At 37.4% G+C, this 72,089-nt stretch overlaps 5 protein-coding genes across 12 annotated transcripts in view; all 5 read left to right on the top strand.

The window, feature by feature from the left end:
- smoc1 (SPARC related modular calcium binding 1) overlaps positions 1-5,156 on the top strand; it is a 49,324-nt gene extending 44,168 nt beyond the window's left edge. For 5 of the 6 annotated variants that reach the window (XM_053336315.1, XM_053336314.1, XM_053336313.1 and 2 more), the window contains one exon: positions 4,297-5,156. In XM_053336315.1, the coding sequence (XP_053192290.1) occupies positions 4,297-4,336 (40 nt within the window). In that variant the 3' untranslated portion in view covers positions 4,337-5,156. The remainder of the gene's footprint in view (positions 1-4,296) is intronic. The other variant, XM_053336312.1, reaches the window with a different exon arrangement.
- Positions 5,157-14,995: 9,839 nt separating this feature from the next.
- Positions 14,996-21,798, top strand: LOC128375192 (solute carrier family 2, facilitated glucose transporter member 1). The gene is made up of 10 exons (XM_053335476.1): positions 14,996-15,010; positions 15,917-16,015; positions 17,396-17,556; positions 17,650-17,890; positions 18,566-18,728; positions 18,997-19,181; positions 19,546-19,647; positions 19,999-20,100; positions 20,913-21,116; positions 21,619-21,798. The coding sequence occupies exons 1-10, from the start codon at positions 14,996-14,998 to the stop codon at positions 21,796-21,798; spliced, it is 1,452 nt and encodes a 483-aa protein (XP_053191451.1).
- Positions 21,799-33,378: 11,580 nt separating this feature from the next.
- On the top strand, positions 33,379-34,957 carry LOC128375842 (uncharacterized). The gene is made up of 3 exons (XM_053336260.1): positions 33,379-33,427; positions 33,509-33,817; positions 34,632-34,957. Exons 1-3 carry the CDS (start codon positions 33,379-33,381, stop codon positions 34,955-34,957), a joined length of 684 nt encoding a protein of 227 aa, XP_053192235.1.
- A 722-nt stretch (positions 34,958-35,679) lies between these two features.
- Positions 35,680-38,497, top strand: LOC128375841 (uncharacterized). Its single transcript, XM_053336259.1, has 5 exons — positions 35,680-35,763; positions 35,913-36,182; positions 37,018-37,092; positions 37,174-37,545; positions 38,172-38,497. Exons 1-5 carry the CDS (start codon positions 35,685-35,687, stop codon positions 38,495-38,497), a joined length of 1,122 nt encoding a protein of 373 aa, XP_053192234.1. The 5' UTR covers positions 35,680-35,684.
- Positions 38,498-39,051: 554 nt separating this feature from the next.
- LOC128375023 (immunoglobulin lambda-1 light chain-like) lies at positions 39,052-69,043 on the top strand. 3 transcript variants are annotated; one of them, XM_053335241.1, is made up of 7 exons: positions 39,052-39,130; positions 42,235-42,530; positions 57,621-57,672; positions 61,149-61,505; positions 61,618-61,641; positions 61,749-61,855; positions 62,026-62,341. In XM_053335241.1, exons 1-7 carry the CDS (start codon positions 39,052-39,054, stop codon positions 62,050-62,052), a joined length of 942 nt encoding a protein of 313 aa, XP_053191216.1. In that variant the 3' UTR covers positions 62,053-62,341. The 3 variants fall into 3 exon arrangements, 1 of the variants encoding a protein (XP_053191216.1); XR_008323068.1 differs by lacking the exons at positions 39,052-39,130; positions 42,235-42,530; positions 57,621-57,672; ... (2 more) ...; positions 61,749-61,855; positions 62,026-62,341 and adding exons at positions 56,170-56,791; positions 69,021-69,043; XR_008323067.1 differs by lacking the exons at positions 39,052-39,130; positions 42,235-42,530; positions 57,621-57,672; ... (1 more) ...; positions 61,749-61,855; positions 62,026-62,341 and adding an exon at positions 56,170-56,791 and having other exon boundaries at positions 61,149-61,239.
- The last annotated feature ends 3,046 nt before the right edge of the window (positions 69,044-72,089 follow it).

Genomic DNA, 72,089 nt, shown 5'->3' with positions numbered 1-72,089 from the left:
TGGACTGCAATTTGGCACAATGTTAATTCCATTTAGATAGACGTAAACACACATTTGAATAAGTATGAACACATGCTGGTGTGCATGTACAAATGCTTGCACACATATAAACACACCAAACACAGGCAAACACAATTACAGGGTATTAGAGGAGTGCTTACAGAGGATTTAGACCGAAGGTTTGGGGTGCAGGACGCCTGTTCTGTTACTGAGAATGAGTAGATGTGTATCTCGGAACTAAGTGCACCATTTTAGTTGCGGCTATTTAGAGAATTCACTCAATGGAGACTGGATAACAAACTATTGGCACTTTATTGTGATTAAACCCATTTGGATGGAAGAGTAGATGATGGAAATATTCTTAAACTGTGTGTCAAAAAAAGAGACCATCCAAACAAACTGGAAGTAGGGAGAAGGCAGCAGAAGCAACTTTTAATGTAAATATTTTCACTTTGTTAAATAAGAAAGCAGTTTTTGCTTTTTGTTTTTAAATATAAAAGATGGATTTATTTTAATGGTGTGTGTGCTAATTATACTGTAATACTATATATAATATATATGTAATATATGTATGAGCCTGACATCAGTAAGTACTGAAGATTAGGAGGGAAACATTTCAACACTGAGGATACTTAAGGGCTGATTTTGCTTAGACAAAGGCCTTATACAGTGACAAAAACAGTCTGGTAAAACAGCAGAGGACTATGTACACAGTGATATGCTTTTTTTTCGTCTTGTCTGCTGTTTTATGTCAAACTCCTCTCTTCTTCTCTTGTCTCCTTTCCTGCTCTCTCTTCTCTTCCTCCCCTGTTTGTCCTGGCTGTGTCCGTCATTAGCCAGGAATGAAAGGAGGGCATTATGAGGCAGACCTGGCACTGAGGCTACAGGACCATTAGAGAGCACAGAGCTCTGTCCTCTCAGAGCCAACAGCAATTACTCCACACCACTTGTATTTTAATTACTGTGACATCAGCTCGACACACTGTTCTGTGTTAAAGGTAACAGAGGTCAACAGAGAGGGCCATAATGGGTAGATAAGCATCTTTACACTCACCATCACTACCTGTTACTGTGGAGATGAGTTATGCTTCAAAAACAGGAGTTAGATCTTCCCTCCCCTACTTGGTAGGCTGTTCTACAAGGCTAGCAGTAAACTCAGGCCTGTGTATCCAGCCACTTAGCCAAGTCCTTTTTCCCAGTTGCCATCACGTACAAGTATACCATGATTCCCAGCTCTTGAGCCAAGTGTCTTTATTGGTCGGTCCCAGGTGAGGCGAGGCGATTCACCGCTAGACAGGATCTGCTTTCAGCTCTTTATCACAAGTGGGGCCAAGGTGTCCAGGGAGAGGCAAGGGAGCTTTGTGTTGTTAATGGCACAGACAGTGTCCTCAGTGACTGGGAGGAGAGGATGGAGGGAACCATTCGCTGCTCTGGAGCCTGGTAATTGCAAAGCCAATTCATCAGCACTACTGTACTGTAGCTCAGCTCCTTACAACAGAGACATTTATCTGGACCAAAGAGAGGAACAACATGACTTCACTGGAAAGAGGTATCATGAAATATTGTGGTACTGCATAGTTTAGTAGGTAGAACATGCCACTAATGCTGCTACAGTTGACTGTTTTTGACAGACAAATCTAATTTACTAAATGTAGAATATAGTACACTTCCTCAGCTGCACTGTCACCTAAAAATCCATAAACTCTATAGAGGTCAAATCACAGCTGGTTTAAATCTTAGTACTGAAATAACCGATCATTCAAATGTCTCTCCATGGCTTCTTTATATCCTGTTTTCACCAAAAATGTATGTTGTGTTTTTGCTGATCAGGCCTCCAGATGGTGTTGTTAGTTTTTTGGTCCCATTTTTCTGACAGCATGATTCAGAGCAAAATATCTACAACCACTGGGAAGACTGTAATGATTTTTCCTCAGATGCTCACTCCTACCAATATTTTCACTTGTAGATATGAAATGTCAAAATATGACATGCAGAATGCAATCTAATTTTCTCCTTGGAGGATGAGCCTTTTCCTTTTTGGCATTCATAAGGTGCCCCTGCATTTTTTACTTTACTTTTTTACTTTACACAAAAATCTAAATTGCTCTCTCCACTGTCGCTAAAATAAAAGGCATAAAAATGCTCAAAAAATAAATATTTTCAAGAACTTGCATGAAATCACTCAATTAAGGAGTGTGGCTGGCTGCTACATAATAGCCACACAATTGCTTAATGGATGGCAATATCGCTCTGTATTTTGGTTGCTTGCATGACTGTCTTATTCTCTCCTCTTTCAATATTCAAGTAAGCACTTCTTTCTTTGTGCGGGGAGCCCTGGTTCCCATTGCTGTCCATGCCAACCACTTATATGTTAACAGACTGTATGCCAAACATTTCAGGAGTTTACCCATTAGTGTTCACAGAAGTGAATGTAAAAGCTTGTTTGGACACAGGCTGATTCAGTGTTGTGTTTTTGTAAGTGACACATACAGTAACAAAAAGCAACAATGATTCACATACAAATGTCACAGATGGAACTGGAAACAGTAGTCACCTGGATCCAATAAGTCATGGTGCAAATAGTTGGCCATAATATTTTATTTTATTGTGCACTTAAATGTATTTAAGGTAACCTTTGATTTATGGAGGTACGGAGAGATTGCGATGCATTATAATGTGAACAGAAAACTTAACTCAAAGTTAAACGCAATGTTTTAAACTACAGAAGCTTCAGCTGGACCTCTGTTTCATGGCTAACATAACGAGCAGTGACAGAAAGCACACCTGAACATTCCCACCCCCACCGCCTGCTGTTCCCTCACACACAGGCTGATAGAGTCTAGATACACACACAACCACACACACACACACTCTGCATGTACACATAATGTACCTGCAAGCACAACCTTATGCACATGTACCACACACATATACACACAAGCACATTTCCACGTGTACACACTTTTCCATGCCATGCACATTAACAAATGCAGGACTGCATACCAGCATGCACACACAGACACAGGCTGAGCTCTCACAGGGCTCAAGAGGACCTCTGCTCCGTCTGACAGCCATCTGTAAGCAATCTAAGCTCTTAACCCATCTCCTTTTCTCCCAGGCTTCTCCTTCCTTCTTTCCTTCTCTCCCTTCTCCTTCTCCTTCTTCACTCTCTTTCTCTCTGTCCCCTCACCCATCCATCTGATTGATGAGTGAGAAGTCCACCGTTTGCGCAGCACATTGTCCCGTGTAGTTTCAGCACAGATGCCACACAACACACACAAAACTTCAGAGTCCCGGTGAGTTATAGCTTAGTCGTAACATGACGTCAACATGTGTGATGATACAACACGGACAGTCGGTGTGTAGGTGGTGAACAGCTGCGTAACAGCCCGATCTTTACTTAGTAACCACTCAATGAGCGTTTTGGTTTTCCATCCTTATAATCTGCTATATATATCTGTTATTTACTCAAAAGAAAATGGTAAACAAACTAATAAAAAAACATTGCATCTTAAAACAGTAATGGACAAAACACTCAAAAGTAGAGGCCATAACACAGAGCTAATTTTTTTTAACAAGTTACATTCAACAGGGTTTTACTTTTTTTTTTAAGCACAAGTTACAAGATCTGCTTTCCACATGTTCATCCAGAGAGGAAACCTTTTGTCTGGCACAGATGTCAAAAAGAATGCAGACAAAAATATGGAGTTTGTGTTTGACTTAAGTCTACAAAACTGATATGTTGAGACAAATGATAATCTTTTTTACATAGCTTTAAAGTTGAAAAAAAAGCCCATTTTTCTCCCCATGTTTGTCATAACTGTACAAATGTCTCCCTAACACATACTTTGTCACTTTAACTGCGTGACAAGTGTGTTGAGTGAAATTTTCAAACATCTGTCTATGAAAAAAAAAAATCTGTCTCTGAGTTTTTTGATTCTCTATTAAACTCGTTTGTATCTTTGCAGAAAATGGAAAATATCTCGGTGTGAGGTTGCATTCTTTCCGTTTTACCGGGAATAAAAAAAACACCAGTAAACAACAAATTTGACTAGGAAATAAAATGATATATTTAAACATATGTGTGTGTATGTATGTGTGTGAGAAAGAGAGATGGTCTGTTTAGGTGAGCTCATGCCTATGAAAGGATGCTAGCCTCTTGTCACACAACAGCAACGTGTATGAGCAGCTCTGCATGCTGGATAACAAAACAGACAAGTCAATGCATTTTTTTTCTTTTTCTTTTTTCCCTCCTCCTTTTTTCCCCTCCCTGTCTGTCTGTCTTTCTGTTCCCAGTAGGTCGTCTGGTTTGAGAAGAGAAGGTTCCCGAAGCTGAGACGAGAGCAGAGGGCACAGAGGGAAGGCATCTGTACGCTTGCTGACAGGAAAGAGAAAGATGGAGCAGAAAAATTAAGAAGTTCCTGAGCTGTTTAAAAAATGAACAGAAAAACGAGAAAAGAAAACGAAGCGGCGCCAAAATATTTGCACTTTCTCCTCCCTATGTTTGACATTTTATCTGTTTGTATGTTTTTTTTTTCTTGAAGTGAAAAAGTCTAGGTAAGAATGAGAATATATTTGTAAAGAGATGACAGGCTCACCACTGGAAGAGCAAGTATGTGTATGTTACCACATTTCCCTTTGTGTTCAGTCTGCTGTTGCGATTTGTTCTGTCCTCAGATAACAAGAAGAGGTACTGGAACACAATTTGTGACTGTTAACTAAAATATTTCCCCTGTCGCATATAGCAGCATACAGGCCAGTGGCAACCTGCTAAAGAGAAACTTCCAGCGAGTCACATTCAGCCCGACTGTGGCCCGATACACTCATATTCCTAAAGGAAGAGCTACGGCAATGTAGACCAATTCAAACAAATGTGCAATGCCGTATATGAACATGCAATATTAAGTGAACAGCATGTATTAGATTTAAACTGTGACTACGGAGTCTAATTCATCAGCACAGAATTAGCTGTATGAATCCCCCTTGCACTGTACAGAACCTGCTAGAAACATTAACATTTCGGCTCAAGAATCAGATGTTTGTGAACAAAGTCCAAGATGTGTTACGTCTGGTTTTTGTTTAGCACATACCAGTGTTGGGGAAAGTTAGCTTGAAGTAAGTAGTTACTTTACTTGCTTACCACATAGTTCCCTGAGGTGCAACCCAAAAGCAATGCAAGATCAGCCTGTTGTATGTAGTTTGTGTTTTCTCAGTTTATACCATGTTGTCTGCACAAGATGCCTTTAATGTTTTTCTACTTTTTTTTTTAAATAAATGGTCCCGCTAACAAACATTTGATAATAATAAAAATAACAACGTCAAAAAGGAAATAGTAACAGATTGTGAGATTTGAACATTGTGTAAATCGGTTATCAAAAGTTGTGCATCCCCAACACTTAATACAAAATCCTAGCATTATCCTTTTTATCCAGTATAATTTATACTGTAGCAAGCAGCTGCTGAAACATACAGTACTTGTAGATATTAAAGCTGCAGATTTTTCTTTCCACTGATGGTTAGCAAAGTCATAAACCAGCGACAGATATACAACCCTGACATGTTGCTTTATAAAATTTTTATGGCTAACATTAGCCCACAGTTGCCTCCATACACATCTAACAGACACAGAGAAACTTTGCCAACCCAAGTCAAATAAATACTCTTTTTTAGGGTCTCCACAAACTCCAATGACAGTATCTGGCTATTTAGCTGCTAATTGTTCCATCTTCTTAACCAGCAACTTTACTGTCAGGTTTATCAGAGACTTCCTGAAAACAGTTTTAGAGCCCATAAGAACCCTAACAGTGAAAAATACAGGAAATTGAGCTAAAAGTAGCCAAAAAGCTGTTAAATTGGCTACTCATAATTACTGGTGGGTCTGTAGCTATGATTGACAAATACATGCAAGCATTTGATTTGGTGTTTATCTATATAAAACTGATTAAAGTGGAAATAGACAACGCTTTGCTTTAAATTAACATTATGAAGTATATGTTAATTGCACAGTGTATTGGCTATACAATAATGACACCATCAGCATTTAGAGTGGCTCCCTATAAGTCTCGCTTGCCACTGGGTATAAACTCAAGGGAATATGAAGGCTTGATTTATGGCACAAAGGAAGTCAGTCAACTACTGCGCAACCAAAAGGGGACGAGGATAGTGCTTTTGTTTTCCCAGATAGCTATTGGTAGCTATATTTCATAACAATTTGTCACCTCTTTTTGCTATATGATAAATGTGGAATATTGCTCAGGCAAATCTGATGACACATTACTTCAATCTATCAATCAATATTTATATAGCGCCAAATCACAACAAAACTCATCTCAACACACTTTTCACATAGAGCAGGTCTAGACCAGACTCTTTATATCTGCGTACACTGTGCTTCAGTTGCATTGAGTATAAATGTGTCTTTTGATTTCTACAGGGCTGTCTTCCTGGTAGCTACCACTGCTAATATGAAGAATGTAGAAATTAGTTAGCTTACAGCCAGGGGATACTGGACCAATATCCAGTCAGGTCGATCTACTGTTTGTGCAAAGCAACAACATATCTCTAGCTATGTTACTGCTATGCAATGTACATCATTAGCTTTTGCCTGTTTCCAAATTCATTATAACATTGTGAGAATTTCAATTTATTTCTCAGAGAACCTTCCTTCTCTCTCATTTCCTAAGTGGTGTTGATCATTTCATCATAGATTTACACTCTGAGGAGAAGAGAAAGCGATCTGGTTGTCTTTAGTGACAGGCGCAAATAGTAATACCACTTGTAAAAGAATGGGTGAGGGTGAGCATAGGAGTGGGGGGTAAAAAAAGTTGTCTGTTTCCACTTTAATACAGCTTTAAATTCAAACCATGTTGAAGTTGTTGGTGTACACATCTTTTCTCACGTTGTTGTTTTATGTTATCGGTTAATTTTATGTTGAGATACAAGTCATTATGGCCAGTTTTATTACTCTGCTAAGTTAAGGTTAGTGTTCATTTTCTACATAATCGAACCTGGAAAACAGTGGAAACGTCTGGTTTTTCCAGTGTGCTTGAATTCAGTGCTGTTGAGTTTCTTGAGAAGTGTTTGGAGTCCGTTGGTTTCTTCTGGTTAATATTAAAAACTACAAAAACATCAAGTCTCGGACAAAGACTCGACTGGTGGAGATTCTATTTTTTTCAAACAGATTACAATCCAGAAAACCAGTTCCTAGCATTACCAGGAAAAGAAAGGTCACACAGATGACTAAACCCAACCAGTAAATGGAATAAGATGTTTACAAGGCTGAGTATCCCATTAATATCAGCTCATTTCAGCTGTCATATTCACATTTATTCTGGTTATTGTAAACAAGATGTGGCATTTATAAATGCCAGTCCCTAAAATAAATATTTGAGTCTTCCCAGTAATATCAGAGTACATTTTGTGTATGTAAACACATTCATTGTCTGTCCTCCAACGGTTGATGTTAGTCCTGCTTTGTGAAACACTCACCACCACACATACTTGGAGCTTTGCCACTTCATGTTAAGACAATGCAATATGTCTTTTAAATCACCCCCCACAGTTTCTTAATAATAGGAAAATGACCGAGCAAGGAGGAAAACACTAGAAAATGACTATATGACAAGTTTTGGAATGTAAAAAATATTTCTTCCTCACATTTGGGAACAATTGAGTTTCAAAATTAGAGAATCATGAGTTGCCATTGTGGTCTGAATGCTTGTGTATTTGTTTTTGAGTTGTGTATTTCTTAACATATTCCCAAAAGTCACTTCAGTGGCTAGTGAACATGAGGCAAAAAAAGAGGCTCCTATTGTAAATATGTACAATAATCTTTATTTGTTTGTTTTACTAAATTTCATTGTCGGGCACATGAGTGTTCACTTACTTCACTGTCATTCTGGCTTATTGTAAAAAATATATACTTTTCACTGTGTTTACATCATGTCAAACATTAGGCTATTAGAGTAGGTAATTCACAACATTGAAATGCTTAGGCCAGACTGTACGCTATCAGCTCTAAACACTGTTTATTTTATCTATGGTTATTTTACTATTTCAGCTTCTGTATTATGATTCCTGTCATCATCACTATGCATGGTCAAGAATGTATACAGTATCTGGTGCTCAATCCACTGCAATCACAAGTCCAGTTGTGTCTAATTTGAACTGGACTGTTATGCCAAGAAGAAACCCTTCTTTCTTAGAGGGCTGTGCAGTCTCTCAGAGTGCCTGTTTCTGTCCAGTTTGAACACTGAGCTTGTGTGTGTATGTCGGCTGAAGTGCTTCCAGACGCTGCAGGGCCGTGGATCACATGCAAGATCTAAAACAACCTAACAGGCTAGTAATCACTGCTAATCATGATGAGGGATTCATAGTGAAGGAGGCTTACAGACGACTATCAGTCTAACAGGGAAAAAGCCAAGATTGTCTTGCTCCCCACCATCCACTTTTTCACTGCAACCCCCCCCCCCCCCCCCAACAGGATGGTCAGGACCATCTTGACATGTTTTGACAATATTTCTTATTCATGGCTGGAGAAATTAGATCTGCTGGAAAACAAAACACTCATATGTTGTCTTTGGGTGAAATTGGTAAATGTAAATTATGTGGCTTGAGGTGCAGCTGTTTGGCTAAAGTATTGAAAAGTAAAATGTCTCTCCAGTGTAATGGATGCCTTATTTCCTGAGCAATTTCAACCTGTATCACAATAGACGCATACAAGATTGAACAATAGAACCCCCCTCCCTTGTGTTTCTTCCCTCCTGAAATGTGACATACATTTTAAGTAGGCAAATTGACAAACTGTAGACCTGCCCTCAACGTATGAAAACTGAAGAACACACATACCAGTTACTTTTTACTTCATATCTCACTGTTGTAGTGACTGAGGTTTGAAATCCTGAAGAGGTCAATTTGGCTACCAGAGCACCAAAACCTTCAATAAGGCTGTCATTTATTTATGAAATTGCACATAGGGCTACTGTGTACTATCTTGCAAGCATCTGGCTGTTTTTTTTTACAACAGCTGACTAGACTACAAACATAAATGTGAAAGCATTTTTAAAAGCCTGTTCCTTTTGAGACAGAACAGTTTTCAGATGAGTACTACACTTTTTCTCAGTTGGTACAACCATGAACTGGTCCTTATACTGTTTTACTCCACATCTTTTCAAACTATGTTCAGTTGGGACTCAGTGCACCTCTTGGACAGTGAAAAATCATGTATAGCTGAGGTAAAAGACAAGCTCTGTGGGAGGAGATGGAGTTCAACACTGACCCCTATTGGTGAAGATGGATCACTGCAGGCTGGACGTTCATACATCCAGTATCAGCCGAGCCAATTGAATTTCATGATCTGACAATAAATATTTTTTAAAGAAGGATCATCTCATGCATTTTTCTTAACACACACACACACACACACACGCACGAACACACACACACACACACACACACACACACACACACACACACACACACACTTCACTACAACGTTTGAATTGTGATGCATCTCAAGTTTGTATAAAACATAAAATGACAATTTTAAAGTTAAAGGTGGACTCTCATAATCAAAGTTAATTGTTCCCATGTTTGAATGTTGAAAATGACTATAAAGTTGCATTCTTTTTGGTCTGTTGATTTGTGGGTGGTGTGAAATTTTCAGATTTAGCGATGAGACTTCAAAGGTGCGGATGTTGTCAGTGCATGATGGGAGGCAGAGGGGCTTCAGAGTGAGGTTGCTGGTGATGGGGGTGGTTTAGAAAAAAGGGGGTTGTATCACAGATGAAATTGGAGCCAAGAGGCAGCTGCAGTACATCTGTCTTGTACTGACACATGTGGCATTTGACTTCCAGTGTGAAGTTCAAAAGAGTTTTATAATGACGCAGCTGCTTAGGGATGTACGTATGTGCATGTGTGCGTGTGTTTTAGAGAGTGTATGCACGTTTTCGCCTTTGTCTTTGGTGGAATAAAGGGTAGGTGATTTACCAAAGGGGTTTCATAGGTGAAGATTGGAATTTGGGGTTTTGAAAGTCATGTGTGGGCTGTACAGGTGCTGCATGATGTTGTTCCAGGATGTTAATAACTTTCCGAAGGGGGTCATATTAACTTGGGGCTTTTTGTGCCAGTCATCCACCCAATGTGTGAATAATTTAATGGTGCTTCCAAAAAAAACCCAAAACCAACCCAAAGAACTGTCTGGAAAAATAATTCTAAATGCATGTCCAAACATAAAGGATACCATCTACAGGTGTGGGTTGTACAACATTTGCTTTACTTATTAACCACATTCTTCTACAATTAGTCATTTTGGGGGTTTTTTCTTCCCAATTTGTAGCTTTGAAACTGTTCAGTCACCGTGTCTGATGTAAATTGCAACCAACAACTGTGGACCCATGATCGTAAACAGATCAGCAAGGAACAACATCAGATCTGCTGTTAATGACAAAAACATTGTAATTTCCCCATCATATACTAAAAAAGCAACAGGTATCAGCCACTGAAGTGTGAAACATCAAGTCTATGTAGGAGTTGTCCAATATAATGACCCATTATTTTAAATTTCCCACGTGTTTTTAAAGTGATGAGTAATTTGCAGTAAAAAATTGAGTTTTTTCCTCCTTGGTGTGTATTGAAACACTTAAAAACAGATCAAACACCATTAGAGGTAATTAGAAAGAGCTATTAGCTTGTGCGATAGCTAAACATTAGTGGTGGGGGGATGATGGTGCACACTGTTAGCCATTTGTGCCTGATGCCCTCTATGCCTGCAGCAGCACCTGCCCTGAGTGCAGGGTCAGGGGGTTGCCTGCCAGGAGGCCCGGGCTCAGGGGTCAAAGGTCATGTTTCAGACAGGCGTATCTACACACTGATTGAGAACTCAGCTGCAGGAACAGAGCTTGCAGGTGGATGCATTTTACCCCCTAATGCTGACTATTCTTTCTGGTCTTTTTTAAACTGATACTCACACTACAAGAACATCTGAGGGCCTAACGTTATACATGAAAGTGGTTTCCATTGTAAATAAAGATGTGAAAGTGAGCATGGGGCAAATACAACCAGTAATAAATCCTTGTTGATGTTAATGAGAATTTAATTTGAGAAAATGTAAAGTAAACAGAGATTTTATTTCTCAATTACTTTGGATGACTGATAGCTTAATTGTAGGAGATTTAAAAAGACAAGGGTCTTCTGTTTTTAGGGTCATAAAATCAATTACACACATCAGTACACAGAATATGAGATATATAATATTAGAATCTATTGAAAGTAAATTACACCTCCCTTCTTTCAAAACATTGGGGGGGGGGTTGGTACTTTCTAAGTGCACAGTTTTATGGGAGGCCTCTTGTTTTCTATCTACACAAATAAAGTATTTCACACATGAGTCAGTGCTGTGCAGGTGTTTCTATGAAATGGGATTATCTGCTTTTCATCACCTCAGGGCCCCAAGGGGCCACTTAACATTTATTTGTCCATATTTTACTTAAGTTTTATGATAAAATATTATTTTTATGTGTAAATGGTGTGGTTTGCGCCGAGCCTGGGGAATGTTTCCTCGTTCAACATTATGATTAAATTAATCTTTTTCTCCACATTTTTATTTATTTGGCTTGCACATCTTAGCTCTGAAAAGCTGATACTGCCTATTTGGATTTGCTCATGATGCAGGTGTGTGTGTATGTACGTGTGTGTGTGTGTGTGTGTGTATCTGTGTGTGTGTATGAACCCAACATCATGCTTTCATTTTGCAGACTCGTTTTATTTCACTAGTGAAAATGTTTCGTGCACAGAGCGCCTATACATACACATATATTTGCACATACCAACATGCAACAACACACAAAAACTTAACTGTGTAACAAACAGTCATTCAGTAAGACTGGATTAGATTAAACATCACTGGCCCATGAGGAAAAATGAACAAATAAATACAGGACATGCTAATAAGGACGCTGCAATTCATCTGCTGAAGCTAAAGCATGAAAACCATAAAACTGAGGTAATAAGCTTTAATCAAATACTGTACTGTATAACTTCAAACAAGGGAAATATAGGGATGCATGTACTGGCTACATAAAACTACTGGAATGAACATTAAAAAAATATAACAACCGCACAAACTCAAAGCACCAAATCTGCACGCAACCCAAACATGCACAAACATAAATGCAGATACGAGTGCAGATTATAACATCAGGCTAAGAGAGCTTCAGCTCTTAATGCTCAGTCACTGCCCCTCATGTGATCTTTATATATTTGATCTCTTTAACCAGGATAAGTCTGGTTTCTGGAATGTTGTCATGTGCTATGTGTGCGTGTTGCATCTGTCACAAGTCTAGGATGGACTGACACCTACAGCTTCCATGTGGAAAGACAGGATGACAGATCTTAGCATTGTAGGGCCAAAACCAAGATCTGAGGAGGAGGAGAGAAGGCGCACACACACACACACATCCGCACGCACACACGCACGCACGCACACACACACGCGCACACACACACACACACACACACACACACACTTCATTGTGGTGCTGTCTGTTAAATCCTTGAGGCTCTAAATTGTCACAGCATTGTGAGATGGGTGTTGCCTTTTGTAACTATCCATGAAAGCACCATACTGTATCTCACTGTTGAAGTTCATCTCTGTTACAATTTTACAATTACATTTCTCTTAATACCAGAAATGGTCATTACATTTAAAGAAAGCTCTTCTGATAAATCAGTCAGGAGTGAAACTGGGTGAAGGGCTACAGTACTTCCCTTCATGTGACTGTAAGTGTCTGTTTACTACTGCCAACAAGGCACAAATTCATCTGTGTCCGACACACAAGATATTTGTCACATTTCACTCACATGTAAGTAGGGGTGTGTCCAAAAAATCGATCCATCAATTAATATCGATTTTCTATTTAAAAATTCGATATCGATTCAAAATTCTGTGAATTGATTTTTTTCAGAGAGAATAGATGGAAGCATGAAATTTAAAATAATAATTATAATTTGAGAGTTTACAACTTTGTCTTGTATTTGAACTGACATGCTTATCCATAATCTTTATGTGCATTTTTTGAAAATCATTGGTTACATGATGACAACATAATTCAAAATGACATGATCCCACTGGTCTTAAGGGTAAATACATATAGATGCTATCATGCTAGATCCCAGTGTTGGATCAGACTCATGATTTAACTTTACTCTTGAAGAATTTGGTGTCCACACATGATTTCGTGTTAGAAATATTGTCTGACTTACAAAACAGAAACTCTGGAAACATAAGATCGAATCGATATCGATATCGAATCGAATCGAGAATCGGATCGAAAATCAAATCAAATTGGGACCCTGTGAATCGGAATTGAATCGATTCAGGAAATCATTGACAATACCCAGCCCTACATATAAGATAGATGGATACTCGAAGTAAGAAACTGACAAGAGTGTTCAAATATTTATCAACAGGAGTAGAAGTGCTCTTTAAAGAAAAGACGTTAAACTCATGAGGGTCATGTAACAGACATTTATGTTAATGTAATAAAGGTGGTTATTTAAAAATGTCTTTTCTGTGTTGACATGTTTCATCTTTCATACACTTGAGTATTAAACTGTGTCCAAAAGGTTCAAAGTTGCAAAACACATTTCACTGTTTGAGTGAAGCTCCAGTTTTTAAATGATTTTTACATTTTATCTTCAGTTGAGGAGTTCCCTATAATTGCATATGTTTGGAAAATCCTATGAGGTCTTGGTTTTATAATATTCCCTCAGCTTTGTTGGGATAAAGTCGGAAATGCACAGTAGTCATCAATCTGAAAACCTTCCTCGAAAGACATTTTGACATGTGATGACCTCCTCTAGATAGTCTAATTGTGTTCAGACACCCTGGACTTTTCCATTTCAGTGATCATCATCACAAGACATAGACAGCCCACAACTCCACACACACTCACGAAATTGAAACATGTGTCTGTGTTATTGCCAAAATGCCTAGTCAGTGCCCTGAGGCCGGGAAGATTTGCCTTTGGCCTGGGATCTGGGAACAGTTGTGAAGTTTTCATCAGATTCAATTTGGGGTTTGGGTGTAGCAAGTAAACTGATCCTGAGTCAGCCAGAACCGAGGATGTCTGTCAGCTGGTCCATGAGAACCAGAGGAGGCCCGTGGCTGCCATTCTGTCAGGCCTGCCCCAAATTCACCAGCTGGGTGTGACTTCATTGCCGGACTCACTGGTCCAAGTATGCTCACTCAGGAAATGTACACAGTCATATCTGAAACTCAGGGATGAAGACGGGATCTACGAACGAAACTCAGGAACAGTGGTGAGAACATAAAGAAAAGTATGTAGATGTAGATGATAATATAGATATTGATATGTACGGTCTATGATAGGTCTTCTGCATTATATACACTGTATATTAAAAGGTATGTAAAGTAACATTTTCCCATTTTTTTCTTTTTTCATTTCATATTTCTGGACAAGACGTGCAGTCTGCTTCACTCCTCAGCACAGGTAAGCCGGCATAAAGAGGAACAACAAACAGTGTGCAGGAAGTTTAAAATGTTTCAGATTTGATACACACACGCACATACACACAATCTTCAATCATATCTTTATATAATTTATCTGAAAAATATGTTGTGCATCCTGGAGCAGGCAGTATATGTCTCTTCCTGGGTTTATGACATTGTGTTCTGATGTGATACAGCTGGAACACAATATCATAAAATTGTACTTTTGAAAATGATATCTGAAAATGAACACCAGGGGAAAAACTAACTTTTTCTCTGTAGAAAGTTTGTGACAATGAATGTGTTTGAAATTTGTTTTATGACTGAAGATGAGAAATGCATTTCTATCATTATAATTAAATAGCAAACTCTGATACTATTATCTATTAATGTTGGCATTATTTGGGTTTTTCACAGCAGAGGAAGTCAGAAGAAAATAAATGCACCTACATCTTGAGGGAGTGATACCCCGTTGCACCCAAACAAATGGCGTCCCAGGAGGTTTGTTTGTTTTAACCATTTTTCCCACATGTGAAGACATTACAAGAAAAGGAACACTAACACTCACTTGTTGTAATTAAAAATCTGTACATCTTGACAGTGTGTGAAAATATGGTGGTTCCTGCCATCTGTGACCTCTACAAATACTCACAGTGTTGCCTACGTTAGAAAGAGCTGTGAAGGATCAGTCATTGAGCTGAGAAAACAGTTTTTACTGCAGAGCAGGCCTGTGTGTGTGGGAAGTAAACTGTAATAATATATTTAAAAAATCAGTAACTTTAATTCAGAGATTATAGCAATTGTAGCTACTGTTGACTTACTATCTTTCAGTCAGGAACACTCTCGTCATACAGTAGATTAAACCATTTATTGCAACAAATGGTAATACAGTTTTACTTGGCGTTGAAGAATCCACTCTAAGATGCTCCCTGGATTAGCCAGCAGCATGCTGAGCTAAAAACCGGGAGCGCAATGCAAGACCCTCCGCAGAGTGGGCCGAAAGAAAGACATGAATTACAGATTGACCCTAGAGCCATGATGAGACCCTGAACTAGAAAGGTGGAGGCTTGGGTGGTGGAGGCAAGCTTTGCCAGCAGCAGTGTCAGCAATGGTTAAACTAGATCAGTGTAGGTGGGAGTCATATTTAAAGGGACCGCCTTGTGGTGAGAATGGCTGTGATTGGTGTATGACTGATACGGTGTGTCAATCATTGGCTGTCAGCTGATCCCAGCTGGGGCGCATGACTCCCGTGTCCTGAATGAACTAACGCGTTGCTTCATTAAGTCTCGACTTGCTTGATACAAAGCAAAAGAAGTACTTACTTGAGGCATTAAACTGCTACTTGAAAGAGTTAACTGTTTTTTTTTGTTAAGAGTTAAATTAATAAATAAACTTACCCTCACACAGAGCCATCTGACAGCCACACTCCTGACCTCCATTCTGGCAGCGGTGCTCGGCTCCCTGCAGGTTGGCTACCACACAGGCAACGTCAACGCTCCCGCCAAGGTGAGCCGGACAGACAGGAGCTGAGGGGGTGAATGACATCATGTTGGTTGATGCCGTCTGATACCAATAATTTTGTTTTAAAGTACCTCATATTCAACCCAGTCTCACATCAAAATGTATAATAGCTATGTTGGTCCACAGTAGTACATATTAGTTTCACGGTAATTTGCTCTGAAATTGCGAGATGCTTACCTTTGTATTGGCATATTCTTTTCTACTTTTCTATCGGCCTGTTTCCATCTCTTGTTTCTGTCTGGGAAAAAACATATATATTGAAAAAATATAATCAGTTACATAAAAATACAAAAATAACAGCTCAGATAAGACAATTATTCAAAATACAAACTGTGGTTTCAGCAACCACCAATGATAGAAATCTTCATAATGAATGACAAACTAAACATCACATACATTTACTAAACGACGATTTAGAAAATTAAATGCAAATTTCAATTAAAGGCCAAAAAAATCTTAAAATACTCTCTACTTTCTATTGAGAATAAAAGAAATGCCAGCACTTGTTTTGGTTTTGGAGACAGAAACTTGACAGTGATTTAACAAAAAAGAATAGGCCAAAAACAGAGACAAACTAAATAAAAAGTAGTCATTTTAGAGCCATTATGAAACAAATGCATAGCAAGTGCACATTTTCATATTTCATATTTCAGCTTCAGTATCTTTAAATTCCACTATTAAATAAATACACTACGACTACTTTTAGCTTTAGACTTTTCTTTGTGAATATAATGCACGTTTAGATCCATCCATGACAAAAACAAGGATATCTGTCTTAAAGAAATACAAACTTCTTACATTTCAGTAATAATTTTATAAAATGATATGATATAATATTATATATTCTTCAGGAATTTACAGCAAGGCCACAAAAGTGTTAAAGTGGTCCAAAGTCTTTCAATGCAATTGAAGTATACAACTGCAACACTAAAAAGTATCTTGTAAACAGTGGATATTTGAATATACGGCCACTATATCAGTGGTGGGGAATGCTGGAAAACCTGCTAACCAAATATCTCACAAAAATCTCACAGCTTCTATAAAACACTGAATTAACTTAACAATTCCCTGAGAGTCTCTGGGTCAGCTCCAGGCCTGGCTCCCATGGGTTGGCAGGGTTTTGTTTTTTCACAGGTAGTGCACTAAACCTTTGCACGCCAGGCAGATCATTTACTTTTAGCCTGAAACAAATTTACCTTTAGATTTGTTAAAATACTTTTTGAAACATTTTTGTGACTTATATCATTGGATCATTTTTTGCTATTAAACTTGTTTGAGCTATAATTTGTCAGTGATGAGAGAATACCCCTTGTTGTATTCCTTTTGTACTCCTACTGATCATCTTTTGCTTTTATAACTGTTGAGATCATTGAAGAATTTTTCAACCACACCTGGAGAGAAAGATACAACCAATCGATGTCTCATCACAGCCTGACTCTCCTGTGGTCGCTCTCTGTCAGCATTAAGGACTTTGGAGCCTTGCTTGGCTCGCTAGGAGTCAAGTATCTGGCAGATTCTTACGGCAGGTAAGACAGGCATGAACAAAAATATTTTACTATTATTTCCATCATGTTTTAATGATTTGTTTGTCTTCTCATTTCTCTTTTCTTCACATCCAGGCGTAACTCCATCTTAATAGTGAACTGTCTGTCTGTGGTGGGAGCATGTCTGATGTGCGCCTCCAAATCCAGCGAGTCATTCGAGGTTCTCATCCTGGGACGGTTGGTGTTTGGCCTTTTCTGCGGCCTAGTGATGAGTCTTAATCCTCTTTACATACAGGAAGTGTCCCCCATAAATCTGAGAGGGGCCTTTGCTACACTCAACCAGGTCTCCTTTGCTTCAGGCATCCTGGTGGGAATGGTGAGGATAGTAATGGAAATCTTCTATTTTGACTGAAGGTTGTTGACATCTATTAGGTGGGGTTAGAGCGCAGGGTCGGACAAAGACCTGTTTGTCTTCCATATATACAGTTACATGAACTAATGGTGACTCAACTGTCCTTGTCAGGGATCTCTCTCTGACTTTTTTTCACATTTTTCTTTTCCCTATGAAACTTTCATCCTCAGACTCAATGCCAGCAGCTACATGTAGTAGACTGTTACTGGTGTCGCAACATGCTTTTTCTTTTGTTTCTCAATGATAATTGAGTCTACTTTTTCCCGTTTTCTATGTAAAGTTATTTGTCAAGTCATAAAAATCCATTATATTAGTGTTACAGAGAATAGTATGGGGGGTATTCATACCCAGCGTCAGAAATATAAGACATACATTTTGTGGTAGTGTGAATTTAAACAGTCTACATTTCTTAGATATTTGTTACACACAAGTAGACATACCTTTTGCATACAAAACTTGCCTTGTGCAGCTTTAATTGTAATACCACTAGCATCTACATTTCTACAGCTTAGATAGTTTTACAAACCAACAATAACAGTTCTTCCCATATGAGCATGCTTTGGCACAAATGGCCCAATGAAATGACAGGAAACCATCTTTGAAAAAAGTTTGCTATAATTTTTTGCATGATTGCTGCAGGTGGCTGGTCTGGAGACAGTGTTGGGTACTGAGAATTACTGGGCCATGATGCTCTCACTGTCCCTAATCCCGGCCCTGGCACAGTACCTGCTGTTGCCTTTCTGCCCAGAAAGCCCTCGATACTTGCTCATCACCCGGGGAGAGGAGAGCAAGGCAGAGGCTGGTAGGTACAATGGACTTCAGTATTTTAACTGCAAGCTTTCCCATTACTGAGCACATTATTTCCATATACTCATTAAGTTGGAGCTCATAGTTAGAGATGCACCATGGCAACAGTCCTACAGTTATTTTGATTATAGACTATTAGATTCCCAGCTAACTTCCAGGAATCAAAACATGGAAATTCTATTAATTCGCTCTAGTATTATAGCTTTGTGGACAAATTGCACGACAAAAGATCCTTTATGCAAGATGTTGTATTAACCCTGCAGCTCTACTGAGACTTAGAGGAAGCTCAGACAAGGTGTTCGCTGAGCTGGAAGAGATGAAAGAAGAAGCTGCCCACACTCAGACCGGCGTCACCATCCACGATTTCTTCAAGAAATGCAGCTACAGACAGCCCATCATTATCGTCCTCTTTATCAATTTGGGAAGCCAGCTGTCTGGATTCAATGCGGTCAGTGGCATTTGCAGAGAGTTATTTTATAGTAAGAATAAGACGATATGAATATTGCACGTTTTCATAATTTTGACATGATCGCCCATAAAAGGAGTTCTTTTTAGATTTTTGCATTTTCTACAATTCAATTCACTATGTGGTCTTTTTTGAGTTCGTGGCTCACGGTCTGCTTTACTGGCAGAGCTGTGGTATTTGCTCAATAAATTATTCAGGTTGTTTTATCCTGAAACTCAGCACTTCACCCTGGCTGCTACCCAGATTCTTGGGCAGTGTGTCAAGACAGTATCACCGTTCCTTAAAACACAGAAACGTGTCCCAGTAACCCACCAAGCTAAAAGCAATTCCTGCTCTTTTCTTCCAGATCATCAATTATTCAACCAGAATGTTTCAGGCCAAATTTGACCAGGCCAAATACCTGACTCTGGGTGTGGGGGCAGTCAATGTGACCTTCACTTTGGTGGCAGTGAGTACTAAATGTTGTGGTAACTCTTTTACAATACAGCTCCATATCGTCTAACACTATATTATAATAGTAGTTATAACATTATATTCACTATTCAACAAAATGCTCCGCAAAGAAATAGTTTGATGTGTGCACGTTTATTTATTAAATTTACTAATAGCACAAGAAGTGTCTCATTTAGTTATCTTGCCACAAACTGCAAAGTCTTGGATAAAGGATTAAAGTATTACTGCCATTTCCTCATGAATGGTTTAACAGCTTGGACCACAATAGGATAGTGTTGCATTTTTAATTCAAAAATAGGGATGAAATGTAAGAAGAGTCACCACTGTGTTGTTTTTTCCTCTCCAGTTCTTCCTGATGGAAAGGGCAGGAAGGAGGAGGTTGCTACTGACTGGGTTCATCTCCATAGCAGTGTGCAACCTACTCATGACTATAGTAGATTCTGTCTTGGTAAGAATTTTTTTTTTCGGGGTTATTGTCATTTTCATTTTTGCAAGAAGAGCTCTGTTTCAATCTTGGTTAAAGTCATGTGTCCAACTCCTGACAGATCAGGCGCCTGCTCTTATGAAATGATTGAAAGGATGAAATTTAAACTAACCATGGTATTGTACACAGAGAATGGTTTGTGACTTTCGTTCCAGGTTGATTGAACTACACCATGACAGGTTTTGACCAAGTAATTAATACATGGTTGGAACTTGAAATGCTGAGGGCTTTGAATTTGAAACGACGGATGCAGTTAGTGGCAACCAAGCCTCCATGAAGTGCACCAACAACTCCTTACATATCAGAAAATGGAATTTTCCTAAAAGTCATTATTAGAATAAACTACCCACATATCGGGAATGTGAATGATTATTTTCCTACCTGAAAATATTTTGATCTAATGAAGTGAAATATTAACAGTCTTACAGTGACATTTACAACAGCTTTTAGCCTGACAATCTCCACCATTGCTGCTAGATGGTGCAAAATGCATTCTGGGATACTTGGCTATCCCAGGATTTGGTGGCCTTTGGCTGACCAATGGTGTAATTTCATCACTCGGTCACGCACAGACACGTTCATTAGACTGGCTCTGCTGTTGTGGTCCAGCCAAAAAGTATGATGTTTTTATAAAAACAGACAACTGATTAAATTGGAATGGATACAAAAAAAGAAATGTGGGTTACAATATTGTTGACACATTTCTACATGAAATAACTTCACACTGATGACCCACAACCATCCTTCCAAGAGTAACGCATCTATCCACCGTGTAGCACCTGGTCCCAGAGCTTCGGAGCCTGCAGGTCTTGCTGGTTTTCTGCCTGATCTCAGCCTACGAGCTCGGCCCCGGCCCCATCTCCTGGTTCATCGCTGCTGAGCTGTTCGACCAGCCTGGAAGACCCATTGCCATGGCCTTCACCAGCATGCTCAACTGGGGAGGGAAGTTTGTTCTGGCGCTCCTCTTTCCTCCATTACTGGTGGGTTTATGCCGTTGGCCTGCATGTTGTATGATCAAGATAAACTTCAGGGGAAACTTTAGAGTTGAATTTCTTGTTTGCTTTTGCTGGTTCCTCGCACCTTAGAGACGAGGCTGTTAAATACAGGCTATAAATCTGCTCAGTCTGTTATATACATATGTACCTACTGTAAAACAGACATAAATCTGTTTAATGTTAAATACGTATAAATCTAATCCTAAATCCTTTAAAATCAGGTCGAAATAATAGTAATTAAATTAACAGTGAACCAGGGAAACATTTGCTGGTTATAGTGCAGCAGAGATGGCAGCCAACCTGAAACTAAGACCAAGGAACCAAATCAAACAACTTTTTTAGTTTTTCTTCTGTCAAGTTTTAAATATCTCCTCTTCTCATTTTAAAGCTCTTCCTCTCCTCTTTGTGGGTGTTGAGTCTGTGTTGTTCGTATGCTGCCAATCAGGTCTAAATAAAAACTATTTTCATGTGTTTCTCTTACATACAGAAACTCTGCGGTGCGTATGTCTACCTCCTCTTCATGACCGTGGCTCTGATTGCTTTCACTTTCACCTGGATTCGCCTCCCAGAGACAAAAGGTCGCACGTTTGACGACATTGCAGATGAGTTCAGAGGAGCGGAAGGCATTCCTTTGCACAATAAGATTGGATTCAACACTTTCACCTGACCCACCTTTTATGCCTTACTGAATCTGGTCATGGTCATACAGTTAAAGGATCAGTTCACCCAGTTTATAACCAAAATGTTTCTGTAATTATAATCATTATTATTATTATAATTGGAATGTAGCCAGTTAGCTATAGTTGTATCTGTTTTGTTTGTTTGTTTGTTTCTATAGTTCCTAGGATTGAAAAAGAAAAGGAAAAAAGGAAAACTACTCAGGATTATCCACAAATTTCACTGCCAACAATTGTTGTTCAGAAAAATCTACCTTGAGGAAAAATGCCAGAAACGGTCATCAATTCAATCTGGGAGTTACTCTGAGTAATCACAGCATTATTTCTGGAAAGACATTTTTGAAAGGTCAGAGCTCCAAAAAAATGAAATTCATATCCATTTAAAGGGGAGGTGGTATGAAGATCGCTCAAACATTGGCAAACAAAACTGAAACTACATATCTTCACTACAGATAACAGCAAAAATATTGGTTTTGTAATATGGGTAAACTGACCCTTTAATCTCCCTAATGTTCAGGCCAAAGGATGAACTCTTCTTTCATCTCAAAGGTACCAGTGAGTCCAAAGTGAAGGCTGTGTGTGTAATTTGGTTTTCAGACATCATTAGAAGAGATAGTGTAAACTGGTATTTATATGTTTTGAGGCATTTTGTGAACATTGTGTTGTTAATTTTGTAAAGACGTAAAGCCCAGATGCACATAAATAAAATTGAACTATTTTCCTCTCTGATGACAAGAATGATTTAAAGAATGATTTAAACTGGGATGGAGTCGAAAAAAGACAAAGTTAAGAGGCCAAGTGAACTGGTAGCAGACTGTTAAAAAAAGGTCAGAAATTTCAAACAGTTATATAGCAGAATCTATCATGCTTTGTTTGAGTTATGAAGAATGAAATTGGATTTTTCTCCCACTCCACCACATTTGCAAACATTTATTTGACAGCTGGATTTGTTTTTTTTTTAACACAAATAGCAATATGACGCCCCTGTGATGCAAAACACAACGTCATGGAAAAGTCTCAGCTTCTCATGATTTTCATTTGGTATTTTGAGGATGTTTACGGGTTCAGCTGAAAAATGGTTTCAGAGACACTCCAAAAATGCTACTTTGCGTCACAACCACATTATCTTTTGTGTAAATATATGATAGGTCAAGCTCTTCAGTGACTTTTTATAAAACTGAACCATATCAGTTTTGGATAGAATAAAAAGCTTTTGATATTTATCCTTTATGATTTAAAAAAAATAGTTTTATTATTGCTGCTGTTTATTATTGTTATTATAGTACAGTTTTTAGTTCATTAGATTTAAAATGTTAAATAGTGCAAACAGAATTATGCTGTAAGTATGTTTTCAAATGTACAGTACATGTTCAGTGGCTGGTGAGTCAGCTGATCCTGATCCCCCTTTGGACCAGTCACACCAACGAACAATCTTTCATTGAATTTGGGTTTTGTGCTGCAGAGACACAGCAGTCTTCCCAATCATTATTGGTCTGTGAGATCTCACATATCTCTGAACTGTGTACACTTGTAAGATGTCTGTGAAAACCAACCGCAGCTGTGTGAATAAATATTTCAGCCAATATGATCCACTGTGACTTGCAGGAACCGCAGAGGGACGAGAGCCAAGAGATCAGAGAAAAGTTTTGGGTTTTAAAACACCGGGATGCAGGATTAAATTGAAATGTTTTTTTACTGTGCTTGTTAACTCAAAGTCAGCTTCTAATAAGTCACGTCTTACAGTCTTAAATCTGTAAGTCTGTGCTGAACTCCTCTTTTTTATTAACATTTTGATTTGATTTTTGTTTTTACAAAAACAACAGCACAGTACACCAACATTGCTGCCAGGCATTGTGATATCCATGACATCCAGATAACAAACATTATACGTATGGATTACGGCCAAGGGATCTTTTAGTATTTTGTGTTCAAAGAAGACTCTCTAAAGTTACTGTACCTCACAACAATAGTTAAATCTACATGTGCTGGAAACCTAAACATTTGTGACAATAACAACTAATATTAACAAGAACCTTTCAAACCAGTGCAACGTTGATTTCCGGTTTCAGGGTCTTATATGTGAAGGGCCCACTTCACAAACTCACAAACAAAGCTTTATTGACATCAACGTTTTGAGAACAATGTTACCAAAGCATCAAAATACACTTTGTTCAAATATTTTGGCATTTGTATGAGAATTCATGTATGTGCTGTATGTGTCTGAGTCATTCACTGTCCTTCAGTTTGTGGCATGTTGATACATATTGTGTCGCAAGATATGTCCTGCCTCCTTTTAATTTTAAGAGGTCTTTAAGCTCTCTTCTCTGCTTTCTATCTGTTGCAGTGCAGAGATATTCATAATTCATAATCTCTTTTTAGGGCCAGATAACATTTTCATCTAGTTTGGCTTTTGGTTTCTTCTTTCCAATGTTCCACATACGTTTTCTTGATACAAACAGTCTTTTAGTTTCTTCTTCTGTCAGTTTGCTTCTTTTATCTATACATCAGGGTTCAGGTAAAGAATGAAACAAGGTAAAATAAAATTAAAATGTGGTTCCAATGTACTAGTATTATTATATACTTACTTATATATTATTATTATATTAATAGCAAGGGACTCATTAAACACACACAAAGACCTTGCAATCCCTAGAGAAAAAACTTATGACACTCAACACTGACCAAATTTGCTACTTCTTCTATAACAAGGCAGTGATTCAGTCCCAAAATGGGGAGTTGTTTAACGAAATGTGGAACAAGATTTAAAGCTGTATGAATTCATAGATTTCTGTTGCTCTGCACAAGTATGAGGACAGTGCCATCTACTGGACCAAACCATAAAGGAGATGACAACCTGTTAAACTACAGTACAATTCTGTATTACACCGTATTACAAGAGCTGAGCAACAAATATAGCAGCTTTTTGGGCAGATATGACTTAAATTCTTTCACTTGAGTCCCCAATGCAGTGCTGAATGTGTATCCATATACGATCCTCCCAGCTCACCTTGTCAGCTACATTGAGTGAGTGGGACAAAGCAAGAAGACACATTTATTCAACTGGACAGCAGTCAGACTGAAAGAGAAGATGGATTTGCCATATGTGGATGTTGTTTTGTTGTTTTAAACAGCTCAGTGAGTTACGGTGAGCAGCTGGTCAGCTTTAGAGAAGACTTTAGAGAATTTATGGTGGTGAATGTGAACAGTATGTCAGTGTGAAAATTAGGGTTTTCTTCTCGGAGTCTCTATGCACACTGGCTATTTAGGTTCAAGTATGTGTAGTAGCACAGTGTAAAAAGGGCTTGGATGAAGTGCAGTATAAATGGGAGGGTGGGACGCACAGTGTTGCTATGACGAGTGTTGCAAATAAAGACACAGAAATCACAATTTCAAGATTTCTGAGTCATTTAACTAACACACATAACTATACACAAATAGACAAAAGAATAAAATCATTAAAATAGCATGAAAGGTAAACAAGAAGTTGTGCATTGAGTTTACAGAAAGGCATTGTATATGTCCAGTGTCAGTTCCACTATGTGGGGTAAAGTATCCACTAGGGGTGGATAATATATAGATAGTGTCTAGCAGTGTTGGGGGTAACGCTTTACTAAGTAACACGTTAGAGTACTTGAATTACTTTTTTGATGTAATGAGTAACCTAACGCATTAAGTCCACAACTAAAGTACTCAGTTGTTCAGTTACGTTTTCAAAAAGGTAATCCGTTATCATTTTTTAACCAACTAACCCTGTAGCATAACTTTTTGCCACAAGAAAAGAAAATCCACCACAAATTTGCACTTTTTTGGCAGGAAGGCACCTGGCTACAGGGAGGGGAGGAAGGAGCCCAACCAAGTAGTCTTAGTTTGAATAGTCCTGTACCTCTTCTCAAATGACAGGAGGGGCAACAAACCGTGGGAGGGGAGGAAGGTGGATATTCAGTAAGTAAAAATGTTTAAACTTTCAAACTTGTTATCAACGTATCGGTCTTATCTTCAGATGGCAAAATAATGCTCTGAATGAAATGACTATCAGACACAGTGTTAGTAAATTCCTGTGAAGCTGATGAAGAAATATGACTTCACATAACCTTGGCTTACTCACACCTACAGTATTTTAACTCTCCAGCAGGGGGAAACAAACATCAGCTAATAAAATAGGTATAAAGACTTCCACACATTACAGTATCAACATAATACTAAAGACTGCTGACAGTGTGAAAGCTGTGATGTTCATATCTGACACCTCCCCTGTTCACTTTACTGTGACAGTGATGTGTTCATGTCCACAGCTGCTGAACTAACAGGACCTGAAAGTAAAGCGAGTACTGAGTCTCACATCTCAACTTCTTTAACATGATGTTCATGGTCTTCATGTTTTGTTTCCTTCATCTGCCGGGAAATAACGGTGAGAAAAACACCAGCATTTCAAACATATGATGAACTAATGATTTCAGTTTTTATAAAGTTATCTGTTCTGTTTCCACAGGTGCCTCTCATACCACCAATGTCCTCCAAACACCTCCATTCATCATTAAGAGAGCTGGTGAATCTGTTGACCATGAGATCTACTGCGCACACAAGATAAAAGATTATGATCGTATTCTCTGGTACAAACAAGACAAATACAAATCTCTCAAGTTCCTGGGATATCTTAACTTGAAATTCCCAACCCGAGAGAAAGATGTGAAAGGAAATATCAGCTTCATTGGAGATGGCCGTACACATTCAAACCTGACTATATCTGATGTTTCATTAAATGACAGTGCAGTGTATTTCTGTGCTGCCAGTCAGCACAGTGCTGCAGATTCCCCTCAGCTCACTACAAAAACCCTTCATCTGTTTAACAGGCAGACTAAATGTTCAGGCTCTTCAACACCTGCAGCCAGCCTCCAACTAAACCAACACTTCAAGATTTTATCAACTATTTTGACACATGTTAGACCCCCTCTGAGGTCGTGTTGTAGCCTCACAGTTCAACATACTGTGTTGTTGTCATAATCCTCTGATGTTCACAACATGTTTGTGATTTTGTCTCATCAGTTACAAGATGGATGTAATCTATCACTGCAGTAAACTAATAAAAGTCAGACAAACTATTTGACTTGTCTGTTTCATGTCTAGTTTTTAAAAAAGAAACATCCCTGTGAATGATTTATAAATTAGATTTGATCACAAGTTATAATTTGACTCACTTTCTAGTACTGCCAGTACAGAAATATCTTCTATTGTATGTTTTAAGGATATTGTCAGTGTTACTGATGTGAATCATAGATCATGTGCATGGTGGTGATGAACAGTAGGAGGACCTACAGTATCACTTATACTCCCATCTACACTTAGACTGACTGTTTTAATGCAGTGACTCTCTCACCTGCAGCTCTTTGTCTCTCTGTAATCTTATGAGACTCAGGTAGTTTTTGTCCTCCACGCCATGGATATTATCATCATTAAACAAGACAAACTCATATTGTCAGTGTTTCTGCTGTGGACTGCAGGTAATTTACAGTCAAATCAACTATTTTTATGCTCTAATTATAATAAAGTATTATGTTTTTTAAAGTATTGTCAAGATAAAAACAGAATTCAAAATACTGAGTGATGGTAAATGATAACTTTTACTGTTTTACACACAGGTATAATTGATGGGAATGATGTCAACCAGATACCCATACTGTGGAAAGACAAGGAACATAATGCAACAATAGACTGCAGCCACACTAAGGGTGTGAATTTTCGCCAGATGTACTGGTACAGACAGCTGCCAGGAGAAAGGATGAAACAAATAGTTTTCAATACCCCGAGTCCTCCTCACCAATATGAGAGAGACTTTGCTGAAGCCAAATTTCCAGCAGAGAAGAAAGATTATGAAAATGGATCTTTGACAGTAGTGAAGCTGCTGCCTGAAGACAGCGGAGTGTATTTTTGTGCTGTGAGTGAGCACAGTGATACAGGTGACTGAGACAGCTGTACAAATACCCAACTGCTGTTGTCACAATGAATAAAACAATGTCTTTAATCAACTACAGAGGGAGCTCAAGACCAACATTTACACTAATATCTGTAGATGATGTGTAACTGCAATTATTGACTTTGGTTGACATATATTACTAACTTTGCTATTGATGACTGAACAACATATAGTATGAGTTGTATGTGCATCATATGTCTGAGAAATGTTTTTACAGCATTGATAATGTCACAATATTTATGAAATACAATAGTGTAACAAACCATAGCGCCTATGAACATTATTAGAAAAACTGCACTGCCAACAAACTAATGTAGTACTCTACTGTATTGTTACACCAAGTTTTTAGGGTTCATTTTAGGTTTCTTGGTACTTTGTTTCTTTTCATAAGGAGGCAGTATGTCTGCGTGGTTGTTCAGGAAAAGGACGATGCATTATGGCACCACCCACCAAAATGTTCCTAAAGAGGGTTTACCCAGAAATAGCAGAGTGAATAATCAGTAGAACTGCATGAACAGTGATAAAACACACAACCAACAACAAGAATGTTCTTTAATCTAGTTATAAAACACATCAAGATGATAGTTTTCTTCTGCATAACCTTTAATATCATACTGGTTTCAGGTAAGGTAACAACATTTTTCCAGTTTCTGTTTGCAGGTTATCATCCAAAACTCCTGCAGACCGTTCTTTTACTTTTCCATTTATTTACTCATTCTCTTACCCAAAGATTGTTTATTATTGTGCATTTTTTGTTGATCCTTTCTCTACAGGTTCCTCTCTGAGTGACCAAGTCCACCAGACTCCAGCTAACATGTACAAAAAACCAGGAGAACAAGCCAAGATTCGCTGTTCACACAGTATTCAAAGCTACAATCAAATCCTCTGGTACAAACAATTAGAAGACAGACAGCTGGACTTTCTGGGATACATGACGGGAGACAGAGGAATACCAGAGAAACAATCTGGTGTGGAGATCACGGGGAGTGCAAGTAAAGACCTAAACTGTACATTAACAGTTAAAGGACTGAAGCTGAACAGCAGTGCAGTTTACTTCTGTGCTGCTCGTTTACACAGTGCTACATATCACTGCTCCTCACTACAAAAACCTCCCCATCATAAAGTGTTTCATCTCTGAATTACAGCTCACAGCCTCTTTGCACCTGGAATAAACCATTCTAACCAATGTTGGTGTTTCTTTTGATTAAGATCAATAGTTTTAATGTGAGGTTCTTTCTGTGGAGCGACGCCTTTAACTTCCCACCTCTCATTATTAATAACAGCCTCAGCTATTCAGAATGACTACTGTGGCTGGATCTCATATTAAGAAGATCATTATGATGACTTATTTTACCAGATGTACTTCTACAGACAACTGCCAGTGGCAGAAATTTAATCATGTTAATTGACAAAGCTCTTATTCATTATTACATCATGGGACAATAAAACTTTCAAATGAAAAGCCTGATTTACAAAAGTCCAACAAGACTTAAAATGAAAATGAACAAATGAACAATAGAAAGATTCAAGTAGCTGCAAGTTTTATTTTAATATATCTGTGCTCAGTATGTCAAACGTATTAGCAGAGGACATCACTGATAAGCTTCTACAAAATGCTGCTCTGAATTAAATCACTCTCAGACACAGTTTTGGGACTTCTAAAAAACCTTGACTTACTCACACCTACAGTATTTTACGCTCCAGTAGGGGGAAACAAACCTCAGCTAATGAAATAGGTATAAAGACTTCCACACATTACAGTATCAACATAATACTAAAGTCTGCTGACAGTGTGAAAGCTGTGATGTTCATATCTGACACCTCCCCTGTTCAGTTTACTGTGACAGTGATGTGTTCATGTCCACAGCTGCTGAACTAACAGGACCTGAAAGTAAAGCGAGTACTGAGCCTCACATCTCAACTTCTTTAACATGATGTTCATGGTCTTCATGTTTTGTTTCCTTCATCTGCCGGGAAATAACGGTGAGAAAAACACCAGCATTTCAAACATATGATGAACTAATGATTTCAGTTTTTATAAAGTTATATGTTCTGTTTCCACAGGTGTCCCTCATACCACCAATGTCCTCCAAACACCTCCATTCATCATTAAGAGAGCTGGTGAATCTGTAAACAATGAGATCTACTGCTCACACAAGATAACAAATTATGATCGTATTCTCTGGTACAAACAAGACAAATACAAATCTCTCAAGTTACTGGGATATCTTAACGTGAACATCCCAACCCCAGAGGAAGATGTGAAAGGAAATAACAGCTTTAATGGAAATGGCGGTACACATTCAAACCTGATTATATCTGATGTTTCATTAAATGACAGTGCAGTGTATTTCTGTGCTGCCAGTCAGCACAGTGCTGCAGATTCCCCTCAGCTCACTACAAAAACCCTTCATCTGTTTAACAGGCAGACTAAATGTTCAGGCTCTTCAACACCTGCAGCCAGCCTCCAACTAAACCAACACTTCAAGATTTTATCAACTATTTTGACACATGTTTGACCCCCTCTGAGGTCGTGTTGTAGCCTCACAGTTCAACATACTGTGTTGTTGTCATAATCCTCTGATGTTCACAACATGTTTGTGATTTTGTCTCATCAGTTACAAGATGGATGTAATCTATCACTGCAGTAAACTAATAAAAGTCAGACAAACTATTTGACTTCTGTCTGTTTCATGTCCAGTTTTTAATAAAGAAACATCTCTGTGAATGATTTATAAATTAGATTTGATCACAAGTTATAATTTTACTCACTTTCTAGTACTGCCAGTACATCAGTCTTGTCAGTGTTACTGATGTGAATCATAGATCATGTGCATGGTGGTGATGAACAGTAGGAGGACCTACAGTATCACTTATACTCCCATCTACACTTAGACTGACTGTTTTAATGCAGTGACTCTCTCACCTGCAGCTCTTTGTCTCTCTGTAATCTTATGAGACTCAGGTAGTTTTTGTCCTCCACACCATGGATATTATCATCATTAAACAAGACAAACTCATATTGTCAGTGTTTCTGCTGTGGATTGCGGGTAATTTACAGTCAAATCTACTGTTTTTATGCTCTAATTATAATAAAGTATTATGTTTTTTTAAGTAATGTCAGGATAAAAACAGAATTCAAAATACTGAGTGATGGTAAATGATAACTTTTACTGTTTTACACACAGGTATAATTGATGGGAATGATGTCAACCAGATACCCATACTGTGGAAAGACAAGGAACATAATGCAACAATAGACTGCAGCCACACTAAGGGTGTGAATTTTCGCCAGATGTACTGGTACAGACAGCTGCCAGGAGAAAGGATGAAACAAATAGTTTACACTACCCCGAGTCCTCCTCACCAATATGAGAGTGACTTTACTGAAGCCAAATTTCCAGCACAGAAGAAAGATTATAAAAATGGATCTTTGACGGTAGTGAATCTGCTGCCTGAAGACAGCGGAGTGTATTTTTGTGCTGTGAGTAAACACAGTGATACAGGTGACTGAGACAGCTGTACAAATACCCAACTGCTGCTGTCACAATGAATAAAACAATGTCTTTAATCAACTACAGAGGGAGCTCAAGACCAACATTTACATTAATATCTGTAGATGATGTGTAACTGTAATTATTGACTTTGGTTGACATATATTACTAACTTTGCTATTGGTGACTGAGCAACATATAGTATGAGTTGTATGTGCATCATATGTCTGAGAAATGTTTTTACAGCATTGATAATGTCACAATATTTATGAAATACAACAGTGTAACACACCATAGCACCTATAAACATTATGCATTATCATTATTATTATCATTATACAGTATGTGTGAGGTGGTTACATGGTCAGCATGAATAAACTATTTACAACAAGTCAGTCATTCACATTAATGGTTATTGAGTTTAATGAAAAATTAAAGCTCTGACAGTCAGGACAACAGTAAATACTCACAAAACAAACCTGACTTAGAAAAACTGCACTGCCAACAAACTAATGTAGTACTCTACTGTATTGTTACACCAAGTTTTTAGGGTTCATTTTAGGTTTCTTGGTACTTTGTTTCTTTTCATAAGGAGGCAGTATGTCTGTGTGGTTGTTCAGGAAGAGGACGATGCATTATGGCACCACCCACCAAAATGTTCCTAAAGAGGGTTTACCCAGAAATAGCAGAGTGAATAATCAGTAGAACTGCATGAACAGTGATAAAACACACAACCAACAACAAGAATGTTCTTTAATCTAGTTATAAAACACATCAAGATGATAGTTTTCTTCTGCATAACCTTTAATATCATACTGGTTTCAGGTAAGGTAACAACATTTTTCCAGTTTCTGTTTGCAGGTTATCATCCAAAACTCCTGCAGAGCGTTCTTTTACTTTTCCATTTATTTACTCATTCTCTTACCCAAAGATTGTTTATTATTGTGCATTTTTTGTTGATCCTTTTTATACAGGTTCCTCTCTGAGTGACCAAGTCCACCAGACTCCAGCTGACATGTACAAAAAACCAGAAGAACAAGCCAAGATTAGCTGTTCACACAGTATTCAAAGCTACAATCAAATCCTCTGGTACAAACAATTAGAAGACAGACAGCTGGACTTTCTGGGATACATGTTAGCAGAGAGTGGAACACCAGAGAAAGAATCTGGTGTGGAGATCACGGGGAGTGCAAATAAAGACCAAAACTGTACATTAACAGTTGAAGGACTGAAGCTGAACAGCAGTGCAGTTTACTTCTGTGCTGCTCGTTTACACAGTGCTACATATCACTGCTCCTCACTACAAAAACCTCCCCATCATAAAGTGTTTCATCTCTGAATTACAGCTCACAGCCTCTTTGCACCTGGAATAAACCATTCTAACCAATGTTGGTGTTTCTTTTGATTAAGATCAATAGTTTTAATGTGAGGTTCTTTCTGTGGAGTGACGCCTTTAACTTCCCACCTCTCATTATAAATAACAGCCTCAGTTATTCAGCATGTCTACTGTGGTTGGATCTCATATTAAGAAGATCATTATGATGACTTATTTTACCAGATGTACTTCTACAGACAACTGCCAGTGGCACAAACATTATTACATCATGGGACAATAAAACTTTCCAATGAAAAGCCTGATTTACAAAAGTCCAACAAGACTTAAAATGAAAATGAACAAATGAACAATAGAAAGATTCAATTAGCTGCAAGTTTTATTTTAATATATCTGTGGTCAGCATGTCAAACGCATTAGCAGAGGACATCACTGATAAGCTTCTACAAAATGCTGTTCTGAATGAAATCACTCTCAGACACAGTTTTGGGACTTCTAAAAAACCTTGACTTACTCACACTTACAGTATTTTAACTCTCCAGCAGGGGGAAACAAACCTCAGCTAATGAAATAGGTATAAAGACTTCCACACATTACAGTATCAACATAATACTAAAGTCTGCTGACAGTGTGAAAGCTGTGATGTACATATCTGACACCTCCCCTGTTCACTTTACTGTGACAGTGATGTGTTCATGTCCACAGCTGCTGAACTAACAGGACCTGAAAGTAAAGCGAGTACTGAGCCTCACATCTCAACTTCTATAACATGATGTTCATGGTCTTCATGTTTTGTTTCCTTCATCTGCCGGGAAATAACGGTGAGAAAAACACCAGCATTTCAAACATATGATGAACTAATGATTTCACTTTTTATAAAGTTATCTGTTCTGTTTCCACAGGTGCCTCTCATACCACCAATGTCCTCCAAACACCTCCATTCATCATTAAGAGAGCTGGTGAATCTGTTGACCATGAGATCTACTGCTCACACAAGATAAAAAATTATGACGTTATTCTCTGGTACAAACAAGACAAATACAAATATCTCAAGTTACTGGGATATCTTAACACTAACTTCCCAACCTTAGAGAAAGATGTGAAAGGAAATATCAGCTTCATTGGAGATGGCCGTACACATTCAAACCTGACTATATCTGATGTTTCATTAAATGACAGTGCAGTGTATTTCTGTGCTGCCAGTCAGCACAGTGCTGCAGATTCCCCTCAGCTCACTACAAAAACCCTTCATCTGTTTAACAGGCAGACTAAATGTTCAGGCTCTTCAACACCTGCAGCCAGCCTCCAACTAAACCAACACTTCAAGATTTTATCAACTATTTTGACACATGTTTGACCCCCTCTGAGGTCGTGTTGTAGCCTCACAATTCAACATACTGTGTTGTTGTCATAACCCTTTGATGTTCACAACATGTTTGTGATTTTGTCTCATCAGTTACAAGATGGATGTAATCTATCACTGCAGTAAACTAATAAAAGTCAGACAAACTATTTGACTTCTGTCTGTTTCATGTCTAGTTTTTAATAAAGAAACATCTCTGTGAATGATTTATAAATTACATTTGATCACAAGTTATAATTTGACTCACTTTCTAGTACTGCCAGTACATCAGTCTTGTCAGTGTTACTGATGTGAATCATAGATCATGTGCATGGTGGTGATGAACAGTAGGAGGACCTACAGTATCACTTATACTCCCATCTACACTTAGACTGACTGTTTTAATGCAGTGACTCTCTCACCTGCAGCTCTTTGTCTCTCTGCTATCTTATGAGACTCAGGTAGTGTTTGTCCTCCACACCATGGATATTATCATCATTAAACAAGACAAACTCATATTGTCAGTGTTTCTGTTGTGGACTGCAGGTAATTTACAGTCAAATCAACTGTTTTTATGCTCTAATTATAATGAAGTATTATGTTTCTTAAGTAATGTCAGGACAAAAACAGAATTCAAAATACTGAGTGGTGGTAAATGATAACTTTTACTGTTTTACACACAGGTATAATTGATGGGAATGATGTCAACCAGATACCCATACTGTGGAAAGATAAGGAACATAATGCAACAATACACTGCAGCCACACTAAGGGTGTGGATTTTCGCCAGATGTACTGGTACAGACAGCTGCCAGGAGAAAGGATGAAACAAATAGTTTACACTACCCCGAGTCCTCCTCACCAATATGAGAGTGACTTTACTGAAGCCAAATTTCCAGCACAGAAGAAAGATTATGAAAATGGATCTTTGACAGTAGTGAATCTGCTGCCTGAAGACAGCGGAGTGTATTTTTGTGCTGTGAGTAAACACAGTGATACAGGTGACTGAGACAGCTGTACAAATACCCAACTGCTGCTGTCACAATGAATAAAAACAATGTCTTTAATCAACTACAGAGGGAGCTCAAGACCAACATTTATACTAATATCTGTAGATGATGTGTAACTGTAATTATTGACTTTGGTTGACATATATTACTAACTTTGCTATTGGTGATTGAGCAACCTATAGTATGAGTTGTATGTGCATCATATGTCTGAGAAATGTTTTTACAGCATTGATAACGTCACAATATTTATGAAATACAACAGTGTAACACACCATAGCACCTATAAACATTATGCATTATCATTATTATTATCATTATACAGTATGTGTGAGGTGGTTACATGGTCGGCATGAATAAACTATTTACAACAAGTCAGTCATTCACATTAATGGTTATTGAGTTTAATGAAAAATTAAAGCACTGACTGTCAGGACAACATTAAATACTCACAAAACAAACCTGACTTAGAAAAACTGCACTGCCAACAAACTAATGTAGTACTCTACTGTATTGTTACACCAATTATTTAGGGTTCATTTTGGGTTTCTTGGTACTTTGTTTCTTTTCATAAGGAGGCAGTATGTCTGTGTGGTTGTTCAGGAAGAGGACGATGCATTATGGCACCACCCACCAAAATGTTCCTAAAGAGGGTTTACCCAGAAATAGCAGAGTGAATAATCAGTAGAACTGCATGAACAGTGATAAAACACACAACCAACAACAAGAATGTTCTTTAATCTAGTTATAAAACACATCAAGATGATAGTTTTCTTCTGCATAACCTTTAATATCATACTGGTTTCAGGTAAGGTAACAACATTTTTCTAGTTTCTGTTTGCAGGTTATCATCCAAAACTCCTGCAGAGCGTTCTTTTACTTTTCCATTTATTTACTCATTCTCTTACCCAAAGATTGTTTATTATTGTGCATTTTTTGTTGATCCTTTCTCTACAGGTTCCTCTCTGAGTGACCAAGTCCACCAGACTCCAGCTAACATGTACAAAAAACCAGGAGAACAAGCCAAGATTAACTGTTCACACAGTATTCAAAGCTACGATCGAATCCTCTGGTACAAACAATTAGAAGACAGACAGCTGGACTTTCTGGGATACATGGGGGGAGACACTGGAATACCAGAGAAACAATCTGGTGTGGAGATCACGGGGAGTGCAAATAAAGACCAAAACTGTACATTAACAGTTGAAGGACTGAAGCTGAACAGCAGTGCAGTTTACTTCTGTGCTGCTAGTTTACACAGTGCTACATATCACTGCTCCTCACTACAAAAACCTCCCCATCATAAAGTGTTTCATCTCTGAATTACAGCTCACAGCCTCTTTGCACCTGGAATAAACCATTCTAACCAATGTTGGTGTTTCTTTTGATTAAGATCAATGGTTTTAATGTGAGGTTCTTTCTGTGGAGTGACGCCTTTAACTTCCCACCTCTCATCATAAATAACAGCCTCAGTTATTCAGCATGTCTACTGTGGTTGGATCTCATATTAAGAAGATCATTATGATGACTTATTTTACCAGATGTACTTCTACAGACAACTGCCAGTGGCACAAACATTATTACATCATGGGACAATAAAACTTTCCAATGAAAAGCCTGATTTACAAAAGTACAACAAGACTTAAAATGAAAATGAACAAATGAACAATAGAAAGATTCAATTAGCTGCAAGTTTTATTTTAATATATCTGTGGTCAGTATGTCAAACGCATTAGCAGAGGACATCACTGATAAGCTTCTACAAAATGCTGCTCTGAATGAAATCACTCTCAGAAACAGTTTTGGGACTTCTAAAAAACCTTGACTTACTCACACCTACAGTATTTTAACTCTCCAGCAGGGGGAAACAAACCTCAGCTAATGAAATAGGTATAAAGACTTCCACACATTACAGTATCAACATAATACTAAAGACTGCTGACAGTGTGAAAGCTGTGATGTTCATATCTGACACCTCCCCTGTTCAGTTTACTGTGACAGTGATGTGTTCATGTCCACAGCTGCTGAACTAACAGGACCTGAAAGTAAAGCGAGTACTGAGCCTCACATCTCAACTTCTTTAACATGATGTTCATGGTCTTCATGTTTTGTTTCCTTCATCTGCCGGGAAATAACGGTGAGAAAAACACCAGCATTTCAAACATATGATGAACTAATGAGTTCAGTTTTTATAAAGTTATGTGTTCTGTTTCCACAGGTGCCTCTCATACCACCAATGTCCTCCAAACACCTCCATTCATCATTAAGAGAACTGGTGAATCTGTTGACCATGAGATCTACTGCGCACACAAGATAAAAAATTATGACGTTATTCTCTGGTACAAACAAGACAAATACAAATATCTCAAGTTACTGGGATATCTGAACGTGAACATCCTAAACCCAGAGGAAGATGTGAAAGGAAATATCAGCTTCATTGGAGATGGCCGTACACATTCAAACCTGACTATATCTGATGTTTCATTAAATGACAGTGCAGTGTATTTCTGTGCTGCCAGTCAGCACAGTGCTGCAGATTCCCCTCAGCTCACTACAAAAACCCTTCATCTGTTTAACAGGCAGACTAAATGTTCAGGCTCTTCAACACCTGCAGCCAGCCTCCAACTAAACCAACACTTCAAGATTTTATCAACTATTTTGACACATGTTTGACCCCCTCTGAGGTCGTGTTGTAAAGAAACATCCCTGTGAATGATTTATAAATTAGATTTGATCACAAGTTATAATTTTACTCACTTTCTAGTACTGCCAGTACAGAAATATCTTCCATTGTATGTTTTAAGGATCATCACAAAGAGCATCAGTCTTGTCAGTGTTACTGATGTGAATCATAGATCATGTGCATGGTAGTGATGAACAGTAGGAGGACCTACAGTATCACTTATACTCCCATCTACACTTAGACTGACTGTTTTAATGCAGTGACTCTCTCACCTGCAGCTCTTTGTCTCTCTGCTATCTTATGAGACTCAGGTAGTGTTTGTCCTCCACAACATGGATATTATCATCATTAAACAAGACAAACTCATATTGTCAGTGTTTCTGCTGTGGACTGCAGGTAATTTACAGTCAAATCAACTATTTTTATGCTCTAATTATAATGAAGTATTATGTTTCTTAAGTAATGTCAGGATGAAAACAGAATTCAAAATACTGAGTGATGGTAAATGATAACTTTTACTGTTTTACACACAGGTATAATTGATGGGAATGATGTCAACCAGATACCCATACTGTGGAAAGACAAGGAACATAATGCAACAATCCACTGCAGCCACACTAAGGACGCTACCTATTATCAGATGTACTGGTACAGACAGCTGCCAGGAGAAAGGATGAAACAAATAGTTTACACTACCCTGAGTCCTCCTCACCAATATGAGAATGGCTTTACTAAAGCCCGATTTCCAGCAGAGAAGGAAGATTATAAGAGTGGATCTTTGACAGTAGTGAATCTGCTACCTGAAGACAGCGGAGTGTATTTTTGTGCTGTGAGTGAGCACAGTGATATAGGTGACTGAGACAGCTGTACAAATACCCAACTGCTGCTGTCACAATGAATAAAACAATGTCTTTAATCAACTACAGAGGGAGCTCAAGACCAACATTTATACTAATATCTGTAGATGATGTGTAACTGCAATTATTGACTTTGGTTGACATATATTACTAACTTTACTATTGGTGATTGAGCAACATATAGTATGAGTTGTATGTGCATCATATGTCTGAGAAATGTTTTTACAGCTTTGATAACGTCACATTATTTATGAAATACAACAGTGTAACACACCATAGCACCTATAAACATTATTAGAAAAACTGCACTGCCAACAAACTAATGTAGTACTCTACTGTATTGTTACACCAAGTTTTTAGGGTTCATTTTAGGTTTCTTGGTACTTTGTTTCTTTTCATAAGGAGGCAGTATGTCTGCGTGGTTGTTCAGGAAAAGGACGATGCATTATGGCACCACCCACCAAAATGTTCCTAAAGAGGGTTTACCCAGAAATAGCAGAGTGAATAATCAGTAGAACTGCATGAACAGTGATAAAACACACAACCAACAACAAGAATGTTCTTTAATCTAGTTATAAAACACATCAAGATGATAGTTTTCTTCTGCATAACCTTTAATATCATACTGGTTTCAGGTAAGGTAACAACATTTTTCCAGTTTCTGTTTGCAGGTTATCATCCAAAACTCCTGCAGACCGTTCTTTTACTTTTCCATTTATTTACTCATTCTCTTACCCAAAGATTGTTTATTATTCTGCATTTTTTGTTGATCCTTTTTCTACAGGTTCCTCTCTGAGTGACCAAGTCCACCAGACTCCAGCTAACATGTACAAAAAACCAGGAGAACAAGCATATATTAGCTGTTCACACAGTATTCAAAACTACGATCGAATCCTCTGGTACAAACAATTAGAAGACAGACAGCTGGACTTTCTGGGATACATGTTAGGAGACAGTGGAACACCAGAGAAAGAATCTGGTGTTAAGATCACGGGGAATGCAAATAAAGACCAAAACTGTACATTAACAGTTGAAGGACTGAAGCTGAACAGCAGTGCAGTTTACTTCTGTGCTGCTAGTATACACAGTGCTACATATCACTGCTCCTCACTACAAAAACCTCCCCATCACAAAGTGTTTCATCTCTGAATTACAGCTCACAGCCTCTTTGCACCTGTGTTCTTTCCTTTAATAATGTGGCAGTATATCTTTAGTCAGATCTGTATCCTGAGTCAGTGAGGTGTAGCGGTTGTTAATGTGATAGATGTCATTTTTAGAAGAGGGTGGTGCACAATGACACCGCCCACCCAATGATTTCATGTTGGTTTGCTGATGGGAGGATTTACTCAAAAAGGAGGCTGAAAATAATCATCTGTTGATATGATGAGGAAAACATAACGATTCATTGTTACAGCAAAATTTTATCTTTTCTTCTTCAATATATCCGCTCAGAAGAAACAAAATGATCATCTTATTTCTAATCATTACTTTTAACATTATTCTGGTTTCAGGTAAGGTCATAAAAACATATTTGTTTTGTGTGCAGCCATTTTTACCTTGCTGCCATTTCAGCTGTTATAACATTTATTTAGATTTTAATTCATTTAATTAATTGATTTGCTTGTGATCATATTCTTGAACAGGTTCCTCTCTGAGTGACAAAGTCCACCAGACTCCAGCTCACATGTACAACAAACCAAACGGAACTGCCAAACTCATCTGTTCACATAGTATTGACAGCTACAACCAGATCCTTTGGTATAAACAGTCAAACACGCAACTAGAATTACTGGGATACATGTTAGTAAACAAACCACATATTGTGACTGGATTTGATGTGAAGATCGAGGGAAGTCCAAATAAAGACCAAAACTGCACATTAATAGTTGAAGGACTGAAGCTGAACAGCAGTGCAGTTTACTTCTGTGCTGCTAGTTTACACAGTGCTACATATCGCTGCTCCTCACTACAAAAACCTCCTCATAGTTTTAGTCTCTGTTTTACAGCTCACAGCCTCTTTACACCTGGAATAAACCATTCTAACCAATGTTGGTGTTTCTTTTGATTAAGATCAATAGTTTTAATGTGAGGTTCTTTCTGTGGAGTGGTGGTGATAAACAGTAGGAGGACCTACAGTATCACTTATACTCCCATCTACACTTAGACTGACTGTTTTAATGCAGTGACTCTCTCACCTGCAGCTCTTTGTCTCTCTGCTATCTTATGAGACTCAGGTAGTGTTTGTCCTCCACACCATGGATATTATCATCATTAAACAAGACAAACTCATATTGTCAGTGTTTCTGTTGTGGACTGCAGGTAATTTACAGTCAAATCAACTGTTTTTATGCTCTAATTATAATGAAGTATTATGTTTCTTAAGTAATGTCAGGACAAAAACAGAATTCAAAATACTGAGTGATGGTAAATGATAACTTTTACTGTTTTACACACAGGTATAATTGATGGGAATGATGTCAACCAGATACCCATACTGTGGAAAGACAAGGAACATAATGCAACAATACACTGCAACCACACTAAGGACGCTAACCATTTTCAGATGTACTGGTACAGACAGCTGCCAGGAGAAAGGATGAAACAAATAGTTTACACTACCCCGAGTCCTCCTCATCAATATGAGAGTGGCTTTACTGAAGCCAAATTTCCAGCACAGAAGACAGATTATAAAAATGGATCTTTGACAGTAGTGAAGCTGCTGCCTGAAGACAGCGGAGTGTATTTTTGTGCTGTGAGTAAACACAGTGATACAGGTGATTGAGACAGCTGTACAAATACCCAACTGCTGCTGTCACAATGAATAAAAACAATGTCTTTAATCAACTACAGAGGGAGCTCAAGACCAACATTTACACTAATATCTGTAGATGATGTGTAACTGCAATTATTGACTTTGGTTGACATATATTACTAACTTTGCTATTGGTGATTGAGCAACCTATAGTATGAGTTGTATGTGCATCATATGTCTGAGAAATGTTTTTACAGCATTGATAACGTCACAATATTTATGAAATACAACAGTGTAACACACCATAGCACCTATAAACACTATGCATTATCATTATTATTATCATTATACAGTATGTGTGAGGTGGTTACATGGTCGGCATGAATAAACTATTTATAACAAGTCAGTCATTCACATTAATGGTTATTGAGCTTAATGAAAAAGTAAAGCTCTGACAGTCAGGACAACAGTAAATACTCACAAAACAAACCTGACTTAGAAAAACTGCACTGCCAACAAACTAATGTAGTACTCTACTGTATTGTTACACCAAGTTTTTAGGGTTCATTTTGGGTTTCTAGGTACTTTGTTTCTTTTCATAAGGAGGCAGTATGTCTGTGTGGTTGTTCAGGAAGAGGACGATGCATTATGGCACCACCCACCAAAATGTTCCTAAAGAGGGTTTACCCAGAAATAGCAGAGTGAATAATCAGTAGAACTGCATGAATAGTGATAAAACACACAACCAACAACAAGAATGTTCTTTAATCTAGTTATAAAACACATCAAGATGATAGTTTTCTTCTGCATAACCTTTAATATCATACTGGTTTTAGGTAAGGTAACAACATTTTTTTCCAGTTTCTGTTTGCAGGTTATCATCCAAAACTCCTGCAGAGCGTTCTTTTACTTTTCCATTTATTTACTCATTCTCTTACCCAAAGATTGTTTATTATTCTGCATTTTTTGTTGATCCTTTTTCTACAGGTTCCTCTCTGAGTGACAAAGTCCACCAGACTCCAGCTGACATGTACAAAAAACCAGGAGAACAAGCCAAGATTCGCTGTTCACACAGTATTCAGGACTACAATCGAATCCTCTGGTACAAACAATTAGAAGACAGACAGCTGGACTTTCTGGGATACATGTTAGGAGACAGTGGAACACCAGAGAAAGAATCTGGTGTTAAGATCACGGGGAATGCAAATAAAGACCAAAACTGTACATTAACAGTTGAAGGACTGAAGCTGAACAGCAGTGCAGTTTACTTCTGTGCTGCTAGTATACACAGTGCTACATATCACTGCTCCTCACTACAAAAACCTCCCCATCACAAAGTGTTTCATCTCTGTTTTACAGCTCGCAGCCTCTTTGCACCTGTGTTATTTCCTTTAATAATCTGGCAGTATATCTTTAGTCAGATCTGTATCCTGAGTCAGTGAGGTGTAGCGGTTGTTAATGTGATAGATGTCATTTTTAGAAGAGGGTGGTGCACAATGACACCGCCCACCCAATGATTTCATGTTGGTTTGCTGATGGGAGGATTTACTCAAAAAGGAGGCTGAAAATAATCATCTGCTGATATGATGAGGAAAACATAACGATTCATTGTTACAGCAAAATTTGATCTTTTCTTCTTCAATATATTCGCTCAAAAGAAACAAAATGATCATCTTATTTATAATCATTACTTTTAACATTGTTCTGGTTTCAGGTAAGGTCATAAAAACATATTTGTTTTGTGTGCAGCCATTTTTACCTTGCTGCCGTTTCAGTTGGTATTACATTTATTTAGATTTTAATTCATTTAATTAATTAATTTGCTTGTGATCATATTTTTGAACAGGTTCCTCTCTGAGTGACAAAGTCCACCAGACTCCAGCTCACATGTACAACAAACCAAACGGAACTGCCAAACTCATCTGTTCACATAGTATTGACAGCTACAACCAGATCCTTTGGTATAAACAGTCAAACATGCAACTACAATTACTGGGATACATGTATGGAGCCACTCCAACAGTTGAGGAGGAAGTTGATGTGAAGATCGAGGGAAGTGCAAATAAAGATGAGATCTGCACGTTAACACTGAATCTGAGCAGCAGTGCAGTTTACTTCTGTGCTGCTAGTTTCCACAGTGCTACATATCGCTGCTCCTCACTACAAAAACCTCATCATAGTTTTAGTCTCTGAATTACAGCTCACAGCCTCTTTGCACCTGGAATAAACCATTCTAACCAATGTTGGTGTTTCTTTTGATTAAGATCAATTATTTTAATGGGAGGTTCTTTCTGTGGAGCGACGCCTTTAACTTCCCACCTCCTGTTATAAAAAACAGCCTCAGTTATTCAGCATGACTACTGTGGCTGAATCTCATATTAAGAAGATCATTATGATGACTCTTATTCTCATCATATTTGTAGTCTCTTCTCTGTGGCTTCAAGGTACAAAAACTTAACAGTGTAACAGTGTAAGAGATGTTTAGGTTTTATAGTTTTTTATTAATTAAATATTTTTTCAAAAGGAACAAAAATTATATTTAATTTTGTATTTTCTCCCCACAGGTCAATCTCAGGATGTGACCCAAAATCCTCAAATAAGATGGACTTATGTGTCTGAATCAGCAGAGATGAACTGCAGTCACAATAAAGATGCTGGTCATAACCAGATGTACTGGTACAGGCAGCTTCCAGGGGAGAGCATGACCCTCATAGTCTACACAGTTTTTGGTGGGCAGGCAGACTACAAGGGGGCTCCAAACAAATATTCAGCCGTCAAAGATAACGCACAGAGTGGAGCTCTCTTTTTTGTGCTGTTAGTAACCCTAACCCACAGTGATGTGAGAAGTATGAGCAGCTGAACAAAACCTGCTTGACAATAAATTTGGTGATTTCTTTAATATCTTTATATGTTCCCTGTAGGTGGAGCTGGAGCTCCAGAAATACTCAACACATGTAACACTATGAAACTGATGGAGCTGGTTTAGAGAGAAAGGTGTTAACGCTCTTTAATAACTCTTGTATAACTAAAGAGCTCAGAGTCACTCAGTGATCTCTGTTCATTCAGAAAGGAAGTCACATTATTCTTCTTTTCTTGACTCATTGGTAATCATTTTTACTATTCAGGAATACCACTTCACCTACAGTTTCTTTTTCTTTCTCTAGGTGTTTGTCAGACTGTTGAAATCTACCAGAGTCCTTCAGCACTGCTCAGAAGACCTGGAGACAAAGTCCAGCTGGTTTGCAACCATGAAAAAACTGACTACACACTCATGCAGTGCAGCAGTGGTACCACAGATCCTCTGGAGAACGAGCTCTGAAATGCATCGGACATGTGTATTACTCCAGCATAAAGCTTGAGGAGCCTTTCAAACAACATTTTAATATCACAGGAGACATGAGTGGAGACACAGCAAAGAATGGCTCTCTGTTCATAACCAACCTAAAGACTCCTGAACACACTGCAGTGTACTACTGTGCAGCTAGCTATGCACACTGACTACAGATCCTCTCTCCTTCATACAAAAACTATGAACATACTTTAATCAGCTGTTATGGTTTTGAATTAGAACTTGAACAGACCCCTCCCAGACAGCTGCTTTTTCTTTCAGGCATTCATCTTTGCCAGCCAATATACAGTGACCCAATGACAGTGACGGTGTTTCATCACTTCCTTTTCCTTCTCAAACGTCTGTCAGCCCCAATAAGTCATCAGTTGGATTTCTGTTACAAATTGTGACAGTTGTATCTGATGTCGGATCCCAGCAGCTTATATCCATAACACTTAAAATGTGTTTTGTTGAGGGTGTCAAAATGATCTGCTTCCTGGTTTTCTCTTGGCTGGCAGGTAATAACTTGAAGCATTATTTTCTTTGGATCATCATGTCATTAGTGTCATTTACCATAATTCTCTGGTTGTTTTCTGTCCAGGTGCTTGTCTGGGTCTTGAGGTCCTTCAGTTTCCCTCTGATGTCATCACAAAACCTGGTGATGTGCAGATTTCCTGCAGACATAATAAAACAGACTACAGAGTTATGCTCTGGTACCAGCGCTCGCCTGGAGACACAGCTATGAAACTCATTGGATATTTGAACTATGAAATAGTCAAAATGGAAGACAATTATACTAAAGAAGAGTTCAATATCAGTGGAGATTTGCGTGGTGATACAGCAAAGACAAGCTCTCTTCTCATAAATATAACTCAACAGAAGCAGAGTGCAGTGTACTATTGTGCAGCCAGTAAAGCACAGTGACAAATCTTCCCTCTGAACTTTACAAAAACTCCACACAGTGTTTTATCATCTGTGGTTTGTAGTAAGACATGGAATAAACTGCTCCCACACACCTGCTTTGTGGGTGTATTTTAGTTTGATGAAATCATATCATCTTTACAGCAGCTAATGCAACTGTGTTTCTATTTCAGTGTTATTGGTTTATTCTACTTTGACGAGTCACTGCAGCACAATTTTTAATTAATTTCTGATCAAATCTATAAGACAGGCAAAATGGGGAATCAGGCGTAAGTTGGAGCATAGATATCAGTTATAAAATAAAATAAAGTAAACTAAAACACTCCACTCTACATTGCATTTGTTTTTTTGGTTTAGTGAAAAATACCTAACAGAGACCCTCATCACTTAAATACTGTTTCATGATTTTGGAGTAATTCAGTGCTTCATGTGTTACATTTACTCACCAGGTAAAAACTGCTTCATTGTGAAATAAGATGTACTGTATTTATGAACACATTAAAAAGAATAACATGTCCAACTCTGCTTATAACATGTTGTTCTCGTCCCACCACTCTCTGTGAACTCTCTGAGGCAGATCTCCTTTAAACTGCACATCAACTCAACACGATCCTTCATCATCTGTGGTTTTAAAAAGACCTTCCCCAGCCATTTGAAGTCAAGCTATATGTCATGTGATTTCTGCATCACTACCTGCGCATGTCTCGTTTTGTTCTCATTTTCAGTCTAGCCATATAGCCAGAGTGCTCTTTTCATAACCTTCATCATCGTCATCATCATCATTTTATCCTTTTACTCTGAATCTAGTCTGCATGGGACAAATAACTAAAATGATTTGGTTTCTACTTTATTATCATATTATAGGTAATGAGATTTATTTTCTAGATTAACAAGTTTATACCTTGTTTTTTTGTTTTGTTTGAGCAGATAAACCCTAAGTTTGTTTGTTTTGTAGGTTTCTCTCTCGGGGTTCAGATCCATCAGTCTCCGTCTGATATCATCCAAAAGGCGGGTGACAACGTGACTCTTTTATGCAGTCATGAACAATCAGACTACAGAGTGATGCTGTGGTACCAGAAGACTCCTGGAGACACAGCTCTGAAACTGATCGGATATGGATATACACAGTTCAAAAGTGATGGCGTGGAAGAGCTGTTCAATAAACATTTCAAATTAGATGGAGATTTGAGTGGAAACAAAAAAAAAGGTTTACTTAACATAACCGATCTACAAGCAATCACTCACACGGCGACATATTTCTGTGCTGCTAGTAAGGCACAGTGTATCAAACACCCATCTGCTTATGACAAAAACCTCTTCCCCTCGCTCCTCCGAGAGCAAATTACCCTCAAGTGAGCTTTGTGGTTTAACTCACTCACTTGTTTATCATTCTCTCCACTTCATTTCCCTTTCCTTCCTTAGACATATCAACACATTGTTGTTGTTATAATAATTATCATCCCAGATTTAGAATTAAAATCTAAAAACACATTTGTCTCTTCAAGCCAAAGTCTAAGTAATTTGGGGTTATGACTTCTCTAGAATTTCACTCTCCACAGGAATATCATTCAGTAAAAGTCTACAGTTTCCAGCTGATCTGCTCAGGCAAACCAATGAGTCAAATTGACCTTTAAACACAGCATCAACATTTAAAACACTATTAAAATGACTTATTTTGAGTGGTGAATGATGATATAAGAGAAATGCCACCCTTCGTATTTTAACACAGAAACACTATAAAGTCAGCAGACAATTTCCATGCACGCAGCAAACAAATATTACAGAAGTTCATCATAATAGAAAGGCCTCAAAATGTCATATGTACACCTGAAGCAAAGCAGCAGCAAACAAGCAAATCAAGCAGTTATGTGACAGTAAGAGGAAATGACAGGTTAAAATAGACGGGTTAAATAAAAGAAAGTTTGATTTCTCTACATCACTTCCTGTCCCTCCACAAAGTGCAGCAGAGATCCTGGCTGGTTTTTCACATTCACATTCGACATGATGCCTCATCTCATCACGTACATCGTCGCTTTGCTCTGGATTAAAGGTATCATAAATTCATGAAGTCACTTTTTCTATGCAGTTTGAAAAAAGCAGTTGCGGAGGAATCAAAATTAAATGTTTTCATGATCTTTAATTTCATATACTTTACTGATTTCTTCCAAAAAATGTAATTGTGTAACTTAACCCTATTCACAGGCTATGACACTATTCTGTGGTATCAGAGCTCAGCAGGAGACACAGCCCTGAAGCTGATTGCCTACATGTATTATGAACGCCCCACTATTGAGCCGCCATTTCAAAGCCGCTTCAACGTGAGCGGAGATGGACAGACAACCGCTTATCTTCACATCCTGTACCTGAATCACAAAGAAGACAGTGGGGAATATTTTGGTGCAGCTAGTATGCACAGTGATAGAGACAGTGACTCTCTCATACAAAAACCTCTACAATGAGGCAGCAGATAATAAAAAACTAACAGGAAACCACTGACACAGCGTGATGCCAAAACCTCATTAAAGTCATTATAACTGTTCATTTATAAGTATGATTCTTGTTTCCATGGAGACACAAAATAAATCAAAAAAATCCCCAATTTCTGACTCCTTCAAATGAGTCAAACAACAGTAACCTGCTCAGTGTGAATCAGATTTAAAACTTTGGACAGCAGAGAGCAGTGAAGACACACCAACAAGAAGACAGTTTTAAGCTCCTCCTTCCTCATTACAGATTTACAGCAAAGGATGATTTCACACCAATATATTTTCATTGGTGCCTTTGCATATTTCTGCTGAAGTCACAGTTAGGATCTGAGCTGCCACAGAGATTATGGATACATGAGGATTTTCTCTATCCAATTATAAAAATGTTACTTGTCACTTTGTTTTTTCTCTCTTTTCTCACAGGTAAGAATGGTAACATGATGTCCAGCATTTCTCATGACACTAACAGGAACTTTGTTGACCTTCACTTTTTCTTTTCATCCTCTAGACGCATCATCACTAATCATCCAACAATCACCTGTAAATCTGCTGGCAAATCCTAAACAAAAAGAAGCCCATCTTGATTGCTATCATGGAGACAACAACTACCCCTACATGCTTTGGTACCGTTTCAAGTCAACAGCAGGAGGTCAAAGGTCCATGGAGCAGATTGGAGCGCTCCATTATGAAAAACCTAATTTTGAAACGAACTTTGAAACACGTTTCAACATAACAGGCCATTCAAAAAGCAAAGCCCAGCTTGTAATATCCGACTTAACCCAAACAGACAGTGCAGTGTACTTCTGTGCAGCTAGGAAGCACAGTGTTTCAACTCTTGTGGCTCCTTTACAAAAAGCTGGCAGCCTACAAATCAAACATACACCTGCATCAAACCTACAGTGTGAGATAAAGTTTGTTTTCATACAGCAGCTTATTTCAGACACTGCAATTAGTTTTCTACCCCTGCAAACAAAAAGGTATAAAATAAATATGTGAGACAAAAATTAAATGGAGGGTGTGGGGGGAGACGTTTTGAATCAAGGGTGTAGGGATTGAGGGTAAAGCCTTGGGACTGATGTTGAAACTGATATTAGGAAGTACAACAATTCTGATCTCAATATATATATAATGGAGGCATGGTATTTTACAGTTTAACAATAAACTTTGCTGTCCAAAATGACACTGAAATAGTAAACTTCACTGCAAATGTAATAATTATGAATGACAAATAAATAAATCCCAACAAATACATATAAATATATTAAACTTAAATTGAGAAAAATGATCAAATATATACAATATACTGCCTGTATAACATAAATAATAATACGTTATGAATAATAATAATAAATAACAATAATACTTAAATAATACATATTTCAGTTGTGTCTATAAAATGTCAGAAATCTGTGAAAAACAGCAACTTAAAATGTTTTGTTTTGTCTCAACCAACAGCCTGTAACTTCAAAATAGTTTATAGTTTATTATTATAGTGGTCCAAACAAACCAGATAATATTCACATTTAATAAGCTGGAATCAGATAATTTTGGCTAATAGTAATAATAATAAAAAACTATTTTAATAATCATAAAGAATAATTTATGATTTATGATAATAATATAAATAATTTGTCTTTATGTAGATTTACTGATCAATTCATCTCCAAATCGTTGCAGCTCTATTTGACATGATAGACAATGCTAATGACTCCTGTACACTTCCTCCTGTGTGTCCTAGTTTATTTAACTTTGACTCTGATGTCATTTCCTCCCAAAAGATCTCTAGGAACTCATTGTATTGTTATTCATTTCATTTCCTCTTCTTGAGTCAAAATGATCTCAGGCATCACCACCTTGACTTTCTGTACACTCTGGACTGCAGGTAAAGTTAATGTCTACAATGATTAACACATAAAGACACAATGATGACAATATTTCTGGTGTTTAATCTATAATTTCATCGTTTGTTGCTACTTAACAAGACTCGTTTTGTGTAAAAATTGAACTTATATTAAAGTGATTTAGTATCCATTTGTTTAGAATGATGGTAATATATTTCTCTCTTCTGTGTTTCAGTCGTTTCTCAAACTGTGCTGATCACTCAATGGCCCCACTTTATCTCCAGTCTTTCCAGTGTCCGGGCAGAAATACACTGCTACCAGAATAACACTGACCATCAATATCTGTACTGGTACAAACAGAAAGAAAGAAGTTTTCAGTTAGTTGTAGCTATAGTAGCTGGCACACCATACTTTGAAGATGGATTCAAATCTGGCTTTGAGACAGAGGCATCAAAAGGGAAGCAGTGGTCTCTGATAATAAGCAGCGTTGAGAGGAAAGATGAGGCTGTTTATCTGTGTGCTGCCAGTGAACACAGTGATGTGACAGACCGAAGTTCTGTGACAAAAACATACAATGGAGACACTGTTTATTGTGACACCTGTGTAGGATTAATATAATCAAATGAAGGAAGGAACTCAACCACACTGGAGATGATATCAGTGTAATTACCGCACACGTAGAGGAAAGAAAGCCAGGAATAAGAATAGTCTGCTCTCAAAAATGAAAGCTTGTTTCAACACTTAAAACAACTAATGTCTGTGTCTCCTTAACAAACGGCCACTTGCAGTTGTCCAAATTACAATCCTGAAACGGTTCGACCACTAGGTGGAGGTACAGCATACGGCATGTAGGTTTTATCGAGAGACTGTGATGATGAATTAACCACCAGACACTTTGCCCTCCCTATTTTCCCTGGGCCTTATTTTTCTCAGGGCAATACTATTTTTCACATCAGTGCTCGACAATGCCTTCATCTATGCACACGTTTGCTTTTCTCTTCATCTTTTTGTATTGTAAGATCTCAAACTACACACTGGGCTACATAAAACTGCTTTTTATTTATATTCAACAAGTTGAACAATTACATTACATATAAATCGTGTATCATATATAATTGTTTAATCTAAATCTGCTTTCTCCACAGGTCAAGTGAATGCTGTTAAGTTTCAGCAGTTTCCTCATCAGATAGTGAATGAGAGCACTGAGGTCAAGATTGAATGCAGTCATGATGACAGTAGCCTTGTATTAATGCTCTGGTACCAGCAGAGAAAGGACGGTGTGTCTATGACCCTCATAGGATATGGATATCAAACCTCTCAAAACTATGAGGGTCAGTTTGAAAAACAATTCAAGTTGACAAGAGAAGACGCAGTGACAGGAGCTCTGATCATTCTCAATGCAAGCCTGTCAGACTCGGCTGTGTATTTCTGTGCTGCCAGTACACAGTGATGTGGTTTAATGCCACTCCCTTACAAAAACCCTGACATGCTTTTTGACTGTTTAAGTTTATGAAACTGAGAGGCAGGCTGATGGAATTTGCCTGTTACAGTCCAAGTATCTGTTGACATTTTCACAATGTACAGAAACCTACAATGCTGGAATAGACCTACAGATAAATAAAAACAAATTAATCAAATATAAATATATAGCTGTTAAACAGAATGAACTCAACAAACTATCAACTGTATACACAATTCAGAATGTCATCACGTATTGTATGTGCAGGGTTCTGGTCCAGTTTGCACAAAAAATAAATACTTAAATGGTTTTTTTTTAAATCAGTCAAAAGTCCTATCATACTTTTTTATTTATTTTGACTGGTAAACGTAGAAGTGTCAAGTAACTTACAGTGACTGAAAACAAAGAAAAGCAGCAAATCTTCACATTTGAGGAATTGAAAACAGTATAACGCTCAGCTTAGTTTACTTTTTAATTGATTATCAAATCTTTTGTCATTTAATTTTATGTCGTTCTGTAAAATCAGTAATCAAATTCTTGTTTCAGCACCAAATTAAATATTGAAAAAGATGCATGTAAATAATAAAGTATATAAATGTCTTCCTGCAGGACGTAATTGCCTAATGATGTCACGTCTAAATTGCACGAACAACATCTTGTAGCAAGAGGAATGTATAATGTTTATGTTACATGACATGACGCAATCACAGAATAATGAAGCAGCAGACCATAATTACATTATTCAATTATTATATTTAACAGAATTATACTTTTTATGGTCTATTGCATGTTGTAAATTCATAATTGAAAATCTTCATCTGGTAACCGAGAAGTATCACTCTACAAAAAAGTACTAACAAAACAGTCTCAGTTTCAATTTAAATTCAACACTGACGACGATGATGTTATTGACATTTGACTTTTCAACCTTGTCAAAAATACAAATTTGTGTGAATAACTGAATATAGTATTAAAGTTATTCAACTGGCAGTTACTGACGAACAGCACAAATGACTGTAAAACCAGGTCTAAAAAACACAAAAACTGAATCATGTGCTCCACAGTCTCAATGATAATTAGTCAGTCCTATCTTCAAATCATGTGATCATGTGATTTCAGGTTTCCTGTGTGCTGAACAGAGTGAGGTGTGACTCTGCATCATTCAGCCAGAAGAAAACTCACCATCAAGATGTTTGTCACTGTCTTCTGTCTGTCACTTCTTTTATACTTGGGTGGGTTTTATGTAGTTACTCATTATGAATAACTAAAAGGTGCCTAAATGATTGAATATTCAATGTATTACTGAATTTAACATACTGTACATTGAGGTGAGACACGCTGAAACATCATCCTTCATGTGCTGCAGGTCTGAGTGTTGAAGTTCTTCAGTCTGGAGATCGGGTGTCCCATCCGGGTGTCACAGAGATATTGGAATGCAGTTTGGGTCGGGGGTTCAGCATGGGCAGCTACACCATGCTCTGGTACCGACAAAACCACTACGGAGGTCAAATGGATTTCCTCATCAAAGAATATGACAAACCTGTGGGGCGCTTCAAGTCTTTTCTAGAGGCATCCAACAATAACTTCTCCCTTCAAATAACCGAGCTATTTCTCAATGATAGCAGCACCTACTACTGTGCTGCCAAACACAGTGATGCACACAGGCCAGACACTCATACAAATATCAAGTCAGTCTGTCACAGATGGCACACAGCAGGAAGGAGCTGTGGCTTATTTGGGTTTCATACTAAACTGGCAACTGCTCCACAGTATCTATACAGTAGTAGAAAATAAACAAAAAAACATAACTTCCCAAAAAAAAGATAGTATTAATATACAGGGCATTTAGTCTATATCAGATATTTGGTCATATTTCAACCATCAGTTTGACACAGATCACAATCTTACAGTTATATCAACATTTACAGATACAACTCATGAACTATTGAGCTGGAAAAAATAATGTATTGGCGTGTGGTGCACTTGAGTTCGACCAACTAGATGTGATATTAAAAGAAACAAGCAGACCAAGTTCCTTTTTAGCGAGATTCACACTGTGCTTTGTGATTAAAGAGAGCTGGTAAAATGTACCAATCTTAGGAGGTATTTGTCCATCTGTTGCAGCAATCAGATCATTTTACTTCAAACAATCAGACTACAATTAAGTAACAATAATTATACACTGTCCTCTAAAAAAGTTTCTCTGGAAGTTGCTGGTCAGAGGAACTTGCACAAATCTGTGAAACAACATTGAATGTAGGTGAAGAGTGCAGAGGGGAGGATCCAAGCTTCTCTCAACATGTGATTGAAGCGGTATAGTCAGTGAAGACAACAGAGGGTGGACTGAGTGGACTGCTATGATTTGTGTACTCTTATCCGTTTAAAAACTATGACAATGAACATCTTCTTGGTGGCAGTTTTTATCCTCACCAGTAAGAACATTTACATTGAGTTGAAATAATGTTTTATTTATTTTTTGCTGCAGTTATTGTATGTTTACTTGTTGTCTTCTTTCTTATTTAACAGATTGCTGCTTCTGTGTAAAAATTGAACAGCCTCCATTTGTAATCAGCCGTGAAGGAGACAAGGCTGCAACTTTGCAGTGTAAACAAGATGATGATCAACATTATTACATGTACTGGTACAGACAAAGCAGCGGTGGGGAAAAAATACAACTGTTATTTTATTCTCTTGGTAAAGATTCATCAACCATTGAACCTCCTTTCAACAAAACAAAGTACACCATGACCCGGCCTGATGTGCTTAAAATGACACTGGAGATACACAATGTTGAAGCCGGAGACTCGGCTGTGTATTACTGTGCCTCCAGTAAAGCACAGTGGTTCAGAAAGCTACAACAGCTAAACATAAACCTCAAGAGAAAACCAAGAGCAGGGATGAGTGATGAGGGCCAATGTGTTGAACTCTGAGGGTCACTATTTTGTTGGGATGTGAGACATGACAGACAACTAACAACATGACATGAAATTAAGGATTAGAAAATATACTAAAAAAGGGAACATGTTAAAAAACTGTACAATGAACACTTATCAGTTCAGTGATAGTACGATGACTCCTTCTCTACAAGTCATGATGTTTCGGCAGCACCACAGACATGATCTGTTCAGATAACACACCAGGTGTTAACGTGGTAAAGGCAATTTGTCCTACATGCTTTCCCGTCTGTGTCACGTCTCACGTTGTAAGGATTATTTATCCCATCAATTATTGTCCTGGTCAGTGTTTCATCTGCTTCACTCTGTGCATAAATCTGTACTTCCTTATACATTTTAATCCATCTAAGAGTTTATCACACACTGGCCCCTACAGGGTTCATGTAGGATTACAGTTAGATGAAAATGTGCTTGCTAAAAGTAAGACCAATACAGTATGTAATCATTTCATCGAACTACATTTGGGCAGTCAGCATTTTGTGTCACAGTAACAACTCAGTGATATAACCTACCTGATGACATGAGGAGCTGCACCTCCATCGGAACATTTAAAATCAAATTAAAAAGTCTAATAAAAGCTTCTCAGTTGTGTAATCACTGACTTCAAATTATATATGTTGTGCTACTGTGTGTAGCTTTGTATTTTGAATGTGTCCTGTATGTGTTTTGTTTTTGTTCTGTTTTTTTGCTTTGTACTGTTTGTTATCGTGCTGTTATATGTTTTATTATTGACGTACTAATTAGTGTAGTAATTGTTTATGTTTCTCATAGGGACAGATACTTTTAAGATATTTTCAAGCCATGATTCAATACCATTGGTCAGAGTATTTTGGCTAATTTTCCAATCATGTCCTGAGATAAGCTTCTACTTCATGATCAAAAAGATGAATATTTCTATAAAAAGTAATAGCAAAATTATTTAGATTTAAGTTGATTATGAAACCTTTTCTTTGATGAAACTTCAATTGTACCTGCAAGAAGTAATGACGTAATAGTAGGAAGTAATGCCTTTAGTGTCTTTATCTTCAACTAATATAATATAATTGTAAAACTAATAACTAAAACTAACGTAACATATTTTAATCTAAAAACGCATGATGATAATCGTTGTTTTGTCATAACTGATGAATATATTATCTCTCCCCTCATTAGTTATGAAATCATTAGTAGATGTTATTGAATCATGAGTTAAAAACTGATTATGATCATTTTATATAAATTTGCTGATTTGTTGGTGTTAAACCTGCATTAACTATTTTTTGGCCACCAGGGGGCAGCAGAACAAGCTAAAAACACTATAAAATGTCAATGTGTAAGTAAACAGATGTTTACACATCCAGCAAGGAGCAACATCAGCATCCATGTCTGCGTCCACCTGATGAACATAAGTCCAATATTCATTTATCCTTTTAGCTCTGTTTTGGTCTCAACCAAGCGCTGAGATGGTAGTGTGTGGTGGCTTTATCGAGGCATTTTTTCTTAGAACAGCTGACAGCTGTAGTTGAAAGATTAATGAGAGAAGTAACAGACGGCAACTCTAATGTTGCGGCTGTAAATGAAATTGAAGAATCTGGTGATAATTAACTGCAGGTCAGTCACTCTGAGTGACACTTGTTACTCTACAAGTAGTCTTTTCTTTCATTGTTAGCATAAAAAGAATTAGTGCAGTTTCAAAAATTGCATTGCATTTTACTTGCATGCCATTTAAACCTATTTAGAGCAATTTTGTGCTGTACTCATTTTAAAATTGTGTGTTGCTCCAAATTAGAAGAATAATAAATCAACAATTTAGTTCCGCCTCACTTCTCTGACAGCTGGGTGGGATAAAGAGGTGTGACCAAGAGAGATGTCACTTCCTCTGAGCAGTTAAAAACAAACACAGTTTACCTTTTCCTTCCATCCGTCTTGCTTCTTTTCTTAGCTGTCACAGAAATAGCAGCAGTCATGTTGGAGATCGTTCAGCCGCCAGTCAGCCCGACCTCACAGCTGCTCCCACAGACAGAGAGAGATGGAGGCTGAGATATGGGGAAGCTGGGTGGGGGAGGCGGAGAGGAGAGAAAGAAAGAGTCTTCAGGTTTTTGTATTATGAATTTTCACCGTGGGGACAGGGGGCCACGGTGATACAATCCTATATAGCCGTCGTACAAAAACCTCCTCCCATTAAAAACCATTGTGTAGACTGCTACACGCTACTTTAGACACTTTTTAGAGCAGAAAACATCAAAATTATGATGGTTTATGAGATGCCAGGCAACTATAGTATTGGGGAGTCGACATAAATTAGGAAATTTGGCAGAAAAAAAATGTTTTTAATAACTTTCAGTTCATATGTGCAGCACTTGGATGTTGTTTAATTTACACTGACAAGAACAAAACATCTTTGGACAATATGAAGCTTATCTTCATGTCTGAACCTTCTTCATCCTGTGGATTATTAGACTGTGTCTAAACATGCTGATTATGGAAAGTTTAGTGACTTTTTGCTTGAGGAGGGATTCAGTGTGACACTGGAGCTGAAGCTTACTTTGGAAAGGGAACAAAACTCACAGTCTTGGGTAAGTCAGACCTCTCAACACTAAAGTTCACTGTATCAAATATAAAGCAGTAAAGTTGTTTGCATGACATTAAATGAAAAATCAGTTTTTTAAAACTAATTAATTAAAAAGTTGAGCTATTGAGCTAAAGTGAGAACACTGTGACCTACACTGATCCTGCTTACTTTGGACAAGGAACCAAACTGACAGTTTTAGGTAAATATTTCAGTTTATTTATGTGTTTTGATAAAGTCACATTGCTTTAGAGTCTCCGTATTGATAAAAACGATTTGTAAAAACTATCTAAAGGTAATTCTGGTAAAGAAAGGCAGAGGAGTTTCATGTTCTGTATTTCTGCACTGTGACAATGCCAACGAAGCATACTTTGGAAAAGGAACAAAATTGACTGTTTTAGGTAAGTGAAGGATGATAGAGTTGAACAAAGCTTTACATTTAGAGTGGTGCATTAAGTAACTTAGTGTTCTTGGGCCTTTATGGTTCAAGTTCAGCTCAGTAGTTTTTGATATTAAGCTTAAACGCTGTGTCAATTATGAAGCTTACTTCGGCCAAGGCACAAAACTGACAGTTCTTGGTAAGTAAGAGATTAAAATTTCTTCTCATAAATCTATGCAAAAAAACCAAACATAAAGCATATAAAAGCAGGCTAGTAATTTATGGAAAAAAATATGCTTGTGTTGCGCAAATCCAGACTGTAGTTGCAGCAGACTTAGGCCTTTTGATTTAAAGAAAAGTGACATTTAATAGCCTACAATAAACACTTAAACTTAACAAAGTAAAACTAAAAGTAAAAGCAGCATCTGTTTTGAGCACTGAACCAGTGCACTGTGACTATGGTTCTTCAGAGGCTTACTTTGGTGCTGGAACAAAATTAACTGTTTTAGGTAAGAAATCATTTTAAAATGAATTAAATGTTGTTTTGGTGTTGGCTCTGTTTTGTTAAAGACTAAAAAAGTAATGAAGTAAAGTAAAAGCAGCGTCTTGGACAGTTTTGAGCATTGATCCAGTGCACTGTGACTCTGGTGGTTATGAAGCTTTCTTTGGTGGAGGAACAAAATTAACGGTTTTAGGTAAGACATCATTTTAAAATGTATAAGATATTGCTCTGGTGTTGCTTTGTTAAGGTTTATTTGACAGTGTAAAGTTATTTAAAGGCTTGATCTGACCATCCATGATCCAACCATGTGTTTAACAGTCACTGTGCTAAACAGGCATTGAAATTCAGTAGTTCTTAAGAAACCTACTGCACCTGCGTCCTCACAGTTCAGCTCAGTAGTTTTTGAGGTTAAGCTTGAACGCTGTGTCAGTACGAAGCTTATTTCGGCCAAGGCACAAAACTCACAGTTCTTGGTAAGTAAGACATCAAATTTTCTTCTCACAAATCCACATTTAATAGTAATCAAACATGTAAAAGAAGCAAAACATTAAATAAATAGGTAGCTTATTGAGAGAATGAGGTTTGTGTGTTCCATTGGAGATGTAGGAGCAGATGTATTTCTATTTGACTGGAAAAGAAAGTTACATTTGATACAAAACTAAAAAGTGAAGAAACAAAGTAAAAGCAGCATGATGGTCTGTTTTGATCAAGTGCACTATGACTCTGGTGCTTCAGAGGTTTACTTTGGGGCTGGAACAAAACTCAGTTTTAGGTAAGAAAGCACTTTTAACTTCATTATTTATATTGCTCTGGTATCATTTTGTCAAGATGTTTCGGACACAGTAAAGTTACTCAAATGCTAAATTTATTCCTGACCATTGTGTTGTGAGCAGTTTCTAGTCTAAATGATCACAGACAAAGAGAAAAGGTAGGAAGAGTTTTTGTTACGATAGAAACACTCTGTGCTCATTCACAGAGGCTTACTTTGGAGCTGGAACTAAACTCACTGTTTTAGGTAAGAAAACCTGCAAAAATAACTGAGCATGATTCAAGACTGTTGATTTATGGATAATACTGTAGGTGCAATATTTGGAATATACATTTAGACTTTTCATTAGATGGTAGTAAATGTAGTATGTAAGTACTGAAAAAAGTTAATCTTAGAGTAAATTTGTGTCAGTAAGAAATAGACCTTTATTATGTTCTCCAGTAAAAGTACTGCAGCAATACAACATTTGGCTCAATGCCCAGATTATTACTCTCAGTGAGTTCTTATCAGCACTATTAAATACTGTGAGTTACCAGGCAGAAGCTTACTTTGGAGCTGGAACTAAACTCACTGTTTTAGGTAAGAAATCATTTTTAAGTTCATTAAATATTGCTCTAAATAATATAGGGATAAGATATAAGTGTTCTGTAAAATGACAATACATTAAAGATGAAATCTTTACATGTCAAAGAATGAAAAAGTTTGAATAAATTCAAAGTATCACAGACAAAGAGGTAGGAAGTACGAAGAGTTTTTGTTACGATAGAAACACTCTGTGCTCCTACACCGAGGCTTACTTTGGAGCTGGAACTAAACTCACTGTTTTAGGTAAGAAAACCTGCAAAAGTAATCTCACAGAATATGATTCACAACTGTCAATTTGTGAAAAATATGTCCAATATTAACAATATACATTTAAACGTTTTATTTGATGGAAGTAAACTAGTAGAAGTAAGGTACAGTATACAGTTTTTTCTAAGTATGAAAGAAGTAAATCTTGGAGTTAGTTTGTGTCAGTAAGAAACAAGTCTTGTTTACCTTTTGTACTGCAGCAATAAAACATTTGGCTCGATGCCCAGATTATTACTCTAAAAAAAGTCTGTGAGAGTTTTGTGAGTGTTTAGTTTATCTGAAAGCATTCACAACACGTTCAACAGCTTTCAGTGTAGAAAGGTTGAGCAGTTTTTCTATAGCCTCGTATCAGTGTGAACAACTACGACCCTGCTTACTTTGGCAGTGGCACCAGACTGACAGTTTTAGGTAAGAAAATTACAGAAATCATATCAATAAGGTTTGTTTTCTGAGCCTCAGTTAACCTCGATCTGGTAAATTATTACTGTAAATGTTTTAATGTCTTATTCTGTGATTTACTGAAGCTGTGCTGTTGCGAAAGTGCTAAAGGCAATATAAAATCTAGAGAATAAGATGAATCTCACGCCTCTATTAAAAAGGCTACGTTTGATCCAGGCACCAGACTTTTACTTTTAAAGTTAATTATTCACTTTTAAGCTGTGAGATGTTTGCAGTTTATAGTTGTCATGACAGCCAACATTGTCTTCGATTCAGTTTTTTAAAATCTGTACAAAGTAAATGAATCAGTGTGATATTTGTGATATTGTGACTGTAGTGTAGACAATCTGTCAATTATCAAAAAAAAAAGACAGTTGAAGTTAGAGATTCATGCAGTGCTTGAAGGTCTTTGTCAGTTTTTTACATGCAAGTCAGCAGTGTGCTACGGCAATCCTGCTTATTTTGGAGAAGGAACCAGGCTAACAGTTGTTGGTAAGATCACTGCAATAACTTAATAAAACCAAATATTTATTTAGTGATTTCTTGGAGTTGTAGTTTCTGTGCTGGTTTACTAACAGTTGTTGGTAAGATCAGCTAATTTCATAAAACTAAACATTAATCTGAAATGAAATCTTCATGAATCTCAAAGTGAGATTGGCCGCCTGTAATGATCATGGTGTGTTTAGTGTTATTAAGATTACAGTTGTTCAATGTACTGTTGTTGAGGTAAGAAAATGTGTCTTCTGTTGTTCTCTTAACTTAAATCTTAAGATTGTTGTTAAGTGAAGTTTAAGATGGTGAAAAAACTACTGTTTTTAAGTCTTATTTAGTGATTTCCTGGAGCTGTAGTGCGTTTCTGTGCAGGTTTGTTCTCAAAACTGCAAAAGAAAATGTCAAATTTATGAACTTAGATAAATCTTCCTGTTCTATGGCAAAAAACGGTTTGCTCTGAAATCTAAGAACTAGACTTCCTGTTATAGTTGTAAAAAAACTGTCATCCAGAAGGTGTTATAAAATAATTTATGACTTTGTATTTTTTCTTTCCTTGCATCAAACGTTTAAATAAATGTTTGTTCTCAAAATCACAAAAGAAAATGCAAAATTTATGAACTGAGATAAATCAATACTAGCGTACTAGCAGTACTACGTTTTTTACATGAAAGTCAGCAGTGTGCTCTGACACTTATCCTGCTGATTTTGGAGAAGGAACCAGGCTAACAGTTGTTGGTAAGGTCACAGCAATAGTTTAATAGAACCAAATATTTATTTGCAATTAGATCTTTACCACTGTCCAAGTGAGTCTGGCCACCTGCAATCATCACAGTGTATTTGATGTTATTAAGATTACAGCTGTACATTGTTTTGTTGACGATCTCCAGGATTTTGATGATGCTACTCTAATCTAATGATTCATGTCCTTACAGATCCAGACAAAACACAGACCCCACCAAAAGTGAAAGTGCTTCCACCTTCAAAATATGAGTGTCTCAACCAGAAAGCCAAGCAACAGAAGAATAAGACCTTAGTTTGTGTGGCCTCTGGATTCTACCCAGACCATGTCAGTGTGGTCTGGCAGATCGATGGGGTAAATACCATCAGTGGTGTGGCGACGGACAACGCTGCCCTGAAGGACAAGAACAATAGCTCCTACAGCATTACCAGCAGGCTGACGGTTCCTCCATCAACATGGTTCACACGTGGCAAAAAATTCACCTGTATTGTCAGTTTCACAAATGAAACAAAAACCAGCGAACATCCAGCTACTATTCGTGGTGTTAAAGGTGTGTTTATTATTATTTGGAATTCAGAAATGAACTAATCAGAATATTTTTGCAATAGGAAACATTTTAATAATCATCTATCCTCGTCTAATCCATTTTATTTTTCTATTAGATACACGAAAGTTAATAACAAGAGGTAAATACATTTGAATCCCACCATTTTATCCCCACATTGAAATGTCCTTCATATAAGTCCTTGAGACTTATATGAAGGACTCATCTGAATGTTTGAACCTTCTGCAGAGACATATTGGAAGATCACACAGACCCTCAAACTCTCCTACGGTGTTTTCATCGCCAAGAGCTGCGTCTATGGAGCCTTCGTTGTGTTTCTGGTGTGGAAGCTTCAGGTTTGTTCCATATAATTTCCTATTTGCACCATTCAACATGCACGCTTTTCCATTTCATTGACGTAAAAACACCATATATATTTTATCATGTAAATGAGCAGATAGTAGCTAAAAGAAATTCCTGCATCATTTTATAACAAATCGGTAAGCTTCTGTTCTGTTTGTTTCAGAGTTCATCTGGAAAGCACACCACATGAGAGCTGAGCTGAGGACAGAACCAATGAGATCTGGGAGATTCTGTTGGATTCTGTAAATAATAGCTTGAAAAAGCAGAAGTTACATACATGTAAAACATTGTATACCACAGTGCCTGTGCATTCCTTAATACATCGAGCCTTTCAAATTCTGCACTTCTATGCGTATTCTTGTTATATAAAGCTGTAACTGGCATTCAAATAGCTTGGCATCAATTTACTCTGTGTGTTTTAGTGTGGTTTTGAACTGCTTAAAGCTTATTTTTCTTCTCAATAAAAGTATTTCTGAGGATCTTGTCAATCATGTGTTTGTTGTGCTTGTAATTCATTTTCATTCTTGTAGTATGATTTAAAGATTATTTTAAAGCCATCCCTGGGCAGTAATAGACTATTTACGTACATCTTAACCAGAAGACAATATGACTTAATCTACATACTAGAGTTGAGACAATAAATTACAATAACCGTCCCCTCGCACATCTCATCCTACACTCAGCATCACTTTTTCCAGAAATAGTGTAAGGTATTTTTAGTTTCTCATCTATCTTCCTGTTTTCTGAGAAACTATTGCTCACCTACATGAAACAACTCAAGAAAACTTCACAAACTGGTTCAGTTGTGTCATAACAAGATTTTCGAATGAGCAAACTGAAAGGTGACTTAAATTCTCCTGATTACATTGATTGATAAATAAAATGTAATCCTAAATTCTGATCAAATTAAAGTGGGTGTATTTGAGTCATATCTATTTTTTCCACTTTAAACAAGTAGAAGGAGTGTATTACAGTTTATATTCTGTTTTTGAACAAAGATCATCTTCCTTTACTTCCTTTAAAAGACCCACAGTAGAAAAGTAAATGTGAGAGTGTGAGTAAACCACATAACAACAGGAAATCAACGTTCTCATCTGTGTATAGAAGGATGTCAAAGCTGTTGTTGGTGAGGGAAACAAACGGGGGTTTGAAACCCTGCAGAGGAGTAGAGAGCGACAGCAGAGGAGAGGATGTGGTCACAGAGCAGCCTGCAGATCATTCTCTGTGCTGAGAAATGATGAAGGTGCAACCTTCCACTTTACCACAACCTCCGGCTCACAGAGTGCACCTGCAGCTCTGCACCAACCCCTCCTCGCCCGCTGCCCTCCACATCTCGAGCAAACAGCTGGCAAAGTTTCCAATTCTGTGTCAACTGAAGCTACAGTATGAACATGCGTGTGTGTTTTAACACACAACAGATGTTAATGAGATCTGGTGCAGGAAGTTGCATATGAATTTTTAGCAGTACATATATTGAATATAAAATAAAAATATGAATAAATTATATATCAGTCACAAACTGAAGACAACTATCACCTGTAATAATTACAAACAGTAATTCATACTAAATAGAAAACAGAGTGTTTCATTTTAATCTCCTTGATTTGATAAATTTAAAAAAAAATCGTTATTTGAATAAATGAGACAAAACACAGTTATATTTTAAGCACATCATGGCCATTTACCAAATGTTTCTGTCTGAAATTGGTATAAAATATAACCCCCAATGGGAATCCAACTAAAGAAGATCTCTTGCTATTGTACTATCTATTTCCTTGAAAAACATGTTTGTGCTCACTAGAGTCACACAAACAGGAAACAATGTCTGAGAGACACCAACAGAAACATGGTATGTTTGACATCTGTGAGCAAGATAATTATATCAACTCCTACTAACCACAACCTCAACATGAATTATGCGTTTATGTTTAAGTTTCTGTTCAGTCCTTTGTTAAGAGGCAGAAAACAAAGCCTCATACTCTGTTATTTTTAAATTGAGTCAAAGCAGCATGTGTCTGTGTGTGTGTGTGTGTGTGTGTGTGTGTGTGTGTGTATGTTCTGCAATTCTCGATGAGCCACACAGGACAATATTTTAAAAGTTTAGGATAAAATATTTGGTAACATTTTGCTTTACCCCCACTGCCTTTCATTTATCAGCCGTATAGAAACACATATATTTGCATTACAACCTTTTAATTTGAACCTATAAGGTTATCATATTTAAATGTACTGGAGTTTCTACCTTCATATGACAGTTGGAAGTTTTAGTGAACACTTTAACCAAAACCATCCACGCCCTTTTATCATAAGAACTTAAACATGTATCGTTTTTTAATAGATATAATATAGTTGTTATTACATATACAGTGAGGGCAATTTTTAAGTGTTTACTAATTTACAATATACATCAACAATTATAACTTGTTCTATAAAGTGCTTTTAAATGCTACACAGGAGGGTTAAAATAAAGTGTTACAAAATTGTCCTATGACAGTAAAAACATCCCGATCACCCTATGGGTTCATAATAAAACCATAGTAAATTCAATGCAATAATTACATGTAAGTGTTTTCAGGAATCCTATGCTGCCTCATTAATTTCCCATCAAGATTAAATACTGTATACATTATTTTAATACTGAGATTGTGTTTTGAGCCTGAACTGTTTCAGACCTGCTGCAACAAAATCATCCAAACTGAGCAGAAACATCCATCACGCAGCCACACTGGAGAGGCATTCTTCCAGTTTCAATCTGCTGCTTTTATTTCAATATATATTAACATTAAAATAATACATTGCAACATAAATTCTGAGTTTTAATAAATATAAAACCTTAAATTTTAGTCAAAAGGAGGTGTGAAGTGTTCATTTACTATATTATAATTATTTGTAAGACTGAACATATACAGTATAATCTCTACACCTGTGACATCGGGAGTATTTACTGATACTACCTCACAACTGCCTGGCAAACCTGTTATATATACATTTTTATCTGTTGTTGAACTTTAAAAAGGAAAACAGACCGCTGTCATTATCTACAGTAAGCACAGTAATATTTTAAAAACTTTAAAATACCAGGCTGTAAGGTTTCTGTTTAACATTAAACACTAAACTATGTCTGGACAGATGACATTTGTTGCAATTGACTGAAATTTGATGAATAAAATGTATTCTTGAAGATTTTAATGCTTATTTGTCAGTGGCAGGTTATTACACTTCAGCAACTAGACACGAGGCCCACCCACATGTTCAGTTTCAAGCAGCTAAATGACACGTTTCATTTGTCATACTGAACGACCCCTTGTGGCACAAACTGAATATCAAGTCAAAAAAGAGTAATATCAAAATGTTGTTGTTTTTTTATGATCAAATCATCTATTCGAATAAATAAATAAATATTTAAAAACGGAAAAGCTCCCAATATGTGATTATGGTTAATAATATTCAATATATGTAGAAAAGTAGATCATTATTTATTTATCTATCGACATACATTTGAAATGAAACAAACAGACATGAGTGCTGCAAATGAAAAACTGAGCATTTAAGAAGCTTCAGACAATCTACAAACTTTAATGACCCCTGCTGGAGAGTCTGTGAAATTACAGTATCAATTGAACTTGCTCCCATTACAAGTCTCTGGGAAACATGAATACACAGTACGCTGGTATATTATTGTGGATATGTTATGATATAGATATACAGTAGAAAATATTAATGACATCTTTTCTCTTCTAACTCTTAAAAACACAAAGTAAAAAGAAATATTATTTGATCATATATATATATAAATAAAATAAGTGAACCATGAGAGTTTAATGCTACTCCTGAATAAAAAAAATCATTTTGATTACTCTCCTATATTATCATCAATAGACTCAGAGTCAGTTCGTTAGGCTCTAACCTAAGTATAAAGTTAACATGTTGATGTGTATGTTAACAACTTCTGGATTTTAACATGTTAACGTTTGTCATGTCAGCAAGCGTGAATGTAACGTATACAAAGTTAATCATGTGATTAGCGTGATGGCAAAGGTGTCACTAAAACTCACCTTGGACTGAGCTGCAGCTGTATCTGTTCCAGCTGTTACTGAGAAGAGTCTGAGCTTTCAGCTGGCTGGTCATCATGGTGCCATCTGCTGGATAAACCTGCAACACAGCAGCCAGTCAGAGCTGTGATACCATCAATGACCAATCCTCTGAGCCTTGATTTCAAGTGCTACGCCTCTGAATCACAACCGGACATGCGAGTAGGATGAGAGTTTGGTAGCGCTTTATAAGAAATAATTTATAAGTACATTAAATCTGCAGTTGTGAAAAAGAATCAATCAAATCAAATCAGGAGATCAAATCATCCATTGGAGGTGTCTTCCTGATGAATTTAAGATGACACTCTGACAAACACCTGCACTCATCTGAAGTTACAATCAGACGTTGTTTTTGTACATTTCTGTTGAATGGAAAAGCAGCTTCTCTCAGCCTTTTTCTTTCGAACTACATATATAGTTTATGTTCACACCATCCTCCTCCTCTCTTCATTTTACTGTTACAGTGATGTTCTCTGGCCCACTGCTGATGAACTAACAGCACTTGAAAAGAAAGCTAGTAGATGACGTCTTTAACATGATATAAATGGTCTTCAGGTTTTCTTTTCATCTTCCGTAGATTAACGATGAGAAAGACAAAAGTATCCCAAACACAGTAAGACATGACAGAGCTAATGATGTGTCTCTCACATTAACAAACACCTCCTTCCATTATTAAGAGAACTGGTGATCTCTGAACATAATACTGTAACTATCAAGAATGAATAAAAAGAAACAATCTGCTTTAATGTAGATGGCATTAAGGCCTCATCATTTATCCTACATTAAATCCCAGCGATGTATTGTATATTTCTATGTTGTCAATCAGCACAATGCTGCAGATTAAGAGATAAATCTGTCTGCAGGACAAACACGATGTTCACTTTATCAGTGTATTTATATGTTTTCGTTAGTGATGTCAGTTCAGTTAAATCATCTAATCTTCTGTGTGTGTGTGTCACGGCATATAAATGAACATAACAGCACCAGGAGCTATGCAAAATGGAGTGGGTGTGGGCACTGTAGTAACATTTATACTCCTATTGAAACTTTGAATGATTTCACAGTAGTTGTGTGTACAGCTCATATGATCACGTCACAATGCAGCGACACTCCCACCTGCAGCTTTTCATATCTCCAACTACATGAGATTCTGGCAGTTTGTGTCTCAGAAAACATGGAGATCATCATCATCAAACAAATCCTCTTCACATCTTCCATTTTTTTACTGTGGACTACAGGTAATTTAAAATATAATCAACTGTGGACTTAAGTTCGTATTTATTTTTGCTTTTATAATAACTAACTACATTTAATTTTGATGTGATGTCAGAGTTTATCAGAGTGCAACAAGAAAAAGTTCACCATGTTATCCTTTATTGTTAAACACACAGGTCTAACTGATGGAAATGATGTGACCCAGACCCCCATACTGTGGGAAGAACAGGGCACAAATGCAACAATGAACTGCAGCCACACCAAGGGTGTTAACTATTTCCAGATGTACTGGTACAGACAGCTGCCTGGAGAAACAATGAAACAAATTGTTTTTACAACAACAGGAAAACTCGACTTTGAAACAGACTTCAGAAATGATACGAGATTCTCAGCCACCAAGCCTGACGCTGAGAGTGGGACATTCACAGTGAAGAACCTGACATCAGGAGATAACGGCTTGTATTTCTGTGCTGTGAGTCAACACAGTGATACAGATGCACTTGACAGCTGAACAAAAACCTCGGTGCACTGTTGGAACAACTGCTACCAACTCAGTTTGTTTCCTGTATTCTTCATCTTAGTTGTTTTATTATTTTATTTTCTTCTTATCTTTATTTTGCATTTAATACCCCACCTCACCCATTATTAATATTTTATTATCTTTTATTGAATTTTATTTTATTTGGGTATTATATTTTTATTTTACCTCTGGTGTTTCCTCATTGCAGATTAATGAGAGTTATGATAGTGTTTCCTCAGTCCCTGTTTTCATTGAGTCAATATTTATATTTGATTTTGTTTTGTTTTTTACTATGTAAAACATTGTGTGTTATGTATGAAAAATGCTATACAAATAAAGTCTGACTGATTGATCTCTAGTACTGTAAGGGGACCTCGAGCACCACAATGATCATCATGCAGACAGCCAAATACTGGTAGATTTGTTTCACTCACTAGCTAAAAAAAAACAATGGTATTGTATTGAGTGGTTCATAACATTTGAAACCTGTCTCTGTAGTTGATTACAGTATATACAGTATCTCACAAAAGTGAGTACACCCCTCACTTTTTTGCAAATATTTTATTATATCTTTTCATGGGACAACACTATAGAAATGAAACTTTGATATGCATGTACAGCTTGTATAGCTTATGGATTTACTGTTAAATTGTATCAAAGTTTCATTTCTATAATGTTGCCCCATGAAAAGATATAATGAAATATTTGCAAAAATGTGAGGGGTGTACTCACTTCTGTGAGATACTGTATAAGATTTTAATCTTTAGAATATAAACATGATCAAACAGGGTCTCCTCAACTTCTTACAAACTTTTCACATTTTTACATGGACTAGAACAAAAATTGCCACACACACACACACACACACACACACACACACACACACACACACTTTATTTATTGCCTTCAGATGTGCTGGTAGAGACAGCTGCCAGGAGAAGCTATAAAAGAAGTTGTATATACATTGATCAGAGGATCATGACTTCAGAGATTTTTTTTTCCACTGTTGGCAAAACTTTTACTGTAGAGGGACCTCGAGTACAATCACTGAACATCTCATCACACAGAGACACTCCCACCTGTAACTCTTCACATCTCTGCTGTAACGTCACACTTCTCATCACACAGACTGACAGTGACTCTGGTCTCTGACTTCATTTTGATCACATCACAATAATGATCACAGCTGGTCTGATCAAACTCTCTGCAGCTCTGCTCTGTATTGTAGGTACGGTTCATCATCATGCTGACCACTGAAAGGAGAAGCTGTCACTTTACCTTTAAACACATAATGATGATTTTATGTTCTAACTTTTATTTTTACCTCCACAGGTCTAATTAATGGGGATGATGTCACACAGACTCCTCAAATGTGGAGTGACGAGGGTCAGTCTGCAAAAATGAATTGCAGCCACAAAAAGGATTTTAGCTATTCACAGATGTACTGGTACAGACAGCGGCCAGGAGAAGGGATGAAGCAAATAGTTTTCACAAGTACAACTTATTCACATCAATATGTGAATAACTTCACTAAGGACAGGTTTCCAGCAGAGAAGGACGATTATAAAACTGGATCTTTGACAGTAGATAAGCTGCTGCCTGAAGACAGCGGAGTGTATTTTTGTGCTGTGAGTCAACACAGTGATACAGGTGACTGAGACAGCTGTACAAATACCCAACTGCTGCTGTCACAGTTAATTGAAGACATCAGTGTCTATAATAAGCAGTAGGGGGCGCTCTAGAACTGTACTACTATCAGATCATGGTTAAATGTTATACTGCAGACTTGGCAAAGAAGAACACAACTTTGGAGATTCCAACAAAGTTAAATTCTCAGCCACAAAGCCCGACACTTACAGTGGGACGTTCACAGTGAAGAACCTGACAACAGGAGATAACGGCTTGTATTTCTGTGCTGTGAGTCAACACAGTGATACAGATGCACTTGACAGCTGAACAAAAACCTCGGTGCACTGTTGAAACAACTGCTGCCAACTCAGTTTATCTCCTGTACTGTACATCTCTCTCATACTGTAGGGGGACCTCCAGCACCACAAACACTCCCAGTAACACTTTCATGTCAAGTCTGATACAGCAGCTCACAGAAACATCACACACTGCAGAGACACTCCCACCTGCACCTCTTATTATCTGTCATTACATTGACAGTTACAGTATAAATAAGACTTGTATCACGTCACAATGCAGCGACACTCCCACCTGCAGCTTTTCATGTCTCCAACTATATGAGACTCTGGCAGTTTGTGTCTAAGAAAACATGGAGATCATCATCATCAAACAAATCCTCTTCACATCTTCCATTTTTTTACTGTGGACTACAGGTAATTTACAAAAAGATCAACTGTGGACTTAAGTCGTATTTATTTTTGCTTTTATAATAACTACATTTAATTTTGATATGATGTCAGAGTTTATCAGAGTGCAACAAGAAAAAGTTCACCATGTTATTCTTTATTGTTAAACACACAGGTCTAATTGATGGAAATGATGTGACCCAGACCTCCATACTGTGGGAAGAACAGGGCAAAAAGGCAAATATGAGCTGCAGCCACACCAAGGGTGTTACCTATAGATATATGTACTGGTACAGACAGCTGCCTGGAGAAACAATGAAACAAATTGTTTTTACAACAACAACAGGAAAAAACGACTTTGAACCAGACTTCAGTGAAGACGATTTCTCAGCCACCAAGCCTAACCCTGAGAGTGGGACATTCACAGTGAAGAACCTGACATCAGGAGATAACGGCTTGTATTTCTGTGCTGTGAGTGAACACAGTGATACAGATGCACTTGACAGCTGAACAAAAACCTCGGTGCACTGTTGAAACAACTGCTACCAACTCAGTTTGTTTCCTGTATTCTTCATCTTAGTTGTTTTATTATTTTATTTTCTTTCTTTATTTTTCTTTTAATACCCCACCTCACATTTCTGGTTTTAGTCACTTTATGTTATAGTGACTTTATTTTATTAATCTTTTATTTTATTTGGGCGCTCTGAATCTTTATATTTTTATTTTACCTCTGGTGTTTCCTCATTGCAGATTAATGACAGTTATGATAGTGTTTCCTCAGTCCCTGTTTGTTACTATGTAAAGCACCTTCTGTTATATTAGTATGTATGCTATACAAACAAAGTCTGAATAATTGATTGATTGATAGATTGACTGATTGATCTCTAGTACTGTAAGGGGACCTCGAGCACCACAAAGATCATCATGCAGACAGCCAAATACTGGTAGATTTGTTTCACTCACTAGTCATTTAACCAGTGGACAAAAATGTTAATTTTGAACCCTGGCTCTGTAGTTACATTGACAGTTACAGTACTGTATATATAAGATTTTAATTTTTAGAATATGGACATTATCAAACACGCTCTCCTCAGCTTCTTACTGCTTTTTATTTTACATTTATGTGGAATCATTACATTTGGACGACCAAAATTTGAAACACTGACATAATACAAGCATTTCATCATGATACATCACTATTCAATTAAATGATAATGTTAAATTATTAAATTGGAAAAATATGGATAAAATAGTTGAAGACGCAAAAGTAGATTGCTATCACACACAAACACGCACACACACGCACATACACACACACACACACACAGGGTATTTATTGCCTTCAGATGTGCTGGTAGAGACAGCTGCCAGGAGAAGCTATAAAAGAAGTCGTATATACATTGATCAGAGGATCATGACTTCAGAGATTTTTTTTCACTGTTGGCAAAACTTTTACTGTAGAGGGACCTCGAGTACAATCACTGAACATCTCATCACACAGAGACACTCCCACCTGTAACTCTTCACATCTCTGCTGTAACGTCACACTTCTCATCACACAGACTGACTGTGACTCTGGTCTCTGACTTCATTTTGATCACATCACAATAATGATCACAGCTGGTCTGATCAAACTCTCTGCAGCTCTGCTCTGTATTGTAGGTACGGTTCATCATCATGCTGACCACTGAAAGCAGAAGCTGTCACTTTACCTTTAAACACATAATGATGATTTTATGTTCTAACTTTTATTTTTACCTCCACAGGTCTAATTAATGGGGATGATGTCACACAGACCCCACAGCTGTGGGGTGAAGAGGGTCAGTCTGCAAAAATGAATTGCAACCACAAAAAGGATATAACCTATTCACAGATGTACTGGTACAGACAGCGGCCAGGAGAAGGGATGAAGCAAATAGTTCTCACAATCCCAGATTCTCCAAATAAATATGAGAGTGGATTCAATGACAGCAAATTTCCAGCACAGAAGGACGATTATAAAACTGGATCTTTGACAGTAGATAAGCTGCTGCCTGAAGACAGCGGAGTGTATTTTTGTGCTGTGAGTGATCACAGTGATACAGGT

Source organism: Scomber japonicus, chromosome 16 (assembly GCF_027409825.1).
Source record: "Scomber japonicus isolate fScoJap1 chromosome 16, fScoJap1.pri, whole genome shotgun sequence".
Lineage (NCBI taxonomy): Eukaryota > Metazoa > Chordata > Actinopteri > Scombriformes > Scombridae > Scomber > Scomber japonicus.
Note: the sequence above shows the minus strand (reverse complement) of the source record. Positions and strands in the feature narration are given on the sequence as shown.

What these genes read in the sequence shown, in the direction of transcription:
- LOC128375192 (XM_053335476.1), top strand. An exon ending in TGACCTTCACTTTGGTGGCA is followed by an intron (nt 19,648 to 19,998) that starts GTGAGTACTAAA and finishes TTTCCTCTCCAG; the next exon opens with TTCTTCCTGATGGAAAGGGC. An exon ending in CTATAGTAGATTCTGTCTTG is followed by an intron (nt 20,101 to 20,912) that starts GTAAGAATTTTT and finishes TCCACCGTGTAG; the next exon opens with CACCTGGTCCCAGAGCTTCG.
- LOC128375842 (XM_053336260.1), top strand. Translation starts at nt 33,379, where the DNA reads ATGTTCATGGTCTTCATGTTTTGTTTCCTTCATCTGCCGGGAAATAAC. An exon ending in TCATCTGCCGGGAAATAACG is followed by an intron (nt 33,428 to 33,508) that starts GTGAGAAAAACA and finishes CTGTTTCCACAG; the next exon opens with GTGCCTCTCATACCACCAAT. An exon ending in CTGTGCTGCCAGTCAGCACA is followed by an intron (nt 33,818 to 34,631) that starts GTGCTGCAGATT and finishes TTTTACACACAG; the next exon opens with GTATAATTGATGGGAATGAT.
- LOC128375841 (XM_053336259.1), top strand. Translation starts at nt 35,685, where the DNA reads ATGTTCTTTAATCTAGTTATAAAACACATCAAGATGATAGTTTTCTTC. An exon ending in AGGACTGAAGCTGAACAGCA is followed by an intron (nt 36,183 to 37,017) that starts GTGCAGTTTACT and finishes GCGAGTACTGAG; the next exon opens with CCTCACATCTCAACTTCTTT. An exon ending in GTTTAACAGGCAGACTAAAT is followed by an intron (nt 37,546 to 38,171) that starts GTTCAGGCTCTT and finishes TTTTACACACAG; the next exon opens with GTATAATTGATGGGAATGAT.
- LOC128375023 (XM_053335241.1), top strand. Translation starts at nt 39,052, where the DNA reads ATGTTCTTTAATCTAGTTATAAAACACATCAAGATGATAGTTTTCTTC. An exon ending in TACTATTCGTGGTGTTAAAG is followed by an intron (nt 61,506 to 61,617) that starts GTGTGTTTATTA and finishes TTTTTCTATTAG; the next exon opens with ATACACGAAAGTTAATAACA. An exon ending in TTCTGGTGTGGAAGCTTCAG is followed by an intron (nt 61,856 to 62,025) that starts GTTTGTTCCATA and finishes TGTTTGTTTCAG; the next exon opens with AGTTCATCTGGAAAGCACAC.